The 55,803-nt window shown below is 42.9% G+C and overlaps 5 protein-coding genes across 6 annotated transcripts; all 5 read left to right on the top strand.

Moving 5' to 3' along the window:
* Window positions 1-2,336: 2,336 nt before the first annotated feature.
* On the top strand, window positions 2,337-20,719 carry LOC138626384 (adenylate cyclase type 2-like). The gene is made up of 26 exons (XM_069707983.1): window positions 2,337-2,504; window positions 4,652-5,927; window positions 7,157-7,354; window positions 7,932-8,093; window positions 8,567-8,716; window positions 9,651-9,805; window positions 10,468-10,579; window positions 10,741-10,868; window positions 11,529-11,687; window positions 11,882-12,041; window positions 12,340-12,516; window positions 12,824-12,858; window positions 12,977-13,030; window positions 13,265-13,328; window positions 13,510-13,607; window positions 13,794-13,878; window positions 14,205-14,342; window positions 14,526-14,600; window positions 14,979-15,154; window positions 16,363-16,447; window positions 16,768-16,926; window positions 17,200-17,346; window positions 17,463-17,570; window positions 17,783-17,897; window positions 18,249-18,373; window positions 19,315-20,719. The coding sequence occupies exons 2-26, from the start codon at window positions 5,037-5,039 to the stop codon at window positions 19,447-19,449; spliced, it is 3,891 nt and encodes a 1,296-aa protein (XP_069564084.1). The 5' UTR covers window positions 2,337-2,504; window positions 4,652-5,036; the 3' UTR covers window positions 19,450-20,719.
* Window positions 20,720-20,952: 233 nt separating this feature from the next.
* On the top strand, window positions 20,953-30,148 carry cyld3 (cylindromatosis (turban tumor syndrome) 3). Its single transcript, XM_069707984.1, has 17 exons — window positions 20,953-20,985; window positions 21,285-21,480; window positions 21,940-22,057; window positions 22,536-22,693; window positions 23,321-23,854; window positions 24,126-24,231; window positions 24,332-24,783; window positions 25,085-25,250; window positions 25,685-25,826; window positions 26,179-26,307; window positions 26,967-27,058; window positions 27,188-27,251; window positions 27,828-28,020; window positions 28,107-28,215; window positions 28,304-28,422; window positions 28,890-29,097; window positions 29,197-30,148. Exons 1-17 carry the CDS (start codon window positions 20,981-20,983, stop codon window positions 29,379-29,381), a joined length of 2,976 nt encoding a protein of 991 aa, XP_069564085.1. The 5' UTR covers window positions 20,953-20,980; the 3' UTR covers window positions 29,382-30,148.
* A 1,112-nt stretch (window positions 30,149-31,260) lies between these two features.
* LOC138626337 (golgin subfamily A member 6-like protein 22) lies at window positions 31,261-34,458 on the top strand. Its single transcript, XM_069707912.1, has one exon. It carries the CDS (start codon window positions 31,261-31,263, stop codon window positions 34,456-34,458), a length of 3,198 nt encoding a protein of 1,065 aa, XP_069564013.1.
* A 1,220-nt stretch (window positions 34,459-35,678) lies between these two features.
* Window positions 35,679-40,298, top strand: emc4 (ER membrane protein complex subunit 4). Its single transcript, XM_069707982.1, has 6 exons — window positions 35,679-35,825; window positions 36,416-36,570; window positions 36,921-37,035; window positions 37,522-37,675; window positions 37,787-37,947; window positions 39,277-40,298. The coding sequence occupies exons 2-6, from the start codon at window positions 36,458-36,460 to the stop codon at window positions 39,310-39,312; spliced, it is 579 nt and encodes a 192-aa protein (XP_069564083.1). The 5' UTR covers window positions 35,679-35,825; window positions 36,416-36,457; the 3' UTR covers window positions 39,313-40,298.
* Window positions 40,299-41,598: 1,300 nt separating this feature from the next.
* lpcat4 (lysophosphatidylcholine acyltransferase 4) lies at window positions 41,599-53,580 on the top strand. Of its 2 annotated transcripts, XR_011311290.1 has the most exons (14): window positions 41,599-41,776; window positions 42,997-43,360; window positions 44,101-44,213; window positions 44,773-44,833; window positions 45,517-45,575; window positions 47,323-47,357; window positions 48,257-48,311; window positions 48,652-48,734; window positions 49,651-49,776; window positions 50,386-50,542; window positions 51,352-51,444; window positions 51,888-52,023; window positions 52,777-53,195; window positions 53,264-53,580. XR_011311290.1 is itself a non-coding variant. In XM_069707981.1 (13 exons), exons 1-13 carry the CDS (start codon window positions 41,687-41,689, stop codon window positions 52,959-52,961), a joined length of 1,557 nt encoding a protein of 518 aa, XP_069564082.1. In that variant the 5' UTR covers window positions 41,599-41,686; the 3' UTR covers window positions 52,962-53,580. The 2 variants fall into 2 exon arrangements, 1 of the variants encoding a protein (XP_069564082.1); XM_069707981.1 differs by having other exon boundaries at window positions 52,777-53,580.
* Window positions 53,581-55,803: the final 2,223 nt, after the last annotated feature.

Raw genomic sequence — 55,803 nt, 5'->3', positions numbered from 1 at the left:
AAATGATGCATTTTGTTTACTAGTTACTTTATTTTATGGAGAAAAATAAAAGTTTTTCTTGTTTTTTGTTGTGTTCAAATTCTGCTCTCTCTCTCTGACAGGCTGGCACTGTGTTGTCTGTTGGTTTGTATCCTGCTCATTCCCTTTGTTTTATGTGTTAGTGTTTTTATAAACGTCAAATACTGGGAGCGAACAAACCTTTCATTCTTACACATTACGCAGCACAATAGGACGTCAGTGAAATTAAAAATGTATATTTCAAAGCTCAAAGTAGCAAAGCTTTTCATGGTGAAAGTCTGTCACATGGAGAACTCACTGCAGTGAATGAGTGGACAGATGAACTGCTGGGTGAAAGAATTAGCAGGGAATATGTGTCCTGGTAAAGAATGGAGTTCAACGATTTTAATCTCAGTTTAACTAAATCATGTCGAAGTCCACAGAAAGTTTAGGTCATTCTTAAATTTTGTCTTTATTATCACAACGTTAATGCACAGCAGATCCTAGCAGCCAGCTTCGTCATGCAGGCTCTAAAGGACAATAAATCCAGCGCCTGCACCATCTACGCTGCAGCATGAGCGTGTGTGTTTGCTGATGTTGTAAAATTGCTTGTTTGCCAATATTGGGAAATTATTACTACACCAATAAAGCTGTGTGATTGAAAATGAAATACACAAAGGAGGGAGTGGGAGAGGAAAGAAAAGAAAAGACAGAAATACTTTTTTAAACAGAAGAAGAATTAATTTAACCCCTTTCACTCTTTGAAACTGCAGCTCTTCAATATCATTGTCATTTTCTGTCTTTTTAAGTTTAAAAAAAAAAATTCTACATATGACTATTTTCTACCATCATGATGTCACTGAAACTGTTTCAGAATATCATTGTTATGAATGTGGGTTTTATGTATTTAACACAATTGAGAAAACAGCACCATGTTATTGATTAAAAAAAATCATAAAGCTGCATAAAGATCTATGTAAATATCATAACATGAAGGGGAATGTGGCGCCCTCAAGTTATGATATTGTCTTTGTACTATTTTAATCCCATTTTTGCACTAGCTTTGGCTTGTTTTTTGCTCATGTATTGTATTGTATTGTATTCGAATCTTTGCATTATTTTTTGCCTTGTCTTTACATTCATCTTTGCACAATTTTCTTTTTTTGGGATATTTTTTTTTGCACTGTTTGCCACTTGTTTCATCTGGTTTCTGCACTTTATTTAGAATATGCCTCTTTTGCAATGCTTTCATGTTATTCCATGTAGAACCACGTGCTCTGTCTTGGCGTACACATTTTGTGAGGATGATGCTGGATTTCAATATCAAGTTTTGATTGTTCAGGCAGAACAAAGGTTGGCGGTGTTAATAAAATAAAAATAGTAATAATAGAAAACGGGAGGCACAGTGGTGGAGTGGTTAGCATTGTCGCCTCACAGCAAAAAGGTTCAGGGTTCGAATCCGGGCCTGGGTCTTTCTGTGCGGAGTTTGCATGTTCTCCATGTACCTGCGTGGGTTCTCTCCAGGTACCTGGGCTTCCTCCCACCATCCAAAAACATGCACCTCAGCTTAATTGGTGATTCTACAAATGGCCCTTAGGCGTGAATGGTCTTTGTTTCTGTCTCTCTATGTGTTGTCCCTGTGATAGACTGGCGATCTGTCTAGGGTGTACCCTGCCTTTGCCCAATGTGAGCTGGGATAGGCTCCAGCCCCCACGTGACCCTTTTCAGGATAAAGCGGGTATAGATAATGGATGGTTGGATAATAGAAAAATTCAGTATCATAAATGTAGATAGATGTCAGACTTTGTGGATTTATTTTACAATATACCAATCAGAAAAATGCAATATGCCCTAAAATGATTTGAGTAGAATGTATTGCATAATCCCCATTTATTATATTTTATTACAATAGTCATATTTTGTAATTTTGCCACAAATTTCATTCTTTTATTGTAATGATTTCAATGAATTTATTTACATATCGAAGTTTCTTCACCTTGAAATTATTCCTTGCAGCTTTACATGTGAACTCCCAGTATGTTGATGCTGAGGAAAACCTAGCTGTTTGTAGTCTGACCTTTGACTCGTCCTCCTTCTCCATCTCCTCTGTTTACCTTTATCCTATTTGCATAGCTGCCTGCTGCCAGAGCAGGGTGCTCGTGCTCGCGTGCGCACGCCCCCGCCCGCACTCACCTGCATCGCTCGCGCCCAGACTTCGCGCAGACGGCCGCTCGTGCGCACAGCCGAGAACCGCTCGTGCGCACAGCCGGACGCCGACTTTCTACCGTCTGCATTTGAAAAGAAAAGTCGGTTTTTAGAAAGATATTTACGACTTTTTAGCGTCTTGTCAAGATCAAACGCGTCTGCGAGTGTTTTCTGCCAACATTGAAAGGATGACGGAGGAAGTTGAGCCATAAATACGCACAGGAAAATGATCCTTATCGTGTGTCAGCGACCTCGCGTTAAAAGTGAGGGAAAGAGGGACGTTAACATTTACAAGCAATGAGGTAAGAATATCGTTTTTCCTTCTCACAAATGAACTTCTTTTAAATTGATATACTTTTCGTACTTAAGCGCATCTGTTAATTTCCTATCACGTCTAGTTTTAACCCATTGAACTGTTAAATATTGAGCCGATAAACTCAATATTGATAACATAAGATACGAAACTACTAACCATCGTGAGAAGTTTGACGAAAATGTATATATATATATATATATATATATAATAAATATTCACAGGACAACATTTGTTTTCTAAACTGTAGTAATGAGTCCTTATGTGACCAACAAATTGATATTTTTTAAAACAATATGACCATGACAGATTTCATATCTCTATGTTTATCAAACTGACACATTTTTCGAGTGACTTTTATCAACCTGCTGCCATCATCTATGAAGCCACAGATCGCCTCTTAGATTTCAGATAGCTTTCTTAACACTGACATTGACTTTTCTATGTCACAGTTTACTTTCAACACTCCTTGCAAACGCAACATTTCTAGGTTTAACATGCAGGTGATGTATTTTTTTTTTTTTATTTTTTTTAGCAGGCTCCGGCTAAAATTTGAACTTGGGGGACATTTATTTTGCATTTACATTTGTAACACTGAAATCACTGAAAAACTTTGATCATTTCTTACGGTGTTTACTGGGAACAAATGAAGGTGAAACGCTTTAACAGTCTCTCAGTCAAAAATGTTAAATATAAGCTTCTTCTGTATTCTTAAATATGTTCATTTGCTTCTTTTGTTTGTCTGATATAATAACCACAGTTTTTTTGGGGGGGGATTAAGTCAAGCTGACCTTGAACATCTGCTAAGTAATGATGAACATTTTTCAGTTGTTCCACACATTGTATCGTCATTCCAGGGCATTCATTCAGAAAATAGTTGACACATTAATCGGTACTTTTGTCAAAAGGTGGCAAACCCAAAGTTGAAGTACATCAGGAGATGTTAGACAATTTAGGTATTTTCATGGTTGGTCATGTAGATGTGTCTCATTGAAAAGTGACCACAAAAATTGTACTCGGTCCTCCCTAAACGTAACTGAATTTTTTTTTTCATTTTTCTTTGAATTTGTCAACACCTTACTAATACCTTAATAACTACATGGCTTACAACTTCTTCTTTTTCAGAAACTAGGACATTTACGTAATAAAAACCAATAGAAATACAAAGTTACTGGATTGAGATGTGATCTTAATACGATTTTGGAAAAACCCTTATTTTTTGTCAACTTCGTCACAGACAAGCAGAACAGAGTAGCGAAACCAGCAAACGGGGGGAAGAGACGCCCGTTACATAGAAGTAACAAAAATAAATGTCCTGTCAAGACCACACAGTATCACGCTTGTGTTTTGACCTTAAACGTACGCAGTGTCCCTGTGCCAAAGCGCAGAAAAGAAACTGGATTGTTGTCATTTACTGTAAAAGCTGGTCACAGGTCAATCAAGGTGAAAGGTATAAATCAGACGAATTACTGCGTAATCCCTCTGCGATTTTGCTGTTAAATCAGATATGTATTTGGAGCAGAGGAGGCAGATTAAAAGGACATTTTTTAATCCCGGAATCAACGGTGTCTTTTAAAGCAGAGAAGGGCATGAGGAAGGCGGTGGTGATATTTCCCGCATTCGCTGGGCACAGAGAGACAATTGGGTTTCGGAAAAAAGCCAGACGGACAGAGGACAAGAAGCAGAAGAGGAAAGCAACAGAGACGTAGATGAGAGTCAACCACAGAGTGGAGGTGGTGACTGGAAAACATGTTTTTCATGTGCGTTGGGTGCGTCTCTGGCATTCATTCCGGTACACACCTGAATGGTGTGTGTGTGTGTGTGTGTGTGTGTGCGTGTGCGTGTGCGTGTGCATTTTTATGGGGAAGAGCTTGCAGCTCGACCAACAAGTTTTTTTGCATAATGGGGAAATGACTAAAAGAAGCGTCTCGTTTGAATGGAATTATAAGCACGCGTCGGAACAACTTGTTTGCTCTTATTATGGGACATTATATGAGTGCCACAGACAGCCATCTCTGAGCTAAGATTCTGACACTGAATATGTGTTTATCTTTTGTTTATTCTTAGTTTTATGCTGTTGTAACTTTTCTAATTGGTTATCTTTTTTTTTTTTTTTTTTTTTTATCCTTGTGGCAGGGAGACTCTTCTTCCTCCCAGTGTGGATCAGCGCTCGTCAACGGAGCTTATGCTGCGGCCTGAGGCTCCTTGCTGCCGATCTTTTGGACCTCAGCAGATCACCGCGACCTCGGAGAGAACGTTTATTAACATCTTCAGCGTTTAGCCGTTGAAGAATACTCAAAGCAGAGGAGCTGCGACTCTCTGGGAAAGTCTCGAAACTGCCACACGGACGCGGACTGAAGTTCTCCTCGCTGCGCGGACATAAACGACACCTGACAACGAAAAGATAAAGATGTAAACACGGTTCGGGCGTGTGTTTGTCATGCGGACAGGCTGACGGACAGCCAGGTGAAGCGAGAGTGACAGGTCGATAGACGGCGAAATCCTTCGCGCTCGGGTCACAATGCCAGACGAGTCCCGAGGTCTTCAGGACGCGGGGAGGTCTGGAGAAGAGGCGTCGCAGGTGTCCTCGGTGCCGGATATTGTCGTCAGCTCCAGCGATGGGGAGGGCAAAATGACTGCAGGTAATATCCTGGAGCTCGATGACTTCGGTCAAACAACAGACCAGTTAAAACTCTCCGGACAAAGCGGTGACTTAAAATTACAAGGAGCTGAAAGTCATTTTGCGGATGGGAGCCCCTCAGGACCCGGCGTGTCCCAGGTGTCCGCGGAGGTGGGTGTGGCAAAAACAGCACAGGCCCCCGAACCGCTCGAGACCAATTCTTTGTCGCGAGGAGCCGGTGAGACCCCGCAGGCTGCGGATGGCGAGGCCCAGGTCGACTCATCCTGCCATAAGCTCCAAAATGCTAACGGCGCTCCGTTGCAAAAGAGCAGCGTCAGCGACTCGGCCTACAGCAGCACCAAGTCCAGCCCTGGTTACACTTGCGCCAGTTTCAGCACCGATATCCGCGACGAAGACTTATCTGAGCTGGATGGAAACGCTTTCGAAAAGACGAGCGCCACCTGTCCCGTCGATCTGTCCGAATCCAGTTTGGACGCTTCCCCGTCAAACAAAACCACCCAAAAAAGTCCAGACGACGACGCCGACGTTTCGCACAAAATCAGCCAAAACGGGGACAGCATCGACGCCGGGTGGGACGAGGAGGACGGAGACGAGGACAAAAGGAGCACCCGGTCCGGGCGAAGCGTGAAGGAAGGGGTGTGCGGCTGCTATCAGGCCGTCCACAGGGCTTTCCTGCAGTGTGTGGAGGAGACGCCGGCCATGCTGTCCGGACTGGTGCTGTCGCTGTTGTTCTGCGTGGCCGTCATCGTCCTCATCTCCACCACGGACCGGGTGAGACGGACACGCTGCCTCCGCGCACAAACGACCCGCCACGTTTCTCTTGAGGAAATGCACACAGGGGTTCATAATCGGTTAATAGTTAAGTTCATTATGAAACAAAAGTCCCAAACATTCGCAAATTACAGCTTTTCCAGTGTGAGGTTTGGCTGCTTCTTCTCCGTTGTTTACTCCTCTAAATATAGGCAATATTTTTGGAGCACGCGTTGTACAAATGTCTTGTTTTGGACAACAATAAGCTCAAAACCAAAAGCTGGTCATGTCACTACAAAATATGACAAAAAGCAGCAAGTTCTCACTCTGGAAATCCTCCCCCCCCCAAAAAAAAAACCCGACTAAAACTATTTGGGCTTGAAAAATGACTGAACGGTTATCAGAAAAGTGGCAGATTATTTTTCTGATGATTGACACACTTTAGCCAGTAATTATATCCCGCAATTAAATCTGTTCAATATTGTGTTTTTGTCAGATGACATAGAAGCAAACGAGAAGACTAAACATGTCTCGCATGTCAATGAAGAGAAAAGACTCTTACTGCCCGATCAGAGTAGACTCCTGATCTCGGCCTCCACCAATTAGATTTCTAAACATTAACACGTTTTTTTTTTTTTTAGAAAGAAGTTTCAATTATTTCATGTTTTCAAACAGAGTTTACTCATTAAACAATAAAGGATTTGCTGCATAATGCGTAAACATCACCGCACTAGCCCGTTCAGCTGCATCCGAAACGAATTTATTAATCGGCCGCTGCTTTAAATCGACCTTAACGTTCAGTAAAAACTAGTATTTCCATTTTTTTTTTTTTTTTAAATGACCATTACCCTCACTCTCTTTGCAAAAACGAAAATACCGTCAGTTCACGTCGGCGGGAGCAGATTAAAAACACGGCGCCACCTGTTTAGGAGCTCAGCCTCGCTTTCACGTCTGATGAATAAAGGCGTTTTAACGTGTTGGGCCGACCGCTGTTTTGGTCGGACGTCGTAAGCAGCCGGGTCAGAACGGGACCATGGGACGGGGAAGCTCTGAAGATACGCCTTTTCATCCCAAAGTTCTCCTTTTTCCTCTGTTTTGCGTCTTCTCGTGAAGTTTATTTCGGGTTGACAGAGGAAATAAAACTGAAAGCGTTTGACGTTTTTTTTTTTTTTTTTTTTTTTTTTTTTTGCTGAGCTCGCACTAATCGCTTCGAGTTTCGCTCTCTCTCTCTCTCTCTCGTCTCTGCGCAGAACATCGTCAACCACGTCGGCGCTCTGTCGGTGGTTTGCGTGGTTCTCTGCCTGAGTGCGCTGCTGCTCGTCTGCCTGCCCTGGCTGGCCACCGTGAGGCGCTGCGGAGGAGCGCTGGCCCTCTTCGTCTGGGGGACGCTGTACGTCACCGCCATCGTCTTCATCTTCACGGACGAGCCCGTTAGGACGTGGGAGCAGGTGAGAGGGAAGCGAAGAGAGAGAGAGAGAGAGAGAGAGAGAACAGATGAGTTTTATTTTTTGGCGTCGTCCACCTCTCTAACTCTCTACGTCGGAGGTCTCCAACAGGCGGTCCACGACCCCTAGGGGGTCCGCGGAAGTACTGCAGGGGGTCCGTGAAATTTTTTTGGTTGATTAGACAATTCTTCTTTTTTTTTTTCAATTTCTTTTTTCCACGAATTTAAATGTCTTTAAATACACATTATCATGAATCTAACATATTGTAGCGACTGGATAAATAGAGGCAGAAGATGTTATCTTTCAGTCAGAAATTCACACATTCGGCGACACACAGGAGCTCTCTCAAGCTGGTTCACTCACAGAGCGAGACCAGCCTGGACCCGTCCCTCCAAGCCTCCTGCACTCCTCCAGTTTAATATAAAAAAAATAAAACGTTTTTTTTTTTTTAAATACAGTATATATAGTAGGGGGTCCCTGCTCCATCTCTCTATCAGTTGAGTTTGAGGGCCCTTGGCCTGAAAAACGTTGAAGACCCCTGCTCTGAGTCTTTGTTCCGACCGCCGCTCCGACTTCTCAGGTGGCGTTCTTCCTCTTCCTCTCTCTGAGCGTGTACACGGTGCTGCCTCTCTCGCTGGCCTGGGCCCTCATGGTCGGAATAGGCACCAGCGTCTCGCACATCGTCATCATCAGCATCTACGTCCCCGTGACCAGCCCGGAGACACCCGACCTGGCTGTCCAGGTAAACGCTCGCCGCGTTTGAACTGATTAAAAAAAAACAACGCACAAATGGAATGGCAGCCCTTAAAGGGTTTCGCCATGTCATTGTTTCAGCTTACTTCCTTTTTGATAAATAAAGGTTGAACATGTAAATGTAAGGCAGAAAATTTGCAAATAATCTGCGCATCTAGAGAAAGGTGCACAGTATCCAAATTCAAATGTCACATGACGCCTGAGTGAACCTGCACAATAGCATTTTGTAGTGTGTGATTAGCCGGGCTCAGTTCCTCTGGAAGAAATATGGAAATGATCTGAATGGGCTGTTATTTTTGTACGGAGAAGTCGTAAACCTAGTCATACAGAAAAAGGTTGTCTTTGTAAACAAATGTGTGCTTTTCAGTTAGTAATAAAAATGCCAGTTTCACAACAGTGACTCAGCTATGAGGATTTTTCAGAAAGTATAAATCCTCTCTCGTCCTCTGACTTCCTCCTCAGCTGGTGGCGAATGCTGTGCTGTTCGTGTGCGTGAACTGCGTCGGGGTTTTTCACCTGTGGATGACCGAGCACGATCTCAGGATATCCAATCAGAAGAGAGAAGAGTTCAGCGCCATCCGCTCCCAGAAGGAGATAAGGAAATATCAGCAGGTTTGAAATTGAGTATTGCTTCAGTTTAACCAAATCATTTCTTTCTTTTCATTCAAACATAGCCCTTCAAAATTAAGGCAAAACAACAGCGTCGTTTAGCAGAAAAACAAACTTTAATATTTAATATTGAATATTGAATAAATGTTTATTTTTGCTCCCCTCACTTTGTATTGCTTCAGTGCAGTTCACTTCTTATATAAAAAGACATAAACCAAACCCAGCTCACCTCACCGTATAGGGACTTCACTCAAATTGGTTCAGATATTATAATTTTCTTTAAAAACATAATTTTTTTTTTTTACTACAGCTTCACTGTAAAATACAAAACGATGACAAGCCAGGAACTTAATTTAACTTTCTATGCTGTAGAAGCATCAGCCAGTGCATGTTTTAACCTAAATATGAACTACTTGTTTAAGTATTATTAAAAACTCCCCCTTTTATGACTTGGTTTGATGAAGTGGATGTTTGCTCATTGGAGAAATCTACCGTCTCTTCTCCGGGTCTCCTCTGGACATCCTGTTTCATTCACTCTGAATTTAAAATCGTTATGTGTAATCGCTCTCATTAAAGGGCTCTTTGCGTGGACAGCGGTGCTTTCGTTTACTGTATGCTTTTCTTACTATTAGGCCAATAGATTAATCATTCACTCGTCGGGAAGCCCGGCAGCGATAGAATAGGCAAACTTAAATGGGCTCTATTCACAGTCCGTAAACAAACACATGAAACGTGATCCACTAAGTAAACATGGCATCGCTTCAAGGAGGCCTTTGATGGCCGCCTACTTCTTTTACAACCTTTGTGAATAGATTGTCACCTCTGTAAGACTGCAATCCGATGAGCCGGTGCGCGAGGGGTCTCGAAAACACACATTGACACCACCACCCACCCCCCGCCCCCCTCCTCCCCGTCCTGTCTGTTTCCACGGCAACAGGAGCAGCTCCTCCTGTCGGTGTTGCCGCGGTACATCGCCATGGAGCTGAAAACGGAGGTGATAAAGAGGCTGTCCAAGCCCAAGAGCGACCGGGAGAATCTATCCAACTTCCACAACTTTCACAGCCTCTACATACGGCAGCACAAAGATGTCAGGTGATCATCACGCTGTTGAATTGTTCGAGGGGGAAGTTGTCGAACGTGTCAGTTTTTCCAAAGATGCTCTCCGTTCTTTTCTATTGCTTCACCTCTCTGCGATGTTTATTTTTGATGATTGTTGTCAAAGCAACATCATGTCCCACATCTTACCCAGCTCCTATTGAATGTCTGAAATGGTATACAGGGGTTTTACTAAGCAGGTTTAACAAGCAAAAAAAAACAACAACACACAACTAATTTGATCCAATTATGGTTCATTCATGATCATTTTATTGTATAATTAAACAATTAATATGCACAAAACGGCTGCCAATGTTTTGTCAGTATTTATAGACACTTTATTTTGGTTATTTTGTGACCAATCAGGTGTACTGGTATAGAAATCCTCTTTCAAACACCCACGACACCATTTGTAAAATACATTTGAATGACACAATAATTGTCAAGAAATACCCGGTAATTATGTAGACTATAGATCTCTAAACTCTAAAGTTACTGTCGTCATGAATGCACGTCTAGTAATAATAATAATAAACTTTATTTATGGAGCGCCTTTCGCACATAGACTGCAGCTCAAAGTGATTTAGGAGAAGGACATGAAATAGAACAATGCAGTTTAGGAGACAAGTTAGCAGTAAGGCGTGTGTCCGTTTGTGCAGCATCCTGTATGCAGACATCGTCGGCTTCACGAAGCTGGCGAGCACCTGTTCACCAGAGGAGCTGGTCGCTGTTCTCAACAAGCTTTTCGGAAGATTCGACGACATCGCCAAGGTGAAAAAATGACGTGTGGTCCAAAATGGACTCTCTTTTCTTTTTTTTTTGTATTATTATTATTATTATTATTTCCTCACAAAGGATAGTTGTGTCAGGTCTGAACTCTTGAGACTCACTCACCTCCTTTTCTCTCTTGTTTTGTGTCTTTCCGCCTGTAGAGGAACGGGTGTCTTCGCATTAAGATCCTCGGCGACTGCTACTATTGTGTGTCCGGTCTGCCTGACCCCATTCCCACCCACGCAAGGAACTGCGTTCAGATGGGGCTGGACATGTGCACCGCCATCAGGTCAGTCTGTAGGAATCTGACGTTTTTGCTGCTGTTGAGGTTGATCACCCCCACCTTTGGTTTTGGCTTTTGCCATTCTCTTTCTTCTCTTCTGCACCTTATAGAGGCTTGCAACGTTGAATAAATCTTTTGTTGTGCGTAGTAAATGCATTTAATGTACAAAACTAGCAATGGGGTCAATTCTCTAAATATGCGTCCGATGTTATTGTCGTCTGTTTAACTTCCTCGGAGTTCTCGTGACACATCTGAAACCACACTGCTTATTAAAACTGAGAGCACACAGTCAAAAGAATAGGGAAGCACCATTAGATATGTATTGTCAATAAATATTCTCAAACGGCACATTTTCAAAGAGGTTTTGTGTTCATTTTAGACGCCATGTAGATCAAAGATGGAGATTTGTGGTTCTCTTGGATTTTTCAACTATAATAAGAATTTGAGGACATTGAGGTTTTCTCTTAATCTTAATTTTGACTTCAATTTGAATATGTTGAAGCGGATCTCTTTTTAATGCTATGCCTAAGCTCAGACTCTAAACATACAGTCTAGTCTAACAATGAGTGCCAGAAATTAGCCAAACTAAACATTTCTGTGAGACACCGTTTTTATATATTATATTTTATTATATTATGTTTTAGCAATATGCTTTTCCCCTTGTAGTAAACTGCGAGAGGCGACAGGAGTCGAGGTCAGCATGCGGGTCGGCGTTCACACTGGCAACGTGCTCTGCGGTGTGATTGGCTTGCAGAAATGGCAGTACGACGTGTGGTCACATGACGTGACTTTAGCCAACCACATGGAGTCTGGAGGTCTTCCTGGGTGAGAAAGTCTTAAAGTCAGATCAGACATGATAGAAATCTGAGTTGGTGTTAATATTTTCTCAGGAAATGTAATAAACTGACAAAGAAATGAGTTCAGTGACCATAAAAATGAATCCTTTAGAATTTTGTTGTCCTTTCTGTAGCCTTTGTGAAATATTTCTCTTCATGTTGTTTTATTATTACCATAAATAGGCGAGTCCACATCACAGAGGAGACACTGCAACACTTGAACGGAGCGTACCAAGTTGAGGAGGGGGACGGGGGGAGTCGGGATCCTCTTCTTAAAGGGCGAAAAACATACCTGGTGATTGACCCCCACAAGCCAGACAGTATCTCCAGGAGGCCGAAACTGGTACGAGGCTCCATTTCTGTGATGTGCATGTACTGTAGTCTAATATTTTTCAGCTAACAGCACGTAATCTGTACAGGATTATTACTTTTTTATGGGATTTGCATTTCCTAAAAAAAAAAAATAGGAAAACCATAGAAAAGGAAAATGACAGTAACTGCAACAGGAATCTCCGGTGCCAGTTACCGATCTCTGTATTGCGGTGATAACGGTCTCCGCGGTGATCTCGCTCCGGTGAAGGACGTGCAGGAAAAACAGTTCAAAAAAAGTGACGCTGTAGTCATTTCTGTCTTTATTCCAGGGAAGCAGTCTGGCGTCGGGAGAGAACAGGCAGCGGGCGTCGGTCCGGATGTCTCAGTACCTCCAGTCCTGGCAGACCATCCACCCCTTCGCAGACCTCAGCAACCCCGACGCCAAGACCTCCAAGAAGCCCATCGTCGCCGCCAATGTTGCCATGAACCAGTCGCACCTGTCTGCAGTGAGTTTTTCGTGCTGCTACCCGGCTTAGTTTGTCTCTCTCGTACTGAGCTGTGATTTTTGTTGTTGTTGTTGTTGTTTTTTAAATGGACGGTGCATCGCGCCACCCATCTCGCCAGCGTTTGATCAGGAGCTCTCTGTTGTATATTTGAGAGAGGTGACCATTGGTCGTGCGGCGTGTGACAATGTGTGTGTGTGTGTGTGTGTGTGTGTGTGTGTGTGTGTGTGTGTGTGTGTGTGTGTGTGTGTGTGTGTGTGTGTGTGTGTGTGTGTGTGTGTGTGTGTGTGTGTGTGTGTGTTTGGTTTAGGAAAGACCAGTCTCTTCTCAGAACAACCCGTCCTGGTAAGAAACAAAGAATTATTCAAAGAAGCTGTGAAATATTCAACAACTACAACAAAACATTCACCACCATTAATAATCCAGAGTCCCACATGAATAATTTGTGTTTATTGTGTCCCAGTTTGGTCGTCGATAACGTTGTTCGGGGATCTCTGGACACATTGGACAATGCAGGGTACCTTTTTCTTAAGTATTATTTTCATAGTGCTTCTTTAATTGTAATACATTTAATTATTGAATTAATGCAATATAACCGAAGCCAAAAAACACTCTTTTGTAAATATGATTCATCTAAGTTTTCCCTGACCATATAGATCTTCATTAATAGAGATGATTTCATTGATTCCTTGCTAATTTTTTTATCCGGTCTGTCAGTAGTTCCTGATCTGATTCTTCTTTTCTCTTTCAGGAGACAAGCAAAGAAGCTCAACTGTTTGACTCTGCTGTTCAACAACCTCAGCCTGGAGAAACAGGTAGATCCCTCCTCTGATCTACGAGGAAGGTGTTTTTTTTTTATGGAAGCGTATAGTCGCAATAAATAAGCAAGCAAGTGTGTTTTTGTGGCCGTGTGTGTCTGAAAAACAATATTGATCGACCTTGTTTTTAGTTAAAGCAAACTATAGAAAACTTCTTTTCGACCTGTTTGTTTTCCAGTTCCGCCTCTCAGAAGTGGACGGTTTGCACCACTCGATGATCTGCATCGCTTACATCTTTGTGACCATTTTCACTGTCCAGATGCTCGTCTCTAAAAGGTGAGAAGCACTTCGGTTCACGTTCATCCACGCGGCCAACGCTGCAGTATCAGACTTGTTCGCCCTGAAATCAGCTCTCTTACAAATCCAGTTTGAGACCAGTTTTCTTGCTTGCCTTCTCGCAAGCACAAATCTTTGATAATTGCAGAATAAAAAGTGTAAATCATACATTGTCACTCCCGTCAGGAACTTTGAGATGGCCGTGTCCTACGGTGCGACCTTCCCAGTGCTGGTGCTGCTGCTGTCCATCGCTTTCACCGGATACCTGGAGGTAAACAAACCCTTTTTACTCATAACCCTGTGCCGTATTGGTAAAATGGACAGATTTTCATATCAACAGATAATCTATCTCTTATGTCTTCAGTGGCAGCAAATGATTGGATGATGGCAAGACCTTTTTTTCCCCAATTTCCCGTCAGTCGCTTTTCAGCAATAATTGAATGCAAGTGAATGAAAAATGAAATGTATTGCAGCCAAAATCAATCTGCCCAAAAACTTTTTTTTTTTTTTAGAAAGTTAATGACCTACTGCCAGCACAGAGAGCATCAATGCTTCTATATTAAATGTGTGCATGTTTTTGTTTTTGTTTTCTCCCAGAAATGGCACTCCAAGATGCCGTTGAGCGTCCAATGGATATCTGGGCTGTCGCGCGTTCTCTCCACCAGGGCGGCGCTGCGACTTTTTATTGTCATTCTCACCGTGCTCATCACTCTTCTGATGGCCGTCCTCAACTTTGTAAGTTCCTTTTTCAGCCATTTCGCCATCAAAGTTACTTTTTTTGTTTCCTTTCAGTCATAAATTAAACATTTGGTGTCTGTATTGTCTATCAATCTTTTTTTGTTGATTCATCAGATGATCCTCTTTGTTGTTTTGTTCTTGTCGTCCTTCTCTCCTCCACCACGTTGCTTTTCCTTCCAGTTCTTCCTCCCAGGAAACAACTGCACCTCAATCGCCAGGACAGAGTTGGAAGGTCTCAAACTCTACACTGTACCTGTGAGTCCCTCCAGTTTAACTAGTTTTATAATACCTTCGACAAAGAATCCCATTTTGTCGCACTTTAAGTGTTAACGTTCCTATTTATTCTTGGTTTACTTGTACTTTCTTAACAAGTTTAGCGTAATCTTTAAATTTAATACACCATGCTGAAACTTGGCTTTAAATAAATTGGATCCAACACGGCATTTAAAAAAAAATTCAAATTAATTCCTGACATAAGAGCGGAGGTTTTCCTTCTTTCGCTACGGCAGCTCATAACGATTTATTATGTTTAATCTTTAAAGACATTAAGAGATTCAGTACAGTCTGCGAACATCATATCCAGCCTGTCATACCCACGTGCTTCTCCTCCCACCGACCTCGCCGTTTCAACAGTACTACCTGTACTGCTGCCTGCTGGCCATGCTGGGAGTGATCGTCTTCGTCAAGACGTGCTTGTCCGTGAAGGCCCTGCTGCTCACCCTGGCCGTGGTGGTCTACCTCGCTCTCTTCCTCCACGTTTACGCTCCGAGGTCCTCCTGCCTGATCGACCTGCTTTACAACAACACCAAGTGAGTAACGGCGCCAAACCCTTCGGACATTTAAACGGCAGGGATCGCCATGTGATTGAGACTCGCGTAAAAAAGACAAACGGAAAAACTGCTCTGATTTATTTTTTTGTGATGTTGATTTTCTTTTGTTGCCCAAGCGAAGTTCTTATTTCGGGTATTGACGCACAAAAAGTAAAGAAAAACGTAACGACGGTGAACATCTTTCTACGGGGGAAATTCAGTCAACAGGAAATACTTCTTTTTAAATCCATTTTTACTCTATTCAGTAATTCACTGGTTCCAGCTCCTCAAATCTTTGAATCATTGAAAACATCATTTGAATCTTGTCTTATTAACATGGTAATCAATTTTGAGGCAACAACTTGTGCTGTTGTAAATTTTGATGGGCATTTTTTTCTTTTTTTTCAAACCTTCTTTTCTAGAAACATTCACAAAGTGTCAAACACACTCGTTAGTTAAAAAAAAAAAAACAAGAGCAATATTATTGCTTTATTTTATATTGCAACTCTATTTGTGTTTCATTTTATGCATTTCATCTGTTCTTATGCATTTTATTTCCTTTTCATATTTAAAAATGTTCCTTTAGATGTGGAACACTGTATGTCATTTTTCTTGCTGGAAAGCACTTCGAGCTCTTGTTTGAAAGGTGCTTTAGAAATAAAGACAGAGACATCAACATTAAAGGAAATGATCAGTTTATAAAAACAAACCTTTAAGTACAATAGTTTCATCGTCTCGCTCACATTCTACATTTACATTGTCCTCGTGGACAAACTGTTGAATAAGATACATAAACGTGTGTGCTTGAATATAATTATATATAATCAAGCTTGTTCGCTGGTGCACACAGTCACACAGACTCTCGGTAATCCGGCACTACAACATTGTCCGCATTCATTCACCGCTCTCTCCACCGTCTGTCATGCTCAGCCGAGGTGTTCGATTTCCTGCCTTTTGTCTGCCACTCCAGAGTCCAGATTGTGAATCCTTGTCTGAGGGTTTCAGATCACCATCATTTATTCAGTGGCTTTCTGTAGACAGAGGCCCGGCCGGGGGACGGCGGGGAGGTGGGGGTGGGGGTGCATGGAAGATTGAAGATACAAGACACTCTTGTCTCAGGAAATATGTAATGAAAAGACAACACCCCGTTTGTGTCCAAATAAAAGAATGTACATGTGGGGTTTTTTTTGTTTGTTTTTTTTTTCCAGGCCCGGCGTGCTGAAGGACCCTCAAATCATGTCTGGAGTTTGGCTGGTCATCTTTTATATTGTGTGCCTCATACTGGCCAGACAGGTGTGTGCGCTAATTTTCCCGTCATTTTAAAGGAGAAAAGGGGAGATGTGTGTCCCAATTTAAGCGGCAGCCAGCGGTGATGTCACCCGAACCTAATTTAAGGATCTTAATTAATTTCTTGATTTCTGTATTTTATTTCTGTATTTCTTTAGCTTATTTTTGTTTCTTTTATTTTAATGTTTTTTTTTAAATGTCTTTCTCTTTTGCTTAACGTGTTGATGCTTTTACTGTTTTTGAGGTAAAGCACTTTGAGTTGAAATGTGCTTTACAAAAACACCTGCCTTGCCTCACACACCCTTATCTCTTTCTTTCTGTGTCAGGACGAGCTGGGTTGCCGGGTAGATTTCCTGCTGGAGCGTTGCTTCCAGACGGAAAGAGAGGAGATGGAGACCATGGAGAACGTCAACAAGCTCCTCCTGCAGAACGTGCTGCCGCTCCACGTCGCCTCCTTCTTCATGGGCAAAGCTGTTCGCAACCAGGTAAATAAAAACAAAACGCAGCAGAGGTTGCACAATAAATACTCAATTACTTATCCGCATCTTGTCTTTTAATACAAACTACATCCATTTATACGTAAATACATGTAGGAACAAATGACACTTGAATGTCGGCAGTGGTGTGATGGTTTGGGATTCGTATGAAACCTTCGCTGAAGTAGCTGAACAGGTTCGACTTCTGTCGACTTCTGGCTGCAAATTCGACAAAAGCACCTTAACCCGGAATTCGCTTTATTTTGAAAACCTCCTTTTCAGGACCTGTACAGTCAGTCTTATGACTGCGTGTGTGTGATGTTCGCATCGGTGCCTCAGTTCAAGGAGTTTTACAGCGAGAGCAGCGCCAACAGGGACGGCTTGGAGTGTTTGCGCTTCCTCAACGAGATCATATCAGACTTTGACGAGGTATGAGGAAAGAGATGCCTTTTTAAAAAGACGGAATCGTCGCTGACGTGTTGTTCATACTCGGTAACCAGTGACCTGCTTTTCCTTCTCCGTCTTCGTGTCTCTTTTTCGCACAGCTTCTCTCCAAGCCCAAATTCTCCTCCGTGGAGAAGATCAAGACCATCGGCAGCACGTACATGGCCGTCGCGGGGCTGACGCATTCGCCTCTAGGGGACAAAAGAAAGGTTGGTGTCCCCACAGCTCCTCTACGAAGTTGGACGTGGCTCCCTTCAAGTTTTCATCATTTTCCACTGCAGCACTAAAACAACGGGACACTAAAATCTCACATTCGTCTCGCAAATCCAGTGTTCTGACGTATTGTTACAGGGCAAAGAAATACTCACTCTGCCTCACTAATGATCTGCCTGAATAACATGACCTCTGGCTCCACCTACAGAAGTATGAGATGTCCTACAGCCACGTGCGCTGCATGGTGGAGTTCGCCATCGCTCTGATGAGCAAACTGGAGCTCATCAACACGCACTCTTTCAACAGCTTCAAACTCAGGATCGGTGAGTCTGTTCCAGACGGGTTTTGACACGAGAGCAAATATGTAAATTGAAATGTACATAGTAGAAAAATGTTGAAAAATGAAATAAGGCTGGACAGTTTACTGTTGCTAAACCAGCACCTTTCAGACAGATTATTTTTCTCATTATTTTCTTGTCTAAACAATAAAAGGTCATTTGTAGGATTTATTCAAAGGTTAACTGCGCCAAAAAAAAAAAAACCCTCCTGTGATGAAGAAAGCACAAGTGCACAGATGACTAATCAAACTTTCCAGGAGGCAATTTCAAGGCCATTTACGATCTACGTTTTTAAAAAAACACGTCATTTTTTTTCTGCGTGTTGTTGACCTGCAGGAATAAACCACGGTCCAGTGATCGCAGGAGTTATCGGAGCCCATAAACCTCAGTATGATATCTGGGGGAACTCGGTGAACGTGGCCAGCAGGATGGACAGCACGGGAGTGCTCGACAAGATACAGGTCAGACAATCAGAGTCAGAAGATGGAGAAGACACTGATATACGAGACACATATACTACATTATATGTCAGTAAAAACATTAAAAAAAAGGAAATTAGTGGTGTTTTTTTATACATTGTAAAATTGCTGTGGTCTTTGTTTATTAGATCGTGTGTAAGCTGGACGTGACAATAAAGTTATTAAATAATAAATACGGAGAAAAGGGGAAAGAAGCTTTAAAACGACTGGTGAAAAGTACGGCAGTTTAAAATACATCAAATTGATTCAATCAAATTTTATTTATACAGCGTCAAATCACAACACGGGTTATTTCAAATGCATTTAAGTCCTTACAGCAGAACTTTACGACATTATACAGAGAAACCCAACAATTCAACAATTTCCATATAAATGAAGGCACATTAATTGCACAGGTTTTTATCCAACTGTGTTTGTGGAGGCGTCTTAAAGCTGTACACCATTTAATTCACGCTGCTCTCTGGCCACATATTTCCTGTGAATGTCTGTACTGTCATTTATTATATAAAAAGGTAGAAACGACCAAATAAATATTTTGTAAATATCACACAAACTAAATTGAGGATACAAAAATGCTACTTTCCACCTGAAGGGGCCATCTGTCTCCTGAACAAGGCAGTTTCACAGTCCGGGACCACACTCCCGCTACAACACATTTCCTTTCATAGCTTTCTCTTTCTCATAAAATACTGGCGCTGCGGTCGGCCAACTGAATCCTGGCAGCTCGTTGCCGGACGCTGTGGGAGGACAGATCTGTGGAATAAACTTGAAAAGCTTTACGCAGTACCTCTGGGCCTTTTTGGAGCAGAAACCCAGTGGATACATTTTTTTTATTTTTTTTTTAAAAAGGCGTTTGGATAAACATGAAAATGTCTTTCTTTTTCCCCCCCCCCATTTTATTTTCTGTTCGTCTGGGCTCCCAGGTGACGGAGGAGACGTCCCAGATGGTCCAGAGCGTGGGATACAACGTCACCCTCAGAGGTGTAGTCAACGTGAAGGGCAAAGGGGAACTCACCACCTACTTTGTTAACACGGATCAGTCGTCTCCCCAGTTCTAAATTTCAGGCCCCGAGTCTGGACACGAGCCGCGGCGTCTCGTACCCGTTTGTTCGGACAACGCCGTCGTCTGTTTGCGGCCGATCTAAATCACTCGGGTTCAGAGGCGCGGAATCACTGGCAGGGAATTTTAATAGAATACCAGCGTGTGCTCCGCCAGGACCGCTTTCATTACGAACACGTGCACTGACTCGACGCTGAACCGGAGATGTAACAGCATAGGTCAACACCTGTTAATCATCTACGGAAGAGCTGCCTTTGTCTTCAGGACGAGACGCTAAAATAAGTCCCGACTGGTTTAAAAGAAGACGCGAGAAGACAACTGGACCCATCAGAGGACGACCGTGTTGCTAAGTGTATCTGTGTTATCATGTGAAACTACCGTGGACACTTTTCAGTGCATTATTCTGTGAATGTATAATCTGAAATATGGTTGGTTTTTTTTGGTACACTTATCACATCTGAATCACAAAGATGACTTTTGTTTCATGAAGAATCATGTAGAAGTACAAACATGACAATTTATAGCATCTATAGGATTTTATTTTGATTTGTTTACAGTTGTTTCACTCCAAGTTTTACCTGAAATTGTCTTTCAGTGTTTTACATACGACTATAATGGTACAGAACATTCAGTGTGTTTGAAAGTAGTGAAAAACTGGTGTAAACAGCCTTTTTTTGTTGTTGTTGTTTTTTTGCTGAGAACGTGATAGAAGGAAAAGCACAGATGCTCATAACACTAACGATGGCTCTGACAAAAAGTCTGCTTATGCGACTTGAAACAGTTTTGTTGATACTTTGCTTCACCCTCTAATGGGAGACAAAGTAAACGTGAAGATGATTCATGGGAAAGGAAAGAAAATCTTGTACAGTCAGTGTAAAATGTATTTATTTTTTCAGATTTGACTCCAATTTGTGCTTTTATTTTGAAATCGTGATTAGTTTGAACTTTTCAGGCCATGAAAATAATCCAAATGAGTAATGTAGATATAAAGTATGATTTCTTTATCCAATATGGCCCAACGCTGACATTATGCCGGAGGTGTAATGATGCCATAAAAAAAAGTTAATGCACATTTGACATTGCACTTTCTAATTTGTTGTATTTTGTGAAGGGAGTTCTGAATCGCAATCCAATTTTGATTGTGCACAGAACATTTCTCTTTTTCTGTTATATGATTGTGTATGTCTGGAAAAGGAGCTCTGGTAAGTTCACTATAGGGAAATATTTTTCTATTCTATTTATGAAATAATAAAACAAATTCAAACCTCTGATGTGTCTGCAGTGTGCGTGTGTCTGTGTGTCAAATTCAAATGTGCCGAAAGTGGGTAATTTGACTCACGAACAGTGGAATTTCCCCGTTGTACCGCCCACAAAACGCTCTGATTGGTTCACACCTTTCCCCGGTCGTCGTTTCTAACTTCCTATTGGCTAAACTAGTGTCAGTCCACCTGCTTCCTGCTCTGCGGTGACGTTTGTTATTGCAGCGCAGCTCCTTTAAATACGATGGGAAATGTTGATGGTCGGAGTTGATGAAGTAAGTGAGTTCTTGATGGGCTCCTACAATTATTAGCTTTGTAAACTACGTCGTTTGTTCGTCCAGCGCGTGAAACAAGGTTTGAATTTTCTGTTTTAACGTTTTTTTTGTTTGTTTGTTTTTTACAAACGAATTTCAGTTGAAACGTCAATGAAGAAAGTTTAAATGTGAAAGTTATCTGACGTTACCGTCACATGAGGTGAACGGGCATAATTTGGCCCTGTTGTCGTGTGTGTTTTGGGTAATTGTATCGCTTAAATTTCTAGAAAAATGAAGGACTTAATTCCACTGTGAACTAGGTACACGTTGAAGACGGCTTTAAAGATGTCAGGCGCTCACGAGCAGCACAGGAAGCGCCACCCCCCGAAAGTGTTCTTGCTGTCGACCGCGCTGAAGCTCCAGGACGAGTTGGAAGGTGCCATTTCCCTGCAGCGGGGGTTCATCTGCCAGGAGCAGGATTTGAGCAAGAGCAAATGGGACTTCCCTTGGGTCAAGGTATTAACATTTATGAAAAGCCGTTGTTTCTTTTCTTTTTTTTTCTTTTTTTTTAAATTAAACAATTATTCAATGACTAAGCCAAAAACGGATGGTTACCTTGAGTCTCATAGCACTCACCCCAATTATAAAGGGTTAGAATATTATCACTATTGTGCCCATCTGTTTTGAACATTAGCTGATTAATCATGAGTAGTTGATATTTTGATGGCATGAGAGATAACCGAATGGTTCACCCTGTTATGACTCTCGTATTTGTGTAATTGCGTAAAGTACTGCTTTCTGGTGGCATCTCTCCTAATTATATACATTTTCTGGGTGGTCCGTTCCTTCCACTCGCCTATCCTAAAAATGTGCCTCCTTATCATGTGCTTTGGATACTGTTGACTCCCTCTCCTCAAATGGGTGGGCACACTTTCTGCAGCATCAACTTTTTAATATCGCTCCGTGTTCCCGCAGGTGTTGGACAATGGCTCCATGCTAAAAATAGCGAGGAGGTTCCTGATTGAAGTCCCAGCTGACTTCACAGGCCTGCTGGAGGCTGTGGTTGATCCGGAGGCTCGCCTAAAACTTCTAGGTAATGCTTTCAGAATTAATTAGAAGAAGCAGTGTTTCAGATATTACTGAGGAAGTAAGTAGTGAGGGGCAGTAAATATTTGCCGCAGTGATTATTGGACATTAGTGTTGTTGTTGTTTTTTTGTGTAGTATTAAATGCCACTTTACTCTTGCCATTTTATTTACTTCAAATGTTCTCAAATCTTTGTTTTATTAGAATATCTAACAGGTCAAAGTTCACTCTTCTCTTTTTTAGTGGAAAATGGTGAGCAAATCCCAACTGCGTCACCAGTCTGCCTGTTTTTATGATGACCAACGTCATGCGCACACTTAAATGGATCTTTAATAAAGGACATAACTTCACTGAAGCCTTTCTTTCTCGAAAGCAAATTTACGTCTTAAAAAGTGACCGAAAAATGGCACTTTAATCAATTCTAATTAGTTATTTCCTGCTTTTGTAATCAGGGTTTTGTCTGTTTGCATGTTGGTTTTTCAACAGAAAATCCTGGGAATCTGAAACACCTGGCTTCTCTGCCCATCGACTCCCCGCTGTGGGTTCAGATCAACAAGCCGGACGAGCTGGCGGAGGCGGAGCTGAAGTACATCGGGCCGCTGACCAGAGGGACCGGCCCCGTGTATTTTGGAGCGGAGCTCGTGGTAAACTCTCATCGGGACCGTTTACATTTTCAAATATTCAAAGTGGCCGTAATCAGTAGTATAAACAATGGGGTCATTTGTAGGGATGAAGCTGCAGAGAATTCCCACCCGAATCTAAAGCTCCCCTCAGTGTCTTTCAGCTTGTTGTTTTGGTTCACTCTCACAGCTGTTTTTACCCACGGGACACACGACCTGCTCAGGACCACACAGCCAGATTAAGTTAGTGACCAGCTGGTGGAAATACTGCCGCAATTAGCAGAGATGAAAAGTATGAAACGGAGCAAAAAGGACAGTTTCTGCATATTTATGTTGATACCCAGAAATCACGACTAAAATCAATGCTAATGTTGCTCTGTGTGCTCGATGTATAAACTGTCAACGGTCTATGAACATATTGGCCATAAAAACTTAAAACAATGTTGTTTAATTCCCCTGAAATATCTACCAAAAAAAAAGAGTCAAAACAAAATGTGTAACTAGAAGAAAATGTTGACCTAGAAACGCAGTTAATATCGCCTGTCGGCGTGTTTACAAAAAGCAGTTTACGTTATCGCAACATTCCTGATACGTCCACCTTTAGTTAATCATTCATACGGTGACCCTTGCTCCCCGTCTGTGGTCCTCCAGGGCTCGTCGGTGGGTAAAGGACAAGGCACCGGCTGCCATAAGGGCCACCGGCTCTTCACCTGCCCAGACGCCTGCGCCCTCTTCCTCCCCGTCAGCCACGTGCGGCAGCGCCACTGGGTGCGCAGCCAGCCCTCCGACGTACACGAGCGGGCCCGAGAGCACCACCCCGGCACTAGTCACCCCGGCACTAGTCACCCCGGCACTGGTCACCCCAGCAGCAGCGACCGTCCGACTCATCCGACGCCGCAGCAGCAGCAGCAGCATCAGCAGCAGCAGCAGCGTCAGATTGGTTTCCGCCAGTATTGCCCCAGCAGCCCTCCTCAGCCGCACACCTCCGGCATCGTCCCGCGGACCGCCGAGTCGGCACCCGTCGGCGCGCACCACCAGGCCCAGGGCCAGGCGTCGCCTTCGCTGTTCCTCATCAGCCAGCGGGTGTGTTTCCCCCTGGACGACGCCGTCCACGCCGGGGAGGTGCGCTTCTGCGGCGCCCTGCCCGATCGGTCAGCGTCGGGCATCTACGTCGGAATCCTTCTGGTCAGTACGATCCACGGAACAGAAAAGTGATTACGCGTTTCATCGCCGTGTTAATCATTAAATCCACCCGGCAACTCTTTTTTTTTTTTTTTTTTTTTTTTTTTTTTTTTTTTTTTTTTTTATAAACACACAGACTTTGTTTTTGCCTCCTAAGCACAGTCTCTACTTTATTCCCAGTTGCGGCCCTCCTGTGTATCAGGACATCTTGCAATGGCTCAGTGCAGCTGCTCCGTCTGCAGCTTTGTGTTTGACTCTGTGCTCTACATTACAGGACTCTCCTATTGGCAACTGGGACGGCCATTCCAAAGGAGAGAAGCTGTGTCACATCCCCTCCCCGCTCTACGGCCTCCTGATGCCGGTCACCAAGGTTTCCTCTGGTACAGACACCGTTTACTCCATTTGTGGGCAACAGGAGCACTCTCTGAACTCGACAAACACAGCAGGGAAACTTAACTTCTTTCATTTCTGTGTCCTCAGAACAAAAATCCCCCCGTCCCAACCTTCCTCCCCAAATCCCCAAATCCATCCTGAAGGTAGGAGCAACAGCGTCGGTCGTCGCCAAACCGTTCCCGACGTCCCCTCCCACCACCGCTGCCAGGGTCGCCATGGTGCCTCCGGCCAAACAAGCCCTCAGACCTCCTCTGCCGAAACTCGGCCTGAAACCGCTGCTCCCTCCCCCTCCGCCGCCCCCCACGCCCCGGAGCCCGACGCCGCCGCCCGGCGCCGAGCAGCCGTTGTACGGCGAAGGCGCGTGCGACACCCCGTGGTCTCTGAGGTCTCTGGACGACGCCGACGGCGGGGGGGACACCAGAGACGCCGGGCTGGAGGTGGGGTCGATGGTTGAGGTCAACGACCCGCCGCTGTTTGGAGTCATCCGCTGGATCGGACGGATACCCGGCATCTCGGCGCCGGTGGCGGGAATCGAGCTGGTGAGGACAGTTTTAGCCATTCGCTGAAAACCAGACTGCTCAGAGTTTTTATAGTCTTGGTTTAAGGGGCCGTCTGCAATCGTACACCACGGACGTCATCGGGACATCAATTTAGAATTTTTTTTTTTTTTTAATATATTTTCAGCATCCATCGTGCTTCAAGACGTCCATGTTGAGCGTCAAGGGGACAACTTTTTTTTTTTTTTTTTTTTTAAACATCTTTTAACATCATGCTGAGGGGGCGTCTTGTTTGGAACGTCTTTTCAAACATTAATAAAGTGTGTGTGCGCGTGTTCATCAGGACCAGGAGCTGTGTGCAGGAACAGACGGCAGTTACATCGGGGAACGTCACTTCCGTTGCCCGGCCAACAGGGGGCTGTTCGTCAAGCTTCGCAACTGCAGGCGGGACTCCAGATTCCCCGCCCCCGAGACGCCTGTCAATCAAGTGGAGCGGTGCAACTCCATAGGTAGGACGACGCGGCTGCGGTCCGACGGAAGGTTTTGAAAGTTCGGATCGTCGCGCGGAGCTCGCTGCCGTCTCGGTTGCTGCGGCGACCAGACACTCCTAATTTTTGAAGCTACTTATGGGAGCCTGAATGGGAAGAGTTGAGCGGTACCCCTCCCGGCTGAATATAAGAAAACAAAAATCATCATATTGTAGACGCACATTAGAGGAAATAGAGAGTTACTGTGAAAAACGGAAGAAGCCCTCAGCCGTGATGCGGATCACAACTCCACAGTTTAAAACGGGAACTCTGCACTTCTTCAACTTGTGCTGTCAAACAGCGTATTAAATGCAGCTGTTTTGCTTTCTTGCTACACACAACCGCACTCAAACCGTCCGCTCGATAGAAGTCCTGCGGCCTTGTTCTCCATCTGACTTTCTGTTACCTTCTGCCAGCTTTTGCAGAGTGGGGCAGTGAGCGGGTGGAGGAGCACACGCCTCCCTTGGTCGGAGACAAGGCCAGAGAGCTCTACCAGGGCTGGAAGAAAGGCATTCAGGGACACCTGAACTCCTGCTACCTGGACGCCTCGCTGTTCAGGTAAAAAAAAAGGAAGGGGGCCGCTGTATGAATTCTGCCCTGAGAGAGAGGACTGTTGGTGTAGACGTCACACAGAGTATCCAGAGAGGCAATTTACTGAAGTCTAATGACGCACGTTCTCTTCAAGCTCTGCGAATCTTTATTTTTTTCCCCTCTTGTACATCTATGAATTCAGGCACCGTTTGATTTTTTTTTTTTTTTTTTTTTTTTTTTTTTTGGGAAAATTGAGTGATGCACGAGAGAACAGTCGGCTCCGTTTCAATCCAGCTGTGAATACCGCCGAAATGATCCTTTACGAATCAAACGTGGCGCCTTCATTTCATCAGCTGTCTGCGTGTTTCCGTCTCTGCAGTCTGTTCTCCTGCTGCAGTTCAGTCGACTGGCTCTTATTCTGGCCCTCCGACCCCGAAGTCGACGCCGACGAATCCTTGAGTCGGGCTCAGGACCTGCTGCGCTGCGAGATCGTCAACCCACTGCGAAGGTGTGTGTGTGTGTGTTTCAGATACATAATTTACATGTCTATGTACATTTCTGTACAGGTACTAACCACAGACATTAGACTTTATTAATCCCACAGTGGGGAAGTTTAGTCATCACGGCAGCATATTAAAAAAATGTGCACACAATATGAAAATATTTACAAAGACAATAAAATAAGATGGATAAATAATTATTTTTGAGAAAAAAATAAGAGCAATGAATAAATACACACACACACACATGTGCAAACTATATACAGAAAAACAAATCGAATTAAATTCGAATAAATAAAGAGCTTGGGATGAACGGATAGATACCGATGATCAACAGAGACCAGTGCGGGGAAAAAAACACACCAAGACAACGCAAGTCGGAGCTGCTGTAACCAGCCGCCACTCACACGGCGCCATCACCACGATATAAAGCAAAGATCATTACAAAAAAACATTTTGGTTTTAAATAATCCTAAAAGAAAACGCCCACGCCGACCGGATGGGAAGGAAAATCCTCCGAATCGTTGAACGGCACGTGTTGTTGGGGGGGGGGGGGGCTGCAAAAAAAAAAAACGTAACGACTGTATTGCTGCGTAGTTCAAACCGACGGCACGTTTTCATACACGAGTCTCATCCGAAGTGTCTGCGTGTTTTCTGTCTCTGGAAGGTTCGGTTACGTGTGCGCCAGTAAGACCATGGCGCTGAGACGGCTGCTGGAAGGCACCAACAGCAACACCGGCTTCACCAACCAGGAGAAAGGTGCGCGTTTGTTTGTGTTGCGAGAGAGACGGGGGTTGTTGTTTTTTTTCCTGTCAGTCGGCCTTCTGCGGGCGTTTGAGTCGACACAGCCGAGGAATGCTGTAACGCTGCTCTCCTTCTGTCCCTCAGACCCTGAAGAGTTCCTCAACAAGCTTTTCCAGCTCCTCCGAGTCGACCCACTCCTCAAGATCAGGTAACCTCGTTGTGTACACACACACACACACACACCGTCTTTGATTGGATCGATTGTCGCAAGTGGAAGTTTAGTTAACTTTTTATCCTCGCAGCTGGTCTCCGGAACTTCCTGCATTCTTTCTCTGAGCGCCGCAGTCAGTTTACTTTAGTTCGACGTCTTCCTGGTTCTGTTCTTTTGTTACAGTTCAGTTGCAGTCAAATCCGTTTGGTGTTTCATGTCATCTCGACTTGACATTAGTGGTTTCCAGCCTGGAGGTCAGACGGATGATGGAATTAAAAAAAAAAAAAAAAGCAAATTAATGCTTCAAAAAATTATTTTAAAAAAAAGACAGTCGTCATGATCGGGGAAAATTAGCTACAGAGACCAAAATCGTATTTTGTGAAGGCTGTAAACTTGTTTATTTCTGCCATAACATGAAGGTCTGCGGGAACTCGCTAAACCTCCAGTGGCCGTTTGAAGAACTGCAGCTTCTGGCGCTTCTGTTGGTTTTCTTAGATTTTCCTGTAAATTCAGGGCCTTGTTTTGTTTTCTCTAATTCTCCTCCACCTCTCGCGTCTGATATTTCTATTTCAGATCGATGACTCAGCGCCCTCAGGAGTGTCACCTCTACCAGCTCTTCCCGCCCATCCCTCCCCCGTCTCCCCCCTCGGCCCTCTCCCTGGGCGACCCCGATCTCCCCTCGCCGGCTTTCAGTCGGATGCGCGTCGCCAACCTCCAGGCGCTGCTGGAGTCCTCGTTCCTCCACGCCGGCCTCAAGTTCGTCGAGGTAACGGAGATTCATTCGAGACTTCGTATCGAAGCCAAAAAGAAACGACCGTATTCCAATCGCGTGCGTCGATTCTTCCCCGCCAGTCTCCCTCCTGCCTCCTGCTGCTCATGCCTCGCTTCGGGAAGGACTTCAAGATGTTCGACGCCATCTTGCCCACGCTGAGCATCGACGTCACTGACCTGCTGGACGACGGTAAGAAAGATGGTTGGTTTTTTTTTTTGGTACTTTTCTCTCGGGTTCGGCTCCGTCCGTCCTCAAGCTCGTCCTCGTCTCTCTGCAGCTCTGAGACAGTGCAGCATCTGTCAGGCCGCCGCTGAGTGGGAGTGTCTGCAGTGTTATGAAGACCCGGACATCACCCCCGGACAGCTGAAGCAGTTCTGCCACATCTGCAACACACAGGTAGACTTTTTATTTTTTTTTTTTTTTGGGGGGGGGGGATCTCGGTCACTACTTTACTATTCTGGCTCGTCAACTTTCCTTCCAAATACAGCTGCCAGATTATGAAAAAGAAATTGTGATGAACCTGCTGTATTACTGCAGATAGACTCGGTTAACTAGCTGGTGAACCTAGTGGAGCGTTTAGCAGCAAAGAATCCGATATTTCCCTCAGGGGGAGGGAGGAGACCAAAAACTCAGCTGTTAATCAGGCAGAAAACATGGCTTTATACGAATGCCTCTATTCAACTTTTATTTACCATAATTGTCCTATAAAGTGAGAATATGTCAGCGTTGCGTTTACAGCTGGTGGTGCCGCCCCCAAGTGGCAAAAAACGGTGACTGTCGCTTTAAATGAAGGTGACGAAGATAATACTCTGCTGCTCATTTCCTGTTTATTATGGATCGGTGTCATTTCTATTGGTCATCAGGTCCACAAGCACAACAAGCGGACGTCCCACGGCCCGCTGAAGATCAGCATTCCCCAGAGACCGTGGTCGGGGCCCCTGCAGTGCGCCCGCCAGCGGATGTCTCTCTTCGCCGTGACGTGCATCGAAACCAGCCACTACGTCAGCTTCGTAAAGAACGGGCCCCTCCCCTCCGACTGGCTGTTTTTTGACAGCATGGCGGACCGGGAAGGTGAGAAGAAAAAAAAAAAAAAAACGGCTCGATTTATCAATTCTGCAATCAAAGGTTTCAGTTATAGGACCGTTTCTCCGTGTGCTCTCTCTCTCCCAGGCGGCGAGAACGGCTTCAACATCCCCCAGGTGAAGGCGTGTCCCGAAGTGGGCCGCTACCTCAGCCTGTCGGAGGAGGATCTTCGCAGGGTCGACCCCGCCTCCTTGCGGGAGCCCGCCCGCCGCCTGCTCTGCGACGCCTACATGTGTCTGTACCACAACCCCGAGCTCAGCCTGTACAAGTGACGTGGACACGCACGGATACTACACACTGAAAAACTGATACACACATCTCGTCCTCAGGTTCTTCGTGTTCTATTTGGCAGATTGAAAACTCGCAGAATATTTAGTGTATTTAAAAAAAACAACCTTGAGTGGCATTTCGTTATCGCTTCGTTCAGGCGAATACGAAATGTTCATGAAGCCAGTCAGAGAGATTAGCATCCACATTTTCAGGGAAATAAATACCCAAGTTGACCTGCTCAAAACAAATTTGCACATTGTTTTCAATTTTTATTCAGGGTATCAAATTAAGGCGTATTAATAACGCAGATTTAAGGTTTATAATTTTTTTTTTCTGTGAAGCAGCTCGAGGTGAGAATAAAAAGATAGAGGAGCCGGGCTCCACAACAGTTTCTCCCTCCGGTTCAGGTGAAATACAAAACGCGACAATCTGCTGACTTTACAGTGACGGAAATAGTCACACACTTCTAAACGTGCCTTATGAACAAAACGTGCTCAGCCAAGCAGAGTGCCGGCCGATGAAGCGTTCACCTGTGCCTTACTACTGCTCACACACTGTGTAACACCGTGCCTTGTAACATATGTACACTTTACAGTTCTATTTGCACTCCTTCCTTTATGTGTGCGTGTGTGAGAGTGAGTGAGTAATGGCCTTAAACTGGAAAAAAAAACAAAAAAGATTGCACAGATATTTGAATGTTTGTATTGCTTACGGGTTGTTTATTATAACACGGATACAAAAAAAAGATCCCACATAATAAAAGGTTTAACACAAAGCAGTTTTGTGTCCGTTTTATTTATTTTTTTTAACCTAAAATGTGTCAAGCAACATGCAGATATAACTTGGCAGCTAATTAGGGTTCATGCTGCAATATTGTGCAGCCTATATAGACCAGACTGTTTAATTTAAAAGATGACTGTTTGATGGCTTTTCCTTGACCAAAAATGTTGGCCAATTTTTTTTTTTTTTTTTTTTTTGTCAAAATAATGTAGTATAAACTGAAAAACAATAAGGGAAATGTTACTTCTTTTCATAGCCCACAGGGATAATCAATATTCATTGTGTCATGGTCGGGGAGATGAAGGTTGATCATTTACTGAAGCCCACTGTTAAAAAATTTTTTTTTTAAAAAAGGCTCAAATATGCCGAGACTGTCAGACATACGAGTCACGTGTGATAGAAACATGCATGACCGTTCCTGGATGTTGCGACAACATGTACACGGCCCAGATTACTGTGCTTCGTGAGCGCTGCGGAATGAACCGCACTAACGAGGCCCCAGAAGTCAAGACAGGAGCGCTTCTTACAGGAAGGTCTGTAGTTACATCTCCGCTCTTGCAGAATAAGTTTGGGGGTCAAAGTGGTGAAGCGTTCTGTTTGTTTTGTTTTTTCAAACCGAGATGACTTCATCCTCAGAATGTTGGTCAACGTTTCGATTCGAAGAGGCGACCTCGCCTTTAGGACGTTGTTGCCGTGATGACCACGCCTTTAGAATGTTGTTGCTGTGATGACCACGCCTTTATGACATCACAATTGAACACCGAGCATATACATATATACACCTGCAGGGCAGACTTCCAACCTCATTCACAAATCAGCCTTTCGGAGAGTAAGAGCACGTTTGCACTCGGTTAAAACTTACAGTCAAGATCGATCCGAACACAAAACGGAGAACTACGAACCGCTACACAACACCACAGTCTACTACAGACGACAACAAACCGCTAGATAAAACCGCAGTCCGCCACTGACGACTGCAGGACCAAGGGACGTCTAGTGTTTCACTTTTATTTGACCTCGGCTTCATTGTTCACCAGTGCAATGGCCCAAAACAGAAGGAATTTCCAAGAGGCTTTTCAGCACAGTACTGTCAACGACGCCATGGACTGGCGAATGGCGTTTGAAAACTCCCACCATGAAAACTACTTCTTGAGACGGGAGTATGATCATATGGACCTTCAAATCAGTGTGCTGACTGATCAGAGATTGGTGCTTTGCCAGCAGGTCGAGGAGAATCGACTCAAAATGGACGCGATGGAGAAACTTTTGGAGGCGTCCAAGAAGGAGCCTGTTCGTTTCGAACAGGGGTGCCCACGGACCCAATCCAGCAACTACCAGCAGGGTGGGAGCAACCTGCAAGAGCAGCTCTGCCAGAAGGACGAAGAAAACCTGCAACTCCAGAAGAAGGAAAACCTGGAGAGGAACCTGACAACTGAGGAGACTCGGACGGAGATGTCCGACAGAGGGACTTGGCTGCAAAACGCCATCAAGATACTGGAGGCGGCAGAGAAAACAGCCAACCAGGCAATCCAAAAAATGGAGGATGAAAGGCGACATCTGAGGGAGGCGCAGAAGCAACTCGAGAGAGAGAAAAAACTCAATGGTACGAATAAGGATGTCAACGAGAAGAAAAAAAGCAAGGAGAAAAAAGAAGTGGCGAAAGCTAAAAAAGAAATAGAAACGAAGAACAGATATCTGGTAATGGTTAACAAAGAAATAGAAGAGAAGAACAAAGATCTGGTAAAGGTTAACAAAGAAATAGAAGAGAAGAACAAAGATGTGGCGAAAGCTCAGGAAGAAATAGAAACGGCAAAGAACAAACTAGAGGAGAACGAAAACAAAGTTGAGGAGGAGAAAAAACAAATTGAGGAGAAAAATCAACTCCTCGAGGAGGCAGAGAAAAAAACTGATATAAAGAGTAAGGAACTGGACGAGGAGAAGAAAGAACTGGAGAAAAAAAAGGAGGCATTAGATCAGGCGAAGGAAAAAGTGAAGGACGCTATCACAAAACTGAAGGAGGAAAAGAAAAAACTGAAGGAGGAAAAGAAAGTCCTGACCGAGCAGAAACAACTGAATGTTGAGATCGAGGAACTTAAGAAGCAAGAAATAATTGACAAGGAAGAATTGGAGAAAGCAAAAATTGAAATTGAGACAAAGAATAAAAATCTGAAAGAGGCTGAACGAGGAATTAAGGAGGCAAAAAAACAAGTGAAGGAAACAAACAAGGATCTAGAAGACAAGAAAAAAGGCCTCCAGCAGGCAGAGCAAGAAATCGAGAGGAAGAATAAAGAACTGAAGGACGCTAATATAGAAATTGAGACAAAGAATAAAGACCTGAAAGAGGCTAAGAGACAAGTTGAGGAGGCAAAAAACAAAGTGAAGGAAACAAGCAAGGAACTAGAAGACAAGAGTACGGAAGTTGAAGAGGCAAAGAAGGAATTGGAGAAGAATAAAAAAGAACTCGAGGAGAATACAAAAGACACTGAGGAGAAAAATCAACTCGAGGAGGCAAAGAAAGAAATGGAAATGAAGAATAAGGAACTGGACGAGGAGAAGAAAGAACTGGAGAGAGAAAAGGAGGCATTGGATCAGGCAAAGGAAAAAGTGAAGGACGCTGTCACAAAACTGAAGAAGGAAAGGAAAAAACTGGAGGGAAAGAAAGTTCCTACCAAGCAGAAACAACTGACTGTTGAGATCGAGGAACTTAAGAAGCAAGAAATAAGCGACAAGAAAGAATTGGAGGAAGCAAAAATTGAAATTGAGACAAAGCATAAAACTCTGAAAGAGGCTGAACGAGGAATTAAGGAGGCAAAAAAACAAGTGAAGGAAACAAACAAGGATCTCGAAGTAAAGAAAAAAGGCCTCCAGCAGGCACAGCAAGAAATCGAGAGGAAGAATAAAGAACTGAAGGACGCTAATATAGAAATCGAGAGGAAGAATAAAGACCTGAAAGAGGCTAAGAGACAAGTTGAGGAGGCAAAAAACAAAGTGAAGGAAACAAGCAAGGAACTAGAAGACAGGAAAAAAGGCCTCCAGCAGGCAGAGCAAGAAATCGAGAGACAGAGCAAAGAACTGAAAGAGGCTAAGAGAGAGACTGAGGAGGCGATGAACAAAGTGGACGAGAACAAAAAAGAACTGGAAGAGGAGAAACAACAAATACAAGAGAAGACAAAAGACGTGGAAGGAGTGAGAAAAGAAATGGAGGAAAAACTTGCCCAGAAAAACAAGGAATTGGAAGACAAGAACGTAGACCTCGAAGAGACGAAGAAAAAACTGGAAAAGTCAAACAAAAAACTAGAAGACAAGAGTACAGAAGTTGAAGAGGCAAAGAGGGAATTGGAGGAGAATAAAAAAGAACTGGAGGAGGAGAAAAAAGAATTTGAGCAAGCAAAGAGAGAAACCGAGGAAATAAAAATCAAACTGGTGGAGACAAAGAAAAAACTAGAAAAGTCAAACAAAGAACTAGAAGAGAAGAACACAGAGATTGAAGAGGAAACAAGGAAATTGGAGGAGAGTAAAAAAGAACCGGAGAAAATTGAATTCGAGGAGGCAAAGACCGAAACGGAGGAAACGAAAACCAACCTTGAGGAGACAAACAACAAACTGGAAGAGTTAAACAAAGAACTAGAAGTACTAGATGTACAGCTAAATCCAGAAGTTGAAGAGGCAAAGACAGAAACCGAGGAAATAAAACTCGAGCAGACGGACGATGAAGATCTGCACGAGAAAAATATCGAGGAAACAAATAAAAAACTCAAGGAGAAGAAAAAGAAAACGGAGGACGAGGTGAAAAAAGACCGGAAGAAGGCCACGATTCAAACTGAGAAGGCGACAAAAAAACTGGCGACGAAGAAGAAGGAGCCACAAGGCAAGAATGAAGACGTCGTGAAGGCAAAGAAAGAAACGGACAGAAGACACAAGGAGCCGGAGGCCGAACGGGCCGAGACGATGAGAGACAGCCAACTGGAGAGGAGGGAGCTGAAAAAGAAAGTGAGAGAGGAGAGGAAGGAGCTGGTTCAGAGATCTAAAGAGGACAGGATTAGGAAACTAGAGAAAGTACAGCAGGAGAAAGAGAAAGAGAAGAAAGCAAAGCTGGAGAAAAGGGAGAAAGAAAGGAAAGCCAAAGAAGAGAGGAAGGATAAGGAATGGAGTGAAAAAGAGAGACAGAGGGAGATGGACAAGAAAGCAAGAGAGATGAAGAAGAACAAGAAGAAGACAGTAAAAGCAGATTTCCTTCTAGATCTAGTGCCTACAGGCCACTACTGGGCCACTACTGGGCCACTATTAGACCACTGCTAGGCCACTACTAGACCACTAATGGACCACTACTAGACCACTACTAGACCACTACTAGACCACTAATGGACCACTATTAGACCACTACTAGACCACTAATGGACCACTATTAGACCACTATTAGACCACTAATGGACCACTATTAGACCACTACTAGACCACTAATGGACCACTATTAGACCACTACTAGACCACTAATGGACCACTATTAGACCACTACTAGACCACTACTAGACCACTAATGGACCACTATTAGACCACTATTAGACCACTACTAGACCACTAATGGACCACTATTAGACCACTACTAGACCACTACTAGACCACTACTGGGCCACTACTGGACCAGTGAGCCACGGTGGCTCAGTGATTAGCACTGCAGCCACACAGAACACACCACCACCACCACCACCACCACAACAACCAGGTGTTCCTGTGTGGAGTTCTATGTTTGTATGGGTTTTCTCCGGGATGCTCCGGTTTCCTCCCACAACAACAACAACAACAACAACAAAAACAACCTTAGGCTAATTGGAAACTCTAAATTGACCCAAAATTTCAGAAGATCTTTCATTAAAGTCTAATACAAAAATAAAATTAAAAAAATGAATAAAAAGTTATATTTCTGCTTGCGTTTACATCTTTGTATAAACATGATAAAATACCACTGTATCAAATTATGGATGTTGATTGTTTTTGAAAGGCTGATTGTTATATTTAAACAAAAACAAAAAAGGATTGATGTTGTATAATAATGTATGTATGATTTCATTTCAGTCTGTGGCAAAAGCTTCTTAAATCATGTAGAAAATGTCATAACAGTAATGACAAAAAAAACAAGCATTAACATTTGTGTTTGTTGCTGTTAAAGCATCTGGTGGAGAACAACAATTTAACAGTATAAGTTAACAGTAGTGTAACAACGTCCTACAAATGACATAGATTATTATTTGCATCCGTGTTTCTGTGCAACTATTAAGTAAAATTCTCAGATGATAAATTGCAATAAACTGGATGTTAGCTTTCTTTCGCAGCTCAGAATGGGAGATACTTGCTATATAATTGGTGTATTTTATTTTGTTTTATTTTATTTTATTTTATTTTATTCTATTTTATTTATTTATTTAAAAAAAAAAAAAAATTAAAGTTTATATTATTTTTGAAACCACCGGGGAGGGCATGACGCAACATCCGCATTGGCAGCGTAACTGCGTCATCATTGTGGGTCCCGGTAGTAGCAAGTAGCGAGCGACGAGGGGGTCGACTTGTTCCTCGTTAGTTCGAGCTAATTTTTCGGTCTTCTCATCAAAAAAAAAAAAAAAACCCCGATAAAAACAGCCCCGTGGGAGAAGTTTGGATGTTTCAATAAGGTAAGGTCATTTTGTTTAAAAAATGACGGGTGTGTTGGATTGTTAACGCACAACGTCATGTGTGAGCTGCTTCACGATATTCAACATGAGCTATCGTCTGCACGGATGAAAACACTGAACTGAATTATCAGCTCATCTTTTTCCGAAACATGAGCTGAATATGACATTTTTTTTTTACATCAGATGACTGTTAGTGTTGAGGTTTCTACCAGCCGTGAGTGCGCCATAAATATTCAGCCGAGTGAACTGTCACTTCTGTCAAAAACACGATATAAAACTGAATTAAGGTTGCATAAAGAGTTAAAAACGTAAAGTTCAGACGTGAATAAAACCCGGAGTGCAATAAAAGACCCGAAAGTTTGTTCACCTTCAGTGTAATAAGTCACAAAGCGTTGCTGCCAATTCGATAGCTTTGAGAAATGATTTTTGATAAACATGAGACAGTTGCACATTTGATCATTTATTTGCTTCTAAAAATGGAATAATATTGTTCATTAACCTGAAAATCCTCGACGTAAAAGCTGATGGAGAGCCAGATCATCTGACTTCTGTTGTCCGCTTTGTTTTTTGTTTTTTTTAAATCTCGACAGGTAGTTTCTGTCTCTGAGGTCCAGCAGTGCAAGTTGGTTGCCATGGCGTCTCCAGGTGGACAAGGAGGAGGAGGAGGAGGAGCGCTGTCGATGAGAGGAGGCGGCGGGGCCAGGAGGATGAAGTGGGCTCTGGAGCTGAGCCTGGGCAACGCCAGGTAAACGGAAACACCTGAACGCAACATCCAACAGCTGGTGGGACTTCTGGTTCGGCTCAGAAGCCCAAAATTGTTGACATGGACGTCCTCAGGGACATCCCTCTGGTCTGATTGGTCCAAGTCCACCAATCACAGCAGCCTCATTTTTAAATGCCACTTTGCTCTGTTCTCTGATTATACGTTCTCTCGTAAATAAGCCAAAAGAGTGAAGGACGTCGGACAAAACCGCTGAATCATCATTCAAAATCTCCGCAGCCAAATTCCTGCACCAATTTTCTGGTTTATATATATATTTTTTATGCCTTAACGCTGAATTGAATTAAAAGACAAACCTGTTTTTTGTGCTGCAGGACTCGCGGTGACCGGCAGAGCGGTCAGGGAGACGTCGTGTACCCCATCGGCTACTCCGACAAGCCCGTCCCCGACACCAGCATCCAGGAGACGGACAAGAACCTGGTGGAGAAGGTGAGGACGGTTTCAATTTCACCATTTTTAAAAAAAAAAATTTTTTTTTAGATTCTCAAATTCTTCCTGTTTTTGACAGCTTTTATTGTAAAAACGCACAAGTTTCTCGCCCTCAACTCCACAATCAAACACACAATCACTGCTCGCCAACACGAACTCTGATGTTTTAATCACACGTTTCCATACCGGTGGTCACAAAAACCTGCAACTCAGCTGTGAAGCACTTTCAGCTGCATTTCTAGTTTGGATTTCTTGTATATCCAAATAAATGTTTTTTTTTTTATCATTATTATCAAGCCGCATAAGGTCACAGCTTCCTCGTCCTCCGCGCTCTGTTCATGGTCAACGGGAGCCGTCTGAGCTTTTCGACGTCACCTGCTTCATTGAGGGTTCGAGAGGTTTATGATCCTCCGCAGGAAGCCGTTTAAAGATCATCACGTGAATCCGCCTCTTGACGTCTGCCCTCTTTTCCTTCCCGCCGTGCAGCGCTGCTGGGACGTGGCCCTCGGGCCCCTCAAACAGATCCCCATGAACCTGTTCATCATGTACATGTCGGGCAACACCATCTCCATCTTCCCCATCATGATGGTCTGCATGATGGCCTGGAGGCCCATCCAGGCTCTCATGTCCATGTCCGCCAGTGAGTAGCCGCGCTGTCGGATAACGACGACGCGTCAATTTCCTCGTCTGGCGCTGGTGTACGGCCGCGTTTTTGTTTCCGTCTCGAAGTGTTCTTCTGTCGTCCTCTCAGCCTTCAAGCTGCTGGAGAGCTCCAGTCAGCAGTGGCTCCAGGGACTCGTCTACCTGGTCGGGAACCTGCTGGGCTCGGCGCTGGCCATCTACAAGTGTCAGTCGATGGGGCTGCTGCCGACGCACTCGTCCGACTGGCTGGCTTTCATAGAACCACCTCAGGTAACGTGATCGAACACACAGCAGCCTGAAATCACGTCACAGAAGACGAGCTGATACAAACTTCACAGGCTTATTATTCAGCTCGGTGCTATGTTGGTGTGATTTTTTTGGGGGGGGGTTTGAGTGAAAGAGCAGTTTTAACAAGGAAAAATAGCTTTTTAAGTCTTGTTTCTTTTTTTTTTTTTTTTCTGTTAGCTGCTGTTTTAATGGAGTCCTGTTAGTGTTTTATTTTAGGTCGTTATTGAGACTCCTGAATGAGTCAAGCTTTCTTGTCTCGGGGCTTGTGACTCGTCTATTATGTAAATCCTCATGAAGGCTGCACTTCTGTTTTCAGCTCAGTAGAGGGCAGAATTTACTCGTTTCATTTATCAATGGGAGCTCAGAAGGTCCAACAAGAAGCACAGTGAAAGTGATTTATTTTTTTTATTTTTTTAACTCTTTGTTAACTGACGTTTTTTAACAGTTTGCACAGTTCAGGTTTGTCAGATCTGTCGGTAACATCGATTTGGTAGATTTATTGATTTCAATTTTTCGAACTTAAAACCTGCAGCGTGCACGGTCGACATGACGTTTGTAGAAATAGAAATGATTTAGAAAAGCTGGCGAGGCATCTTGATTTTGAACACATCTCGTCTCGGGGATCCGTTTCGTTGTTTGCCGACTCAAATGCATGTTTTCTCTGTAATAACGCACCGCTGTGCTTTTTCCCTCGAGGTTGTTTCATTGTTTAATTGTTTGTATTTTGTTTAGCTCTGATATCAGTGAAAGTAGTCTTCGGTTCGGACACGCTCTCCTATAAAACACTCGTGTGTGTGTGTGTGTGTGTGTGTGTGTGTGTGTGTGTGTGTGTGTGTGTGTGTGTGTGTGTGTGTGCGCGTGTGAACATGTGACTTCAGCTTGTATTTCATGGTCATCTCTATACAAATAGCATACAAATATATTTGAATAAACATATTCAAAAGTTATATATTTCTAACTCGAACACTAGATTGAGGTTATACTGAATTGCAAATTTATTTTTGAATATCTATGCAGGCCTGTGCAATATATAAATATCCTGATACAAGAATATATATATATATATTATTGTTATCTGGCATACAATTAGTCTTTTCCTGCTTTAAGTGTAATTTTCTGAACTTACCAAACTCTACTATTATTTACTTTTTACCCATTTAGACATTATATCCATTTTAGCGACGATTATTTATCAAAAATCTCACGGTGTGAGTATTTTGTGACGACGGCGCCAACAGTGGATGAGGACACCGTGGCAACTCCATTGATTGTTCTCGTTGTGACGTAGTTTTGCGTTTGTCTGCTCCACAGAGGATGGAGATCATGGGCGGAGGGATGGTGTTGTGAGGAGGAGGAGAAGGACGGCGGCACGCACACACGCACACACACACACACACACACACACACACACACACACAGGATTCAGATATTTTACCGAGGTTATATACTGTACATTCTCCACCTGCACCACCCGGCCGGGCTTCCTGCCTCAGCTCAGACAGAGCGAACGTCTGCCAGCCGTCTTATTTCCTGTCCAGATCCAGACTTGGCCACGACTTTGAGCCACAATTTCATTCACACGCACACGCACACACACACGCTCATTGTTTGCCTTTGTTTTTTTGTTTTGTTTTTTTTGACATAAACGTTACATTACTTCAGCCATCCGCTCTGCTTCATGTGTTTGCCACCAGGACCTCCGCTCTTCCTCGTTCATGTTTTCTTATTCTCTTTATAAAGATTTTCAGGCCAGCAGCTCATCATGTTGACTACTGCTAAAAACAACTGTAACTTTCTTTCCACAAGAGGAGATTATTTATGAGGTAATTTTACAGAATACAGTTCAGAGTTGTACCTGCTTTTTTAAGGGGGACGAACATCAATAATAACAGAATTTTATCTATAAAATGGACGTCACCGTCTTTAAAGTCTTTTCCTGCAGTAGAATAGTGTTTTCTTCTTTTTTACTTTTTTTTTTTTTCGGTCTCTAAATTTGTAGTGAAACCCTTCATTTTTGTCAACATGATTTGCGCATGCTATCTAGCAACATTTACTAACCTGTTTAATTTATAGGTCTGTTTTAATTTATACTGATTTTCCCTTAGAAAATGTTCTATGAAATAAATCCTTATTGGTTGAATTAAAAATGTGTCAATAAAATGTGTTGGATGAAGAAAAAGAGATGTTGTTCTGGGAGTTTTGATTTCTTTATTATTATTTTTTTTCTTCTTTTTTTTACATGTATGTTGGGGGATTTGATATTTTTAGAAATTTGTATGTTTTTGTTTAGTTTTTTTTTTAACAGAAAAGTAAGTAAAACCTCTTGTTCCCTTCCCTCTGCTGCTTCTGGTCTTTATTTGTGGGTGTATGTTATGAGTTGGGTTGGTATTGGTATCAGCAGCTACACCCTTGACAGAGAACAATGGCTGCCAGGTTGGGCAGAGGTTAAACTTCAGGGGTGAGTAGCACAACGTCTATACAGATTTAGTTACAGTCATATGAGGATATGACAATAAAACATGTTTTGAATGTCAGAAAAAGTATCAAGTTCGGTGAGATTTGTGGACCTATTTAAGTTCATCATAGGAATTGTTATTGTTAGGAAATGTGTGTTTTGTTTTTTTTATGTCAATATTTTTGGTTGCTGATATTCCTCAATCCTGCGATGTTTATCCGTTGTTTGTCTTTCTCATTGGGCAAAATGGCCATCCTCTACATACATACATTTTCTTACTCCTAACAAAGAAGTGTTTTTATTATTATTATTATTATTATTAATGCAGACTGTACCCTTTGGAACATATTTACAAAAAAAGAACATCTTTTGAAAATAGTTTTCCTTTTACCGCTGCAGCTCCCCCGTTAAATACTTTCTTAACGTCGGAGTGATGCCCATAAAAAGATCGGAAAAGTCAAACGTTTCTGTAAGTCATCCTGAGTCAGCATGTTGCCCAATTCATTTAGATGTTTTATTTTTTTTTACCATTGTTATTCTTATATGAATAGGCTACTTAACATTCCACGTGACGATATCCCTTTTCTTATTTTACCAGGAATTGGCTTCCACACATTCCCTCCCTCCCTCCCTCCCCCCCCCCCCCAAAACAAAAACATAGAAAACCCGTCGGGAGAGTTTAGTTTTGGGAAACCGGTCTGACGTGCCTGACTTGACCCGCCCCGGCGTGGTTGGTGGGCCGGGCTGTCAGGCTGTGAAGGGGCGGGACGGGTGAGGAGGAGACGCTACAAGACGAGAGAGACAGGATGGGTGCTGAGGATTCAGCTCGTGTGCTTCGACGTGTGGAGGACAGACAATCCCGGAGAAGTTTAAAACGTTTTTTTTTTAAGCGAGTTGTCGTTGTGTTTTCTCGTTGTTGTTGTTGTTGTTGTTTTTTTCCGCTCTTTCAAACGTTGTTACGCGAGCGTTTGGTTGGTTTTAGTTAACGCTCTATTTTTAACTCTACTGCGCGTGACACTTTAACGGGTTTTCAAAAAGAAACAGTGTATAGCTATAATTACCTTATAAACACGCTACATATATATATATATATTTTTTTTATTATTATTTTAAATTTTTTTTAAATTATTTTTTTAATTTATTTTATTTTTTTTAAAAGAAACACTTCCTCCACTTTCTTGAACGATACGGGAGTATTCATTAATATTTTTTTCCACTTTTTAAAATTATATTAGTAATTAAGCTCTACAGGTGTGCGTCGTCGCCATGGAGAGGAACGACGGTCGCGCAGCGACGTCAGAGTTTCCCCATCCGTTCATTCACGAGGTGAAGCTGACGAGGGCCCAGAGAATCAGGGTAACGTAGTTTTTTTTTTTTTTTAATGCCTGAAATTATGATAAAGAGAACAAACGGTCGTGAAAAGTTTTAATTTTCTCGGTTTAGAAGGAAAACAAACTGTCTTTCATGGCATCAGTCAACTCTGACGCCTGAAACTAATCAGGTGTTTTTAGCCTGGCCAGAGTTCAACATTTAAAATTTAAAAAAAAAAAAAAAAAGACTCCAAACTAAACAGAGTTAAGTTTTATTTCTTGATTGAGTCAGATAAAGTTTCATAAGGGGTTTGCTGTCAAAACACAACAATTCCCTTCTTTTTCTTTACTTTCATAATCACATTTTTTTTCTCATTACTCTTTCTCATGTGACCTTCTCATTCAAAACCAACATCCCTTAAAAGAACAGAAGGTCTTTCACAGGCCTGTCTGACTGTGATGTCAAAGCCAAACAGACGGATCATAAGTTTCTGGCGTATCCAGGGGTGACTGATAACGACAACATACCACAGAGATGCATAACCCTTCAGTGGAGCGGCATTGCTGAAATTATTAAAGCTGCTACTATTAGTTGATTAGTTATTTGTCAGAAAATTAATCGCCAACTATTCCGATAATTGATTAATCATTGTTGAGTAATTTTTAAATGAAAAAAATTTGAACATTTTCTGATTCCTGCCTCTTAAATGTGAATATTTTATGGTTCTTTGTGATAATAAATAAGATATTTTGGTTGTGGACTGTTGGTTGGAAGAAAACAAGACATTTTAGGCTGGTCTGACATTTTGGAGACCAAACAACTGTTCAATTAATCAAGAAAATAATGAGCAGATTAATAATAAATAAACTTATCATTAGTTGCAGCTCTTGAAATTAACATTATGATCTTAATTAAATATTTTTTTAATTTTGTGAAATACGTCATGATATGAGGAATGTATGTAAAATTGCATATTAAACTATTCAAAACAGGAGGCACCGATCTCACAATTTGTACTTAATATATTAGATTTGGACAAAAAGATTTAGTAAAATCACCTAAAAATATCTGTTCAGGCTTCACGAATAAGCATAAATGTGACAACTTTTATTGTTTCAAGTGTTAAAATCGTACAAATTGATTGGAAAGTCCAGTTTTGGAACCATATATGAGGCTTTTATTATGATTCTTCTGTGTGACTGTGCCCCTGCAGACCTACATAATGTTTTAACCCCCCCCCCCCTTGATTTCTTCTGATCCTGCAGGGAATCATCCTGGGCAGCGTCCTCTGCCCCCTCCGCATCTTCCTGGGGGTCCTCTTCTTCCTCATCATGTGGCCCATCGCCCGGCTACGATTGGCCGGCCTGTCGGAGGAGGAACGCGCTCGACCCGTGGCGGGCTGGCGGCGCTGGCTCTTCCACCCGGTGATCCTGCTGCTGAGCCGAGCCACGTTCTTCTCGCTGGGCTTCCTGTGGGTGAAGGTCAAAGGTCGCAGGGCAGGTCTGAAGGAGGCGCCGGTGCTGGTGGTGGCGCCCCACAGCGGCTTTCTGGACATGCTGGTTCTGTGTCCCACCCAGCTGGCGACGGTGGTGTCGCGGTCGGAGAACACAAGTCTTCCGGTCGTAGGAGGTAAATATGTAACAAATGATGCTGACGCATTTAGATGGTCCGTTAAATGTCATTGTCGAAGCAGAAATGCTAAACCTCAGTTTGTTCTGGTTTCTTAAATTTGAGCTTTTGCAGGTTTTTGCACTAAAAGTAACCAACCAATCAACCCAACTCGCATTTCAGTCAAAAAGGATTAACTAAAGGAACAATCTGCAAACTGATGATGAATACAGAGCTGCACTGATTGGATCAAAAGGAAAATTGTATATATTAATAATAGCTAAATGGTTAATAAAGCCAATTATTTAATTATATATATTTCATTATTATTTAAGCCAATTTGATAATAAAGTTTAAGTTCATTTGATAATAAACTGAATATCTCTTAGAAAGATGATTCTCTCGTCCAGCTGCGGTCAGGCCGGTTGTTCACGTTGGTAACCATAACTTTCTGAGTGCCTGGGCGACTTGTCGTTGTTCTTTTTCTGTGCTTAAAGCTGTCATCCACGGTGCAGTGTGCTCAAAGGAAAATCACAATCGAGGTCACCCAGCTTTTATGATCCAAACAAGCAGGAGCAATATTTGGAACAGAGTCCGAGGAGAGTCGAAAGTATGCAAGGAAGCCCAAAGATAAACAACTGACTCGCTTCTAATCTGCTCGGCTACTTCCTTTCTCGCTCAATCTCCGTCGTCTTGTTCTGGCCTCCTCTCTCGGTTCTGGTTCTGGTTCTGATTTTTTTTTTTTTTAATTTGTGTTGCAGCCCTGCTGGAGTTTAACCAGTCTGTGATAGTGAGCAGGAAGGACCCGGAGTCGAGGAAAAAGGCGGCCGCTCAGCTCAACGAGAGGCTGACGTCCAAAGGCTACTGGCCTCAGGTGAGATGTTCTGTTCTGTTTCAGTCAACCAATCAAATTTATTTAAGTAAAAAGACAAAAGATGGGCAGTTTATAGATCTGCAGTCTGACTTTGGGACACCAGGAAAACTATATATATATATTTTTAAAAAATGAAGCCACATGGATAATTCATTCATTCTTTTTTATTTAAAAATTATTATTTTTTTAAATAATGATAATAATTAATAATAATGATGATAATGAATCTTTGCTTCGGCACCAGCTCGCATTAAATCAACTCTTTGGGAATTGGGAGCCGAGGAACGCAACTTTTCCTCCTCCAGGGAATACTTTTCCGATTACATCCTTAATTACATTTTACAAGAGCCCCTTCGGGTCAGACGCTGTGTTCATTTCATTTCAGTGAGGGCAGCGTAGCGTGTTTTAAGCCGTGTCGAAACCAGTCACGCGTGTACAAAACTTTAAGAGGCAGTTTAGCTCGAAGATACGCGGTCAGCAGAAGGTCGTGTGTTTTGATTCGTGGCTGTAAATTCACCTGCTTTAAGCTCCAAGTACAAGTTTTTAAATTCTCGTCTAGATGCTGATGTTTCCCGAAGGAACCACGACGAACGGCCGCTCTCTTCTGAAATTCAAGCCCGGTGAGTCGGGGCAGTGAAAGTATTGTCGGCATGAAGTATTTGTCCATATCGTGTTATTAAAGCTGTCTCCTGACCTCAATCAAGAGGTGCTTTTTCCTGTAGCTGCTAACGAAGGCAAACCTGCTGGGAAATACACATTGGGAGTTTTGTATGACTACTGTTGGTTTATTCAAATGTGGGAGGTCGGAGCCCTGCGTTTCCATGCCGACGGTAAGGAGGCTGCTGCCTCCATCACTGCTCTGCTGCAGCTCCGTGGAGGAGGACCTGTAGGCGGGGCCGCCCGAGGAAGTTCATGCATTTTTGTTAGCATTTAAGGAGACCTATTTAGTTTTGTACTGAAAACGCCTCCCAACGGATGGAAATAGAATAATGTGGCTGACAATTTGTCTGAGCACAAAGGCGGACTGTTTCTCTGTTCAGTACTTGTCGAGGAAACTCAACTTTTCGTTCGTGAAAGTCCGAGAATCTAACTCGCAGCAGGAATCCTAATCCCAGCTCACTAATCGGAATGATTACATGAAACGGAAGCCGAACCCACCCGTCTTTTTCAGACGACGGTTTGACTGCTGTTTGTACAAATCACGCAGGAATGAGTGGCATGAAAGAGAAAGGCGTAGCTGCTCGGTGGTTTTCTACAGGATGATGAACTCCTCCGTCTCATTGCTCCATCTCGTTGTCACCAGGTGCCTTCCTCGCCGGAGTCCCCGTCCAACCTGTTCTGCTGCGTCACCCCAACAAGCTGGTGAGTGACATCATGTTCATCTAATGAGCCACAACATTAACCATTAAACATGATTTTTATATATATATATATATATTTTTTTTTTTTTTATTTTTTGTGACTGGGTCACCTGAACACTTCAAAACCTTTTCACACATGGGATGCGCAGCTCTGGTGTTTGTTTCAGGCGGTTTAAAGTAACTGCTGTTTCATTTCTTTCGTGGTTTCAACCAGACGTGAAGACTATTTTGGGAAAGATGAGATGGCATGATTTTTATGTCGAACGTTTTCATGCGCTCACTGGTTGCAGCAGGGGGGTGTTTAAATACGGCTTTTTCACAGTTCTGATCTTTTATCACAATATTTTTAAATAGTGTGCCAATAAAAAACAAAACAAAACAAAAAGGCACGTGGTGAATGGATTTGAACTACATCCTCCCACAGTCAGCATGCAAAAAAATATACATATATTATATATGTTAGAAACACTTGTGAGCAGCACCTCAGTGTTGTAATAAGAAGGGTAAACCGTGATTTATGACCGGCAGGCCTGCTTGCAGCTCTGATCTCGTGTTCTTGTAAAGTACTTTCTCTTGTGTTATTGTCTTAAATAATCTGAAAGAGGTTTGTCTTTGCAGTCAAACCTGCTTCTCCCGTATGGTACAATTAGGTTGCACCTTTTTTTTTTTTTGTAAATTCTTTAGGAGGCACTTCTTAGGGCAGTCGTGATTGGTCGGCTCGCTGCATGCAAAACCATCCTCGTGTAAATTATAATCCTGCCTCATACAGACTCGTTTAGCGCCGACAAGTCGTCATAACCGCCGTTGTGACTTCCATGAAAAGCGAGTTGCGTTTATTCAGGCTGGTGCGATCGATTGCCGTCAGATTTGAAAGGGCAGCGGGTCTGAAAGTGATTTAAAGGTGTTTCTGTCCAGGGATGATGAGTACGAGTATGAAATATCCCGCTTAACTCCTCACTCATCTGCAAGTTGCATGCACAGTAAATCCTCCCTTGTTCGGTCGGAGGTCGGTTAGTTATTTATATCCTCTGTACAGATATGGAGACCAAATTTCCCCGGCAGATTTATTTATAGAGTACATGCAGAAACAGCTGCTGACCAAAGAGCTCGGCATAGAAACGTGAAGTACAGTTACATAATAAAAGATATATAAATGGATAAATAATTCTACCAACATTTTTTTTTTTAATTTTTTTTTTTTTAATAAATGTATTGTCAAATTAATTGTAAAGTGGACTTTGGTGTCTTGAGAGGCAATTTTTTTTTTTTTTTTTTTGCCAAAAAAATTCAAGTCCGGTTTCTCAACTTCAAGGTAGTTTATAAGCCTTTTTATTAAAGTGACCAGCTGAATCAAAATGAACCAGACTTTACGTGCACAAACCCAAAGTGTCAAAAAACAAAAGGCTCGCTGTGCTCGTGAAAGTTGTGTAACCTGCTGTCACAGCAGGTGTTTTGTTCTCACTTTGTTTTCGCGGTTCTTCCTCGTCTCCTCCGAACGTTTCCTCTCCCACATTTTTATCAGGCTGCGGTTGTGTTCGTGTCATGTTTGTGCCTGACCGTGTTTGCATACTGGTTCATGTGGGGGGGGTGTGACGATGTGACAAGAATTTACACATGCTATAAAACTTTTTTTTTTTTTTTTTAAACTCCCACTCGGCCAGTTGGTGGAGATTGTTGTTGTTGTTGTTGTTGTCGTTTTGTTTCGTGTTGCTTTTTTTTTAATGCCTTTTTTTGTGATTCTTCCTCAGGATACTGTTCGCTGGACCTACAAAGGAACGACATGGTGAGTTCCTCCATTTTTCTTCACCGCTATAAAATACGTTTCATGTCACTGTGTTTCATTTATGACTGTTTGCTTTAGATAATAAAAGCGACCATGATAAAAACATGAGATTTCTACGCGGGCAGGAAGTTCAACTTGGAGCTTCTCCGACTGTTTTCTAACGCTTAAATTTCCTTTCTTTGTAGCGTCCTAAGAAGTATTGTGAAAGAGATTTCATCCGTTCCCACTTAATATGAAAATAGTGGCTCCACCGCTACGCATTTTATGAAAAGCCCAGCTGCTATATTTCTGATTGTTGAGCAGTTTTGTTTTTTCTATGGCTGAAAGTCCTAATGTACACAGGAAGTGGCGGTCGGTTATGTTTTTATCAATGTGAGGATGGACTTTGAGTCAATTCTCTTAAGTGACCAAAGACAAACATTGATGTCTGGTTATTTTACCTCCTGTTTTTAAAAGGGATTTCAGATAATATAGAGTGTCACAACATTCCTGTAATATTAGTATCAAAGTACATCCCTTAGTGGAAAATTGATCCATATTGGCTTCATTAAACCTCCATCAAAAGCAAAATTCTGCTGTTTTCAAAGTAAGACGAAAAGTAAAATAAACATGCAATAAACAAATATTGTTATTTATTTATGTCACAGCAGTTTTCACCACGTCAATGTATCCTGCTGAAACACAAACCTGTTGTTGTACAGCCCCCCCCCCCCCCACACACACACACACACACACTCCAGCTTTCATGATCACCAAATTATTCTAATCAGGTTTAGAATAAGACGCATCAGTTTGTGCTCTGGTGACACATTTGTCAAACGATTTTTCAACCATGCAATCAAGTTGTTCCTTGTCAGATTCACTGACATCACTTCTTTTTTTTTTTTTTCTCCCACCAGGATTGAGGCTCTCTGGCACACCACCTCGCAGCTCTACACCAACATGACTGTTGAGGTGAGACCAGATCAGTCGCCTCGCACGCAAAAACTCATCACAACCCTGAAAAAAAAAAAACAAAAAAAAACAAAGTCTTTGAGTCAGCACAGTTCCGTCACACTTCAGCGTTGTGTAAAATGTGCTCTGGGTGTGTTGAGTTCCCGCTGACATCACCGTTGGTTGTGGTAGCAAGTCCAGCAACAATCGCATTAATCAGTAATGCAGGGTGTGTGTAGGTGTGTTTTCATTCTTTTTTTTATTTATTTATTTATTTATGATCCTGCCAAACTGTTGAGCTGTTGCCGTGATGACAGAAACCAAAGTCGCCTTTTCTTTTTTTTTTCTTCTTGTGCTGCAGTTCCTTCCAGTTTACAACCCGTCTGAGGAGGAGAAGAACGACCCCATCCTGTACGCAGACAATGTTCAGAAACTCATGGCCAAGTAAGTTCCACATTTATAGAGGGATGGTTTTATGATTGACAGCCAGACTGCAGGTAATGTCGAGCGTAATTAGTGATATTAAAGTGTATAGATTATGAATGGAGGCTTGTAGATGCCACTTGGAAGATATATATTTTTTTTTTTCTTGCCTTGTTTGGTACTTTTTGAGTTTGTAACTCGCACTTGAGGTCGTGAACTTGACTTGGTTATCAGGCCGAGTTTTATCATCACTGCTGTCAATATTAGGGTATTTGATGCGTTACTTCCTCCACATATTCAGATTAGATTTAAAACGGGCATAAACAGGTAAATGAATGAGACTACCAATGCTCTGTTTATGGAGGATTTTATCTAGTTCATCAGTCCATGTCTGCAGACGTCAAGTCAAACTTGATTTAAACGGCGTCCTTCATTCAAATTTGCAACACAAGCTGCTTCACAATAAAATGAAAATACCACAAATTTTACGGAGACATAATAGAAGGAAAGAGAGGAAATGTAAAATAAGTCAAATGGCAGGTAAAAAAAAAAAAAAAAAGATAATATAGAAATTATTTTTATTTACTGTCTATTCCAAGATTTTGATGCCATAAACACCCGTGAGGACTGAAATATTCTCTGGCAAACAGAAAGCAGCGTGATGGAGGAAAACTAAACTTCAGACTCTGATGTCTATAAAAGGAATCTCTTGAGTCAGTCAGTCCAGTTCCTCTAATATCATTCATTGACATATCAAAAACACTGGCGCTTTATTTGCCATTAAAATAACACCACCGATGGAAATATTTCTATCATAACTCGGCTCTTCATGCGGACCAAATCGAATTGAGGCTGTGTATTTGCGAGTCGTTTCTGTGTCCCTGTCAGCTTTTGTGATGTGTTTTTTGTTGTTGTTGTTGTTGTTGTTGTATTTTAGGGCCCTGGGAATCCCAGCCACAGACTACGTGATGGAGGGCCGGGTTCCAGTGAGTAAACTGGGCGGTCTCTCTCTCCCTCTGGACTCGCCCGCCAGAGAAACGCTGTCGCTGCTGCACAGAAACGGGTGAGAGAGGAGCTCCTGTTTGAACTAAACCTGTGAGGAAAAGGCTTTTAATGAAACACTCAGGGACTCCTAATAGGTTTATTCCAGACTTGGAAAGTCAAGGCCTTTGATCTTTCATTGAGTCAGGTCATTGAATATCAGCAAATCTATCAACCTGATATTGTCCAGTAAATGGTTTTCCATATATTTGGTATTTCATTTGCCTCCTGATTGGTTTTATCTGCTTCCCGCTCGTCAAATATCACTTCAGTCGAGGTGTGATTTTAAATTTCTTTTTCCTGTAGCTGGTAACGAAAGCAAACATGACAGGGATATGTACATTTTTAAGTGTTGTTTATTATTTAAGCTTGAGTTTTGTAAATGGGAATGCCCGTGAACGAGAATATGAAGCTCACGGACTGCTGGGAATAAAATAGCGTTTGTCTGATCAGCGCAAAGGTGACTGTTTTGTTTTTGGTTTTTTTCTTCCCTTAATTTTAGGTTATGAAAATTAATTTTTAGTCACTGAAAGTCATTTAACATTGAATTTAAAGTGGGAACCCTGTCAATGTGTTTATTTTTTCTTCTTCTTCTTCTTCTTCTCACCATCTTCTTTTGTCTCTTCGTCAGTCTGGATGCACCAAAGGTAGAAGCAGCGCTGGACAGAATGATTGACAGGTGTCAGTCGGCAACCGAGGGGTCGAAGGTCAGCGCAGAGGAGCTGGCCTCTCTTGTCTCACTGACGGATAAACAGACAGCCGTCCATATCTGTGGCCTCTACTCGAAGGTGGGTTCTGGGATTTAAAGGCTTTCGTACTGTAGGTATGAGTGCACACTGTTTGATGTTAACACTGAATATATAAATATGTATACAGTCAATTATTGTTTTCACCATCGGCTCCTCCAGAAGAGTCAAATACGGTCAGATCTGGTGAATTTAACTCTGAAAATTAGTCCTGATTCTTGAGCTGCAACGATTAACCGATTAATCTGATAGTCTGTTTTTGGTTCTTCAATGTGAATATTTGGTACCTTTTTTGTCAAATTTAAATAACTTGAACATAATTTGGACTGTTGGACAAAAGAAACCATTTAAAAACAAAGCATCACTGCTGCGGGAAGCCGTGATGGGCATTTCCGGATATTCTGGAGACTCAACGTTCATTTGGTTAATCAAATTATTGATAATGAAAATATTTGCGAGTTGCAGCCGTACTTGTTTCCAAAAGCCTCGATTACATCTTCATAATGCGGTGCTGGTTTTCTGATACCAATAACTCCAGGAGGTTTTCAGTTTCTTTCCCTTCTCATTATCCAAAACTCTGCTCTGTGCGTTCGGACCCGTTTGCTGGCTGATGATGTGCTTCATTCACTGGAGACGTTTTGTGAATTTTAATCTTAATGTTTATAACTCCAGAAAAGTCACAGAACGTCCTCGGTATCCTGATCAAATGTACACGCTGACTAAAACTTATCAGTTTGATAAAAAAAAATAAAAAATAAAAAAAAATCCGTACTGCATCTCAGTTTCTGCTGTTTACACAAATACAATTATAAGCAGTGACGAAATGTGCGACCAAACTTTTGTGTTTGCAGGACGACACCGTGGACCTGCGACAGATCTACTCGAGTGTTTCGGCCCTCGCTGGATTCGTCAGCTTCAAGTCGCTGCTTCACTCTGCGTTTTCCGTGAGTCCTGTCCGACTGTAGCACGATGAATATTTCTCCCGTTTTATTTCTTTCATGTGTATTTAAATTGATGCCGCACAATACAGCATTTACCATATGTGATCTCAGGTCATTTGCAGTGTTAGGCCTTTTTTTTTTTTTTTTTAAATACATAAAACTCAACAGGAACACTACAAAACTCAAACTACACCATACACGCATGACATTTGTGAATAAATCAATTTAAAATGATGATTTAATCCCATAATAATCTAATGCCAAATGTTTTTCAGTTTTTTAATAATCATTTTTCCTTTTTTTTTTTTTTTCTTAGCAAGAATACAGTTTAACATTTTTAAATGTATTTATGTATTGAATATATTTTTTGTTTTACCTGCTGTTCTACGAAGTACAGACCTCCTTCCTTTTTTAATTTTCTGATCCCACCGTCTGCGTTTCTGCAGCTGTTTGACAGACAGGCCAGCGGCAGCCTGAGTGCAGAGGAGCTGTCTGCCCTCATGGGGGCGCTGCTGGGCTTCCCTCAGCACAACACCGCCGAGCTCTACACCGAGGCCTCCCATCGGGGCCGGCTTACTGAAGGTGAGCGTTCGCCATCATTTCTGTTCCTATGTCTAATGTGGCGTGAATGATTTATGGGGGCGTGGCTCCTCACCGCTGCTCCTGCAGGAGCAAGTTCCATCGCCTCAGGGTGGAAAATGAACGTTTTTCTGCACTCAAGCAAAGATGCACCTGCTTCCAGCGTATGTGTCTAACATGAAGGAACAAATGCTGAATGTTTTGGGGCTGACGAATGTGATGCTAATGATGTGGAAATGTATATATTTTTTTAAAATCTGTTCTCGCCACGTGTGCTTAAACAAACTGCATCACATTTCTGTCCACTCTTTTGAAAGATTGTTGTGTCTGGTAATGTAAACAAGCAGAAGTCACAGAGGAACATTACACAGCGTTTTACAAACATAATCAAGTACAGATTATTTTGTGGCAGGGAGTTGTTGCTGTATTTGTCCGTCCTCATTTTGTTTTGTTTTGGTCATTGCTTATCTCTACTGGCTGCACGAGTCGTCACTTTTACATGAAGTCCAGCTGACTTCTAGTGGCACCCGGTGGTATTGCACCCTAAGACACTTCTGTATTAGCCTCATTGTTCAGAGCCGGAAGCTACGTCCACTTTTATATACAGTCCATGCTTCAGATCATTGTACGGTAAGCTATTAATAAGCTCACAGTCTGGGGTCGTGTTGTTATTAGCCGATTATTTTTTTTTTATTATTATTTTTTTTTAAAGCAATACAAAAAGAACCTTTTTTTTTAAAGTCCTTGATTCCACAGAAAATCTGCTGCGAGTGCTGACGACCCACCCGACCTATCAGAAAGTGGTGAACGAATACCTGCAGATGGAGGAGGCGGGCTCTCGGCTGTCACTCACCCCTCTGACCAATGGGAAGGCAGTGAACAACAACGGAAATGCGCACAACGACAACAATTCCCTTCACAGCAACAAGAAGTTTGACTGAGATTCTTTTTATTTCTCGACAGTCAGGTTTGTTGTACAAATTAAACCAAAATAATCGACAAAGATTGTATTTTTTTTTAAGTTTTGAGGGATATGTTTGTGGATGTATTTTTATGTCAACTGTACAGATAGTAAAACCCAAAACGACTTTAAGTATCTCTAAATGATGCGGCTCTGAGGTGTGTGTGTGTGTGTGTGTGTGTGTGTGTGTGTGTGTGTGTGTGTGTGTGTGTGTGTGTGTGTGTGTGTGTGTGTGTGTGTGTGTGTGTGTGTGTGTGTGTGTGTGTGTGTGTGTGGGGTCAGCTGGGTACCTGAAGGTGTGTGTATGTTTACCACTGTGCCTTTTTTTATTATTATTTTTATTCCTCTGACAATATAATAATAATATTTATATATAATATAATAAATTGTCCTCACATGTTCTTCCAGATGCTGTTGAAGTCATAAAATGTCTTATTTATAAAATGTAAGCTGGTTTCTCTTTGCACAGACTGCTGTCACTCAACAACAAAATACACAAACACTGTAAATCCATATGTTTATTTTATGAAAATGAATGTTTTATTCCATTTTTTTGTGACTGGTTTTATATCTAAATATTAAACTGTGAATTATTTTAAGTAGTTGTCGATCTTGACGTTGAATTTCTTTCTTTTTTTGTTTTGTTTTTGCATTTACTTAAAAATGTACCCACAGCACCAAATGCACATGAATTGTTCACTCTTTCTTCTCATCCAGCTGTTGTTGTGAGTCACAGACAACTTTACAAGCACAGCTGGTGTTGATTCCCCTTTTTGTTCTGCTTTCTGTCACTTTTTGAATGTTCGTTTTGTTTTTTTGTCCGCCTAAATTAAACATCTTTTCGTCCTCGCTGAGGACTATGGCGGTTTAAAACCAGATGTTTCTGCTCCACCTCTTTTCTTTTCTGTCACCGTGTTGCTCTTTGGTGTGGTCCTCCTCCCCACTGCTCTTCTTCCTCGCGTTTTTTTTAGCCGTCCCACATTCGTCCCCTCGTCTCTGCATTGGACTCCGTATGAGGCTCGGGTCCTCGGCCTCTCCCAGTCTCCTTTTACGTCTGCTGTCCGGTCGGGACTCGGCTCGGGGCCCGATTGAATCTTCAAACGGAGTGACCTTAATTCCCAGGTTTTGTTTTTTGGGGCTGCGGTGGGTTTCGTCCCTCGGATGGACTCCGAACACGGAACGGGGGAGGGTTTGGGATTTTCCACACGTGTTGTTGCCGAAGACTTCTTCAGACTCGCGGTTGGATGCTCACGCTCGTCTCTCTCCCTCAGTGGACCGTCTCCTGAATCTTTTACACCAGAGTGCTTTCCTGAATGTCTCTGAGCTCTCCGTCTCCGTCCCGCTCCTCCACTGCCGAGACGGTTTCCAGAAACCTCGTCCCGGGTCGACTCTTTCCCGGCCTCCTCTTCATCTCTCCGGCATCTTCTTCTTTTCATTGGACTGAAAACGGACAAACATTGCGGCTCATTTGCGTTTTCCTTCGCGTGTCCTTCCGGTTCGGTGTCCTGCGAGGACTTTGTCTCCACCTCTGAGCATTTGGTTTTCCTTCCGGTCGTAGGAGTCGGCCGCGGTCTCTCTTCAGTGCTCCTCGTACTTTGCCTCAGCATGCCGGGCGTTTCAGTCCTCTCGTCTTCTCTCTTCTTCTTCGTCGTTTTGGATAAAAGAGCCTTATTTCCCCCCGTTTCAGAGGAAAAACTAGTTTCATTGGCGTCACGCTGTTTCCCTGCCTCCACCTTCAATTTCCGCATCTCTCCCATAAACTTTTCCTGGTCTTTATTCTCCAAATCTTCCTTTTCTGTGTTCATTTTTGCTCCTCTGCTTTGCTCTTCACAATCACTCTCCTCTCTCTTACATATTTGCCTTCCTCTCGAGGACCGTCTCTTGTGTTTCTCATAAATCGGCCCATCCGTCTCCGGGCTGATTTGAGCCGTCGCCTCGCAGCCCTCTTCACTTTGCTTCCCCTCCTCTTCCCTCGCTGTTGTAAACGTTACTTCTTTTCCACTTTGGCCCGACAGCCTCTGACTGCGTCGGCGGGCGCGGCCGACCGCGAGTTTAGCCTCGTTCTCCTCGTTGTCCGCCTCTTTTTTGAAAATCTTTTCGGTCAGCGCTTCCTTTTTTTCTTTCATAGTCTCCCTCTTTTGCTTCACTCTTGTCTCGGTGCGCTTCCTCCGACCTTTCTTAGGTTTTCTCCCCCTTCTACGCCTCGCTCCCGTCCTGAGGTCGGAGGATGGAGAAACTGGCTTTGATAAATTCCCAACTTTTGGCATATCACAGGAGTCCGGGTGGGAATTTACCCCCAGAGATGAACTAGCGAGCACAGGAGGTGTGCAGGTAAGTTCCACGTCGGGTTCGTGGGTCGTATCGTGACGAGAGGACTGCGGGTTTACATTTTGAGGGCTGCATTGTTCCTCAAGCACCTGAGCCGGTGGAGACGGTGGACAGGGGAGGGTTATCCAGGCCGACTGCCCGCGGGACGCCGAGACGTCCTCTGACACGTCTTGCGGAACGTCGCCTGCAAAAAGCACGTCTGCGGGAGCCGCGCCCGACGCGCCGAGATCCTCCGAATCGGAAGTCCAACTGATGTGCGGAAATGAAGTGAAACGGTCGTCGTGATGCGCAGCCGAGCCGTCGCTAACTGGCTCGTAGTATTCGCCGTGCGATGGAAACTCGTGGATCACGTGACCTTCAGGCGCGGCATCAGTTGGCAGCGGTTCTTCCAGAAGGTGTGAGGGCAGCAGCAGAGGACGGACGCTCCGACTCTCCTCTGTTTTCATATTCTCGGGTGGATTTTGTCCTTTGTCGTCCGGGTTTGCGTCAGATTT

This window comes from Brachyistius frenatus, unplaced genomic scaffold, assembly GCF_029030835.1.
Source record: "Brachyistius frenatus isolate BFR_SWC_R1_liver_20210118 unplaced genomic scaffold, ASM2903083v1 Contig_73, whole genome shotgun sequence".
NCBI classification, from domain to species: Eukaryota; Metazoa; Chordata; class Actinopteri; family Embiotocidae; genus Brachyistius; species Brachyistius frenatus.
This window is presented reverse-complemented; position numbering and strand designations above follow the sequence as displayed.

Coding starts and splice junctions, on each gene's coding strand:
- cyld3 (XM_069707984.1), top strand. Junction 22,694..23,320: donor ATTTTGGAGCGGAGCTCGTG/GTAAACTCTCAT, acceptor GTGGTCCTCCAG/GGCTCGTCGGTGGGTAAAGG. Junction 27,252..27,827: donor GACCCACTCCTCAAGATCAG/GTAACCTCGTTG, acceptor TTTCTATTTCAG/ATCGATGACTCAGCGCCCTC.
- LOC138626337 (XM_069707912.1), top strand. CDS start 31,261: ATGGACTGGCGAATGGCGTTTGAAAACTCCCACCATGAAAACTACTTC.
- lpcat4 (XM_069707981.1), top strand. CDS start 41,687: ATGGAGAGGAACGACGGTCGCGCAGCGACGTCAGAGTTTCCCCATCCG. Junction 44,834..45,516: donor TCTTCTGAAATTCAAGCCCG/GTGAGTCGGGGC, acceptor CGTTGTCACCAG/GTGCCTTCCTCGCCGGAGTC. Junction 52,024..52,776: donor TCGGGGCCGGCTTACTGAAG/GTGAGCGTTCGC, acceptor TTGATTCCACAG/AAAATCTGCTGCGAGTGCTG.
- emc4 (XM_069707982.1), top strand. CDS start 36,458: ATGGCGTCTCCAGGTGGACAAGGAGGAGGAGGAGGAGGAGCGCTGTCG. Junction 36,571..36,920: donor CTGAGCCTGGGCAACGCCAG/GTAAACGGAAAC, acceptor TTTGTGCTGCAG/GACTCGCGGTGACCGGCAGA. Junction 37,948..39,276: donor CTTTCATAGAACCACCTCAG/GTAACGTGATCG, acceptor TCTGCTCCACAG/AGGATGGAGATCATGGGCGG.
- LOC138626384 (XM_069707983.1), top strand. CDS start 5,037: ATGCCAGACGAGTCCCGAGGTCTTCAGGACGCGGGGAGGTCTGGAGAA. Junction 17,347..17,462: donor TCATATCAGACTTTGACGAG/GTATGAGGAAAG, acceptor TTTTTCGCACAG/CTTCTCTCCAAGCCCAAATT. Junction 17,571..17,782: donor CTCTAGGGGACAAAAGAAAG/GTTGGTGTCCCC, acceptor CTCCACCTACAG/AAGTATGAGATGTCCTACAG.